Raw genomic sequence first — 72089 nt, 5'->3', positions numbered from 1 at the left:
ATGATTGACATAGCTTTATGCCATGTTGTAGCATCAACCATGAGTTCAATAATTGGTAACGGGAAGTCATCTTTTGGACATGCCTTGTTTAGGTCTCGAAAGTCAACACAAACACGTATTTGACCATTTTCTTCTTGACAGGTACAATATTCGATATCCATGATGGGTACTTCACCTCTTGAATAAATCCTACCTCGATGAGCTTGTTGACTTCGACTTCAATTTGTGATACAAGCTCGGGTCAAAACATGCGTTGTGACTGTTTCACAGGGCGTGCTCCACTTTTGATCCCTAAATGATGAACAACTACCTTAGGACTAAGACCAGGCATTTCTTTATATGACCAAGCGAAGACATCTTTATACTCGGTCAACAACTTGGAGTATTCCTCCTCCTCTTGAGGCATAAGCAGTGCACTAATGAAAGTGAGCCGTAGATCTTTCGGAGTACCTAAATTGAGTTCCTTAAGCTCATCCACAATTGATTGCCCGCCATCTTCTAGTTGAGGGGGAGCCTCATGTACTTCATCATCGACGTTAAGGCATGGGCTATCTTCCACAGTTATGTGATAGGATGTTTCCACAAAGTCTGACTTTTCTCTTTGACTTCCTTGGATGGTCGGCATGGCTTCTTTCTCTTTCTTTGCTTCTTTATGAGGCTGGCAAGTGTAAACAATGGTTTTCATTTGCACCTTCAGCGGACCATCTACGGATATCGATAGAATAGACTTCCTCTTCATACGTGATGGGAAAGCACTACAGATTTCTTTGTCAACAACAACTTCAAAATGATCTCGCTCCTCATGGACTTGCTCCTTGTATTTTGACAGTATCTTTCTAGATGGAGACTTCCTTGTGGTCCCTAGGCGACAAAAGACAGAGGTCTTTGCAGTAGTGGAAACTTCTTTTAGATTTTTGGAAGATACACATTCACCTTTGTGACTTAGCCTTTCAAACACCGAGACCGGAGGGGTTGAGCCTCCAATGCGATCAAATACTGAAGCCCGTTGTTTTATTTTCTTGCCCTAAACTTCCTTCATCTCCTCTACCGAGGAGTATTGTGATGAAGCTATCTCTTTGCTTATCTTTGATGAAATTCGAAGAGGCTCTGCCAAACTGAATCCCAACCCAAACTTTGGAGTAGCGACGTAGTGCCCTTGCTTTCTCAACTTCATTTGGGACTCATTGAGCACGTGTATCTTTTCACTAGTGACTTCGTCTTTGAGTTCTCCTAGTTGTAATGGATTGAAGAAGTCATAACTAGACTTTTCAAGCAGTATGAAGGCCTTAGGATCATAGTGCCCTTTTATTTTATTAGCTTGAAGATTGCCTTTAGCAGACTCGCCCGTCACGGATGGGATTTGTGCAACTGGGATAGTCATATGCTCCTTCAAATGTTAGATATCTTTGTGACTCATTTTCTTCTTTGGGGTACATTCCTATAGCAAGGTTGCCCTTTCTTTCGACGCTCACGTGGAACATAGCGAAAAACCATATGCTCCTCAGTCTTTGTCTGTATGTCCCTTTAGATGATGATATCTTAATGGAGACTTCTTTCGTTCCCTTCTTAGGCAGCTTTGTGGTAGTCCATTGAGCCTCATTTTCCTCTTCTGACTTAACACTACCTTTATCATCTGATGATGGTTTCTCCACTTTCAGTTCACAAGAATCTAGGTAGAATTTTGCGTCTGCAAAGTATGACTCCGTCCCAGTGAAAGGCTTGATGTCTGCATCAATTTTGACTATCTCACCATCTCTTATGTACTTCAGACATTGATGCAAAGTGGATGACACCACCCCATTCTCATGAATTCAAGGATGTCTAAGCAACAAGTTATATGATGTTTTAGCATCTATGACGTGAATCAGGGTGCTTGAATTCATCTTACCAATGGATAATCCTACGCGGATCATACCTATGGCTCGTTGTCCTCCTTAGTTGAAACCTTGGATTGTTAGGTTACTTTTGGATAGTTCATCGATAGAGATCCCAAGTTTTTTTAGCACCATCTTTGGCATGATGTTGACAGTCGAACCATCATCAACAAGTATGCAATTGAGATGTTGTTCCCGAATGGACCCTACAACAAACAAAGGTCTGCTATGTGGCTTAGACCCCTGTAGCAAGTCATCATCTGTGAATGAAATTGTTGCACAACATGTGACAACTTTTTCGTCATCATGATGTTCATGTGTTTTCATTGGAGCAAGCTCATCGTTGCTTTCCTTCTTTTCGTCAGTACTAGAAACTACATGAGTTGCACTAACTTGACCTCCATGAAGGAATTTTCCCAGAAAGAATTCATGCAATGTGATGGGCTTTCAAAACTTCGGCGATAAGGAACTATTAATCTTCTTGCTAGTAGAAGATTTGATATTTCTTGGTGATTGTAGCCTATCTGCATTGCTCATCATCGCTCTTGAATTAGGAAGTCGTAGCCTCAAAACTGCCTGATGTTTTTGCTTCTTGTGATTGACTAGAATCCAACCCTCATCGTCTTTGTCTTTGGAGTGATTTTCTAGCTCTAGTGAACCTTCAAGAGTTTTCCTTGGAATATCAACTTCAACGGTCTCGAAACTTCCAAATTGTAAGAAGGCAGTGCTTGACACGTTATGCAACTTTGAACACTTCTTTTCCTAGAGCGCGATACTTGTATGATTTGCTTCTACTGTTTCATCCATGTCTATGATGATTTTTCCTTCACTTACAAGAGCCATAATTTTCTCCTTTAAGATGAATCATTTCTCTGTAGGGTGGCTAATGACGCGATGAAACTTGCAGTATTTCGGATCCCAACTTTGCCAATTACCTATGGCCTTTTTGATTTAGAGAGATCGATGACTTTCTTGTCCAGCAGTTTATCAAGGATTGTGGGTACGTCTGAATCTGGAAATGGATAAACCTTCGCCTCTAATTCCTTCAAGGTGGGACGACGCTTCTCCTCTTTGGGATATTGACTCGGGGTCTTATCCTCCTTTATTTTTTGCTTAGTAGTGACCTTCACAGAAGTTGCTTTCATCGCCATTGATTCTTTGGTTTGGTTCTTTGATGCAACATTTTTCTTGAACTCTTTTTGATCAGCAAATGGAGATGCCTTTCCATGACTTGCGATGCTTAACTCCATGTCGTGTGCTCGTGTTGCAAGTTGTTCGAAAGTTCGCAGTTTGATCCCTTGTAGGATGTACAAAAGGCCCCGGCGCATTCCTTGAATGCACATCTCCATAGTAGATATTTCTGAAAGGCGATCTTTGCAGTCCAAACTTAACTCCCTCCAACGATTAATGTAATCCACCACGAGCTCATCCCTCCTTTGCTTGGTGCATGTCAACTCTATCATGCTTACAGTTCTTCGGGTACTGTAAAAATGATTGAGGAATTCCTTCTCAAGTTGCTCCTAGCTATCAATGGACTCGGCCTCCAAGTCAATATAACATTGAAATGCGTTCCCTTTCAGAGGACGAACAAATTGTTTTACCAAAAGGTCACCATGCGTTCCTGCATTGCTACAAGTCTCGATGAAGTGGGCAATATGTTGCCTTGGGTTTCCTTTGCCATCAAATCGATGCAGCTTTGGTGGTTGATAATTGGTTGGCATGGTTAAACAATCAATCCTCTTAGTATAAGGCTTATAGTAGTACAACGAACTTTGCGATGGTTCGCCATATTAAGCTCTGATGGTGTTTGTTATCATGTCTTGCAATTGTTGGACATATAATGCCACAACTGAAGTAGATTGCTTTTCCTTTTGAATGTTTAACTTTGCAAATGATTCCTCAATACCTGTTTTCTGGGGGGTGAAGATAGGTGAATGAGGAGGGACATGACTCGACTCTCCACGTGCATAGGCCTCCAATTTGTTCATGAGTTGAGCGATTTGAAGGTCTTTGTCTTCAACAGATTTCTTCAAGACCTATATAGTCTGTTCTATCATGGCAAACTTTTCATCCACGTAATTGCGTCAGTCATCAAGGCATTGACTTTCGTTGAAATTGAACAATCCACCAAATCCTCAAATCCGCCAAGGTTTGAGGCTGTTTGAGAAAGTTCGTCAAACATTTAGAATGGGGTGTTGCCCCCAGAGATTGCGGTTGCGAACGTTATATGAGATCTGCTTTTCTTTGCCATCTCCAAGGAGGCGAAGTATTCGGATCCATCCAAGCCACTAGACTTGAACTTGCTTCGAGTGATTGGGCCAACATGACTGAGCTCAACGGATGTGGCAATAGTAGCATCTTTGCATGGAACATCACACTTGCGGAAGGCCATTGTAGCAGTAGATCTAAAGTTTGTAGTTTTCAACTTGCAAGAAAGAGAGATGAAGGGCAGAATTGGTTCCACTGGGCGTGCCAAAATTTGTTTGCAACAAATTTTCATAAGACGAAAAATAAACTGCAACAAAAATAATATAAAGGAAAAGAGATATTATTGATAAATATTTGTGAGTACAATTCTATGTATCCCTTGATTCTCCTCTCTAAAATTCTCCGTGATTCGAGGGCTTGAGAAGCGTCTTTCTCGAATGTAGGATGATACGGACCTCCTTATTATGTATTAAATTACCAAGAACGTCGAGCAACAATTTGTTGTTACGGGTTGATCTCCGGGAAGAACTCCGTTGATCACTCCTTTGTCGAAGAACTAAGCACTTGATGATTGATCTCTCTATTTGTGGATGCCTTCACCAATTGCGGAGTGTTCTTCTCCAACTTTGAATGTCCCTTGAGAGTTATGTAACCACCTCTATTTATAGTTGTAGAGGATGGACAGTCAAGTTACATAAGAACTCTCTTGTTTGATTCTGATTGGGCCATATCATTTTAGCCACTTGGTGACTTGTGGTTGGTTCTTGCTTTTTGACTTGGATTGACACATCATTTAACACGTGGCATCATTTTTTTGGCTTGTAGTTTGACTAGATATGCCATGTCACTTGACACATGGCATGAGTCTAGGCCTTAAGATGAAATGGACCTTGGGCTTGAAAATAATAAAATGGACTAATTTAACTTGTAAAGCCCAAATTAATTATTTAACCCAATTGAATTTAATCCAAATTTTATATGGATTAGACCCAATAAATTTTATATGTCTACAGGAACGACAAGCAAGAAGTCAGGAAGTGGGGCAAGTTCGTACCCAAGTCTGAAAGCAGAGAAGCTATGAATGTCAACACATCACCTGTAAAGTTCACGATGAAGGTGGGCAAGAATCATAGAATGAAATCCACTTCTTTTCAAGATAAGCCAAGTGGAAAGTTGACTCTAAAGAAAATACAAGAGAAAGAGTACCCATTTCTGGATTTTGATGTGCCAACTATTTTGAAGAACTCCTCGAGTTAAATATCATTGAGCTTCCGAAGATGAAGCGACCAAATGAAGCTGGGAAAATAAATGACCCAAATTACTGCAAATACCTTCGACTTGTGAGCCACCCTCTGGAGAAGTGCTTTGTCTTCAAGGACAAAGTTATGGACTTGGCTTGCGAAAAGAAGATCGTGCTTTAGCTCATTCAGCTAAGTCTCTATCACCTTTAGCTCATTCAGCTCGGATGAATTATGTGGTTTTTAAGAAAGTAAAGATGAAGAATTACCGGAGAAAGACAAAGCTGAAGTCAATCAACCTGATGATGATAAAGGTTGGACGTTGGTGACTCGTCGTAGGCACCACAGAAGGAGCGCACAAAAAGAATCAGTAGAACAACCAACAAGGAAAATGATGGTAAAAAGACCAAGGAGATGGAATCCAGTTAAGCACTTAAAGAAAGTAAAAGTGGAGGTACACCACTCTCAAAAACCACGAAATCCAGTGACCTTGGAGGAGTTTTTACCAAGTTAGTTCCGAACGAAGATTTCCCATGAGGTACCGCTGCCTCTTGTTGCCATGCTGATGAAGGGGAAGAAAAGAGTGATAACCTACCGTTGGTGCCATCTTCGAAAAAGCTCATCAAGTCCACTCCTCGAGAAGTTAATGCTTGTGAGGAAAAAGTCATGTTCACAACTGATGATTTTCTGCTAGGTGACACTCTTCATAACCGCCCATTGTACCTGGTTGGCTATATGCGTGATGAAAGGGTAAATCGAATTTTGATTGATGGAGGATCCCCAGTGAACATTTGCCAATTCGCACTGTGAAAGAACTTGGTATTCCCATTAACGAACTCTCAGAAAGTTGTGTGATGATCAAAGGATTCAATCAAGGGGGCAAAGATCCATATGAGCGATCAGGCTGGAAATCACCATTGAAGATATGCAATCAAGTGCATGGCTGCGTATGATCGATGCAAAGACTTCATACAACGTCTTTCTTGGAAGCCTTGGATACATGAGAATAAAGTAGTTCCATCTACCTACCATCAATGTTTAAAATACTATGAGGGTGAAGTCGAGAAGAAGATAATTGCTGATGATGAGCCATTCACCGAGGCTGAGTCACACTTCTCCAATGAAAAGTTCTACTTGAAGAACTGCATTGTGAAGGAGCTAAAAGCTGATGATGGCATGAAAAGCAAGAATAACGATCCCACAGCTAAAGGAGAAGAGGTGACTACTAATGAAGCCAAAGCTATTACTGAGGAAGTACAACCCAACGCGAATAAATCTTATAGAGGGAATATTGCGTCTTATGGAAAGAAAGTAAGTCCTGCGCTCCAATATGTCCCTAAAAGGAAAAAAGATTAAGGTCAATCATCTAATCTCCAAACTACCATGCTAAAGGAGTTAACTCTTCCGATAAAATGAATTGAGGCAGTAAAGTTGTCCTCAAAGCCATTTGCAGGGTTTGTGGACCAAAATCGTCTGTAGAATATGGCACTCCCTACAAAGCGAATAGATGAAGGTTTTGATCCTAACACTTACATGCTATTTGCAAAAGCTGGATATGATCCTAATGAGCCGTCAAAGTTAGGGAGGCTACCATCAGAAGCTGCAACGAGACAACAACGTGAAGGTTTGGGATACAAGCAACCGTCACCAGTACGCATCTCCATAAGAAGGGCGAGCAGTAATTATATCATTGTAGAAAATGAATCAGTCACTTCTAACAAGGCTTCTGTCTTTGATCGACTTGGAAAATCAACTGTGAGGACTTCCATGTTTGAGAGACTAGGTTCACTAAAGAAGGCAAACAAGCTCCAGAGAAATTTTCAAAGCATAAGAACACCTATTTCGCCCAAAATCTATAAGATCTCTAAGGACTTCCAAAGTTTGGTTCCTTCTAGAATGAGGCGACAAACAAAACTTGTGGTTCATCTAAATAAATACTAAAGGTAAATCCATATACTGTGGTCTACACTAAGGAACATGACGAAGATGAAGAAAGTGTGGATTCTTCGTATCATGTTACTATACAATGCAACAATGGTGTCCCATCTTCAATGGAGGATAATGCAGAATTGGATGATGTTTCACCGTATTATCACATATCCTTCAATGATGGGGACCCTCAAGAAGATAAAGATGCAAAAGATGCTTCACATGAACTTGAACAAGGAGTGAAGACGACAGTTGATGCCTTAAAAGAAAACCTTGACACCAATGAAGAACCAAGACCCACCTACCTAAGTGCTTTACTAGAAGTTGATGAAGAAAGCACTTATATTGAGTTACTCAAGGAGTTGAGGGATGTCTTTTCTTGGAGTTACAAAGAGATGCCTGGCTTGGACCCCAAAGTAGCAGTCCATCACCTTGCAGTCAAGAATGGTACTCGCTTTGTTAAACAAGCTCAAAGGCACTTTAGGTCGGACTTGGTTCCCTTGATTGAAACTGAAGTTAACAAAATCATCGAAGCTGGATTTATTCGTGAAGTTAAATACCCAACGTGGGTTTCAAGTATCGTCCCTGTAAGGAAGAAGAATGGCCAGATTCGAGTGTGTGTCGACTTTAGGGATATCAACAATGTCTGTTCCAAAGATGAATTCCTGCTTCCTATTCCTGAGCTTGTGATCGATACTACTACTGGGTATGAGGCAATGTCGTTTATGGATGGTTCATCAGGCTATAACCAAATTTGCATGGCACTGAAAGATGAAGAGTTTACTGCATTCTGCACCCCCAAGGGTATTTATTGCTACAGGGTAATGCCTTTTGGCTTGAAGAATGCCGGTGCTACTTATCAAAGGGCTATGTAGAATATTTTTGACGACCTTCTCCACAAAAATGTCGAATGCTATGTGGACGACTTGGTGGTAAAATCAAGAAAGAGGGGCGACCACTTGAATAACTTGAGAATGGTGTCTGAGTTGCTCTGGAAGTACCAACTTAGGATGAATCCATTGAAATGTGCCTTTGGAGTTACTTCTAGAAAGTTTCTTGGTTTCATTGTCTGACATCGAGGGATTTTAATTGATCAATCCAAAGTAGATGCAATCTTGAAAATGCCTAAGCCTCGGGATATTGATGAATTGAAAAGTCTGCAATGAAAGTTAGCGTACCTTAGAAGATTCATCTTGAACCTAGCTGGGAGGTGCCAACCATTTAGTCTCCTCATGAAGAAAGGCGTTCCTTTCAAGTGGGACCAAACTTGTAGCAATGCCTTTGAAAGTATCAAAACCTACTTGATGTACCTAGAAAGCCATTGATACTATACATTGCGGCATAAGAAAGGTCTGTTGGAGCACTGTTGGTCCAAGAAAATAATGAGGGGAAAGAAAACTCTCTTTACTACTTGAGAAGGATGATAACACAAAATGAGCTGAATTATTCGCCAATTGAAAAGTTATGTTTGGCACTAGTCTTCTCAATTCAAAATTTGAAGCACTACTTTCAAGCTCATGTTGTCCATCTTGTTTCTAAAGCAAATCCCATCAAGTTCATGATGTCAAATCCTGTTCTAAGTGATCGACTAGCGAGATGGTACCTCCAATTTCAACAATTCGAGATTTTGTACATCCCTCAAAAGGCTGTAAAAGGACAAGCATTGGCAGACTTCTTGGCAGATCATCCGATACCTGATGACTGGGAGCTAACTGACGAACTACCTAATGAGGATGCAATGGTCGTTAAAGCTCAACCTCCATGGAAGATGTACTTTGATGGTGCTGCGCATCGTGGAGGAGCTGGTGCTGGCGTAGTATTTGTCACTTCCCAAGGTAAAGTCTTGCCCTACTCCCTCTCCTTGACACAACTCTGTTCCAACAATGTTGCTGAGTATCAAGCATTAATACTTGGGCTTGAAATGGCTATTGATATGAAGCAATTGCAATTACAAGTCTTTGGTGACTCCCAGTTAGTGGTCAATCAGCTTTTAGTTAGTTACGAGGTCAAGAAGCCTGAACTACGCCCATATCATTATTACACAAAAAAATTAATGGGATGGCTCGGTGATGTGACTATTCAGGATGTAAGAAGGAAAGAAAATAAGAAGGCTAATGTTTTAGCTGCCCTAACTTCATCGTTAACCCTGCCTGATCAAGCGCAAGCTATTGTCTGCCAAAAATGGGTAGTACCACCGCAAATGAGGCTGAAGGTGAAGAAAATGAACTCAAGTAGCTTGTCGCTATTTTTGAAGTTGAGAAAGAAGAATGGCGACAACCCATTATTGAGTACTTATCTATGGGATACTTCTAGAAAATCCGAGAAGAAGGACTAAAATCGGTCGACGTGCACTTCGCTTCCTTTACTACAAAGATACTCTATACAGAAGGTCATTCGAGGGAGTGCTCTTGCGATACTTAGGGGAAGAAGAAGCACTCCAAGCTTTGTAAGAGACACATTCTGGGGTATGTGGGTCACACCAGTCTGGACCAAAGCTTCACTTCCATATAAAAAGGATGGGATATTATTGGCCAAAGATGGTAAAAGATTGCTTGGACTATGCTTGAAGATGCAAGTCTTGTCAATTTCATATGAATTTTATTCATTAACCTCTTGAAGTGTTGCACCCGACTATTGCATCTTGGCCATTTGACACTTGGGGATTGGATGTTGTTGGACCAAAAGTCCTCTGGTGGGCACCTATACATCTTGGCTGCAACTGACTACTTCTCAAAATGGGCTAAAGTTGTTGCTCTTAAGGAAGTAAAGAAGGAAAATGTTGCAAGTTTCATCCGAGTAAATATTATCTATCGCTTTGGCATTCCTCATTACATAATAATGGATAATGGCAAGCCAATAGGTTGATGAACAAGATTTGTGAGCTCTTTGGCTTCAACCAACGTAACTCTTCTGCGTACAATGCTGCCACCAATGGTCTAGCCGAGGCATTCAACAAGACTCTATGCAATTTGTTAAAGAAAGTCGTCTCCAAATACAAACGGGATTGGCAAGATCTTATGGAGGAAGCTCTGTGGGCATATATGACAACTCACTACACACCAACACAAGCAACCCATTATGCACTCGTTTATGGAGTTGAAGTCGTCTTGCCACTCGAGCGAAAAATACCTTCATCACGATTAGCTATTCAAGAAGGCATCACTGATAAAGAAAATGCTCGACTTCGATTAGAAGAGTTGGAGGCTCTTGATGAGAAAAGGTTGGAAGCTTAACAGAGTCTTGAATGTTATTAAGCTAGATTGTCTCGCGCCTTCAATAAAAGAGTTTGTCCAAGATCCTTTCAAGTAGGAGATCAAGTCCTTACCATAAGAAGACCCATTATTACTTCCCATAAACCTATAGGGAAGTTCACTTCAAAATGGGATAGGCCATATGTCGTGTAAGAAGCTTATTGGAGTGGGGCTTACAAGCTAGTTGATGCAGATGTCATGAGAATCGGCCCTATCAATGGTAAGTTTTTGAAGAAGTATTATCCTTGAAGTTGCAACGCTCCTCGACATATGAGCATAAACTGCAAGTCATGACACTCCTTGATGCATGAGCCTAAACTGCACATTCCTACACTCCTGGCCCGCATGAGTCTAAACTGTGTACGGTCCCCACAAAAAAAGTCTGCTAGGTTGAAAACCTCAAAAGAGGCGGCTTAGGCAAAAGTTAGGAAATAAAAAAATAAAAAAAATTAAAATCACCCATTCTGAACTACGGTATGACTTGATCCTCTTCACCGAGGTACGTAGGCAGCTTAGAGTTTCATTCTGAGTTCAGTCGCATAAGTTCAAAAGATACATAATTCCCCAATAATTGTCCGAATGAAGTATGATGGAATGTAATCCATTCTATCGGCACTTGAAAATCGAGCTGAGATACCATTCTTCTGTTAAACTTTGGATGCCATTTGATTTAAAGGGGGCAAGCCGCTATGGTAAATTGGTGTCTTCAATGAAATGATTAATATCTTTTAGGAGGCTACCAAGTATTTGCATTGAAGTCCGGGGATTCGCTATGCCTTCATGTTCGCCAAACCTTCAAGTTGTTTTTTGTGTTCCTTCATGACGTTTCAAATTCAGTGAGACTTGAACCCAAGCTATTTGGTGAGAATGAAGCTTTGAATTTCAATTTATGACAATTAAAAAGGTCTTACAATCTTGAGGCTTCCACACCAAGATACAAAAATTTTGGTGAAGTCGTGCTAATTTGGAACTGTTAGCATATCAAAACCATGCATGGGTATATGCATTCATAACATCATCAAGCCTCTGAGGGCATATCATCATATCATCCCGACCATTATGGATAAATCATCAACGTATACCAACTGATCAGGTGGTGGTGCGTATATAACGTCATAACCTTTCCCATATATATATATATCTGGTCAAGGGTCAATGTGCATGTATAAATGCATGAAATGCATATGAAATAAGTTAATAAAATCTCTTCAATTTATGTATTTTTCTGGGAACCATGAACAAATGATAAAATAATAGGACATATGGGAATTCAAGATAGAGGCACCTCTAATACTTCTATGAATAAAGTCATTTATGGAAGTTATGCATTTTCTCGTTTCGTTTGTATCATACAGATCATACCAAAAAGAAAGAAGGGATAGCCTTAACATACCTGGAGTAGGAAAAAATTTGTGTGATATTCTTGGAAAAAGTTGCACCGTACTCCTTTAGAACCGCAAAATCTCACGTTGCTAGTGTGCTAAGAAATCTAGTTGGATTTTGGTTGAAGAATGAAAATCTTCATGTCGCAGTGAACTTAATGTACTAAAGAATAATTGAAATTGATAAACATTGATTGAGCGTTGGCTGCTAAGAGTGACCGAGAGGGGCAACCAAACGAACAACTTGCCAGAACTCTCTTAATCCATCAACCTCAACTTAAATGGGATTGTTGCCTTTGTTTTGTATTGAAAATATTAAAAGTGAAATATGATGTAACTAAAATAGTTTTGCCACCTAATCATAAAACTAGTAAGAGTCATTCTCTTAGTATTGTGGCTTTCTGCCACGTTTTTTTTGGGGGGGGGGGTTAATCTTATTTTCTAATTTAATAATTAACTAGGTAATGTCTCGTTACCCGATAATTAACCAATTACCCTCATAATTAAGAATTATCTAAAATCACTTAAAATTCTACTTATTTTTTTAATACACTTTATATATCCTACTATCATGGTCATATGGTACCTTGTATGGTACTAGTCCGTAAATATTGGTTATTAACGTTCGGCTCGTATTTTATCCCAATATGCCAAACTTGGACAAAAAATTATTTTCTTTGACTTGTTTCCCCTCTCATCTTCACGAATTTACTCATCATTTGTTTAAAATAGCATAATCCTTATAATCTCCAAATAATCTTTTTCCTTGGACTAATGTCAATTACCTTACGATAAATTCAACGTATAATACTACAGGGAGCAACATTGTCGTAATTTAATACTGCAAAACATAATATTAACGCAATATTGTGGGCGTAACAGATTTAAGCTTCCTTTTCTTATGTTGTGTAGCTACTTTTAGGATTAGAGTTGGTGGTTATTTGACTTTTGAGAGCATCTTTCCAACACCTTGATCTTCACCGCCTAAAGGAGTAGTAGATTTTAGCCTAACATTGTCTACTAGAGCTTGTAAATTATTCTCGAGAAACTGCCCATGCGCTTTCTCCCACCAAGACATATAATTGGTGGAGAAAGGCTTCCCCACAGGATATCTCGTTGGGGAAAAACCGCACGTGACATAGACCGATACAGTGTGCAAATCCTCCAAAATCTGAGTCCTTCATCTAGAGAGGCGCTACAGATATCATTCTCCCAAAAACCGGGGACATTCTGGTAAAACCCAAATTGACGACCAAATCGATGCGGGCTATATGGCTCGATGATGAATGAGTTATCATACCTCAAAGGGAGGTATTAAAACATAAGCTCATGAAGTAATTTGACTCCAACTCTTGAGGGGCATCATTATCCATATAATAATAAGGATGAGAATTGATTAACATTATCGGTGTCAAAGATATATCCTCCCTGTTGTGGATGCATTTTCCTTTATCCTTCTCGTCAAAGTACCTCACAACTCCCTCCTGAGTATGCCACCATCAAAAGGACAGACGGACCCTTAGCAAGTGGATAATGAGTTTTGAGGTAATGTGCAAGCCAACCATAAGCATAATGGAGGGTAAAACAAACTTTGACCTGATCAAGTTTTGGGAAGAACACGAAATCTTATTCAAACCATGATAAATACTCACCAAAACTGGGATTGCAAGGATAATCTTTCGCCCTCTTGCCATCATGCTTTCCATCTTAAAAGTCTCGGGACGAATAGAGTTTCTGCCTTATAGGGAAACACAAAAGTACATAGCCAAATTGATAAGAAGGCTGCTATATATGTTTCATCTTTCTTGTCAGACCTCACTCTAAGCTTGGAGAATATAGCTTCTTGATCACTCGACCACCTAGTTGTCTCGGGAATAACTCCGCTAGGATTATGTGTCGACTTTAGGCGCATGAATTTCTTTTCCTTTCGCAGTGGGGCAGGTTTAAATATTAAAGCTTTTTTATACCAAATATTTGTCCACTTGCTTAAGGAGACCTTTTGGTTAACACATGTACCTTCCTTAAGGTGATGGAAGGCAGCAAATAAATACTCGCAAGATCGAGGAATAAATCTCATCCATTTTTTGTCCAAACCGATAATTTCTCTTAGCTCAGGTATCACTTCTTCGTACAGAGAACCGACAATGGGTAGACCTCCAAGGATATGTAAGTCCCAAAGAGAGATAGATAGTTCCCAGAGATAGATAGTTCCCAACTGATTTAAGAAGCGTATTCGTCTTGGGGCACCAATCCTCACAAAATGCTTGCAAAATGTTCAAGTTTCGATCATAAGTGAAAAGTGGGGCATAGACAGCATCATAAATCTTTGTTGTACTTAGGGTTTGTTGGCTTCCGCCAAGTACATCTTCAACCCATTCCTAATATCCTAGAATATGACGATACTCGCCCTTGATTGTTGTTGTATTTTCCCAACGTACTTCGCCTTGAATTATGCGACGCCCTAAGTTTAGAAGAGTGTTAGCAATGTTTTCATGGTGATGGATTGGCACTTGGAGAGACCACATCTTGGACAATGGATTAGAAGTAGACTTGTGCTCCAAGGTTTAGTTTTCTACATAAAGGGAGTTCCTCAAAGAAGGCCATGAGGTTGCATACCGGCCAGCTTGCGGGGTATGAACTAAGAGCTTAGTTTGTTCTATGCCATCTTCAGTCTCGATTACGAGATATCTAAGTTTGGAGGAAGGTGAGATATAGTCTCTGAAATTTGCCATCTCTTCAGGCTGGAAAACAAATCATCAAAGTCCAAATCAAGAATATTAGAATGGGCACAAAGGTCTAAATGGGTGAAATGGCCTCCGATAGTCGGGCCACATTGAGAGTAATCTCTCCGATAGTGGAGTCATTTTGAGAGTAATCTCTCCCATAGTCAAGCCATTGTGAGAGTAATCTCTCCGATAGTCGGGTCATTTTGAGAATAATCTCTTCGATAGTCGAGCCACATTAAGAGTAATCTCTCTGATAGTCGGGTCATTTTAAGAGTAATCTCTCCGATAGTCAGGTCATTTTGAGAGTAATCTCTCCGATAGTCGAGCCACATTAAGAGTAATCTCTCCTATAGTCGGGCCATATTGAGAGTAGTCTCTCCGATAGTCGGGGCACATTGAGAGTAATCTCCCTCACACTCTAAGATTATCTTCTTCATGCATGGATTATCTTGTTAAACAAGAACATGTCCTTCTTACTTGACCTACAAAAAAAGGGAAAAGAACAAGAAAAAAAAACACAGAAGAAAAAACGTAGAAAAAGGAGAAGGAAGAAATCATCTTCGCACTAGGGCTTCCTAATCGTTAAAGGTCAAAGTCGAACTGACTTGAGGATGCCGCTGGTTGATAACGCAATTAGTATGAGAACACAAGGTATATATAATTAACGAAGTACAGGATTGAAGATTTGCTCGGCGATGTGGGATCAACTGCAATGGCGTGGCCTAATTATTCTGTTCCCAAGTTGAAGTTGGAGAAGTAAGTTGATTCCCGGATGGATTCTAAGTAATACTAGTTGAAGATGGCGTAATTTTGTCCGTGTTAAAATTGGTATGAATGTATGACTTTCATAAGGAATTATCGATGTGATCAACTACTATATATCAAAGCTTCATGTTTATGTGAGTAATATATATGTCAGGCGCATGACATTGGCACGATTTACGACAAATTTCAATTACAAAATAAGGATTCCAGAAAGAATGTGACATGAACTTCAAATTTATAAATGAGTCATTTGTTCTTTTTGAAATAAGTTTGAATTAGAAGGACATTTCAGAAGCAATGTTTAACGAATTACGTGACCATAAGACCATAAGCTCCGAAATGATTCAGTTTTACAAGGATTAATGTCTCTTAAGCTATCATTCGGAAGAAGTATGTCAAAATAAATTTATACTTCAAGCCTAGTCTTTAAAATTTTAAAAGTTTGACTAGCATTGAAGTAGGGGGCATTTGTACACATATAAATTTTATTGAAATTAAATCCGTAAAATAATTCGGACTATATTTTAAATTCAAGATATAATTTTTTTTTAAAAAGGAACGATGTGGAATAGATGATTCCTATGATCTTTTGTTTTTTTTTCTTTAAAAAAAAATAAGTTTTTTGTTATTTCGTACTATACAAAACCTTTTGTAGGCATATAAATTTTGTTAAAATTAAATACGTAAAATAATTCGGACTATATTTTAAATTCAAGATATATTAGTTCAAACTTCAAACAAATCTATTGGGCTAATATAATTATATTAATTACATAATTCAACATATATAGATTAAATAAATAGGTCCAAATTCATTGGGCTAGCCCATTTAATTGGGCTACAAATGATGAGCCCATTTCTTTAGGCCCAAGATGTCATCTTCCTGGAGGCACAGTTTGGTGCCACATGTGAAATGATGTGGCACGACAAGTCAAACTAAAAAGCCAATAGGATCATGCCTTATGTCAAAATGACAAGGCATGCCAAGTCAAACTAAAAGGCCAATGAAACCACGCCACGTGTGCAAGTGACATGTTCTGGCCAATCAAATGCAGCCATGTCACACTTCAATTTGATTGGTCGGAAAGAGTTTGTTCTTACCATAACACCTCCCTTCCACAACTATAAATAAGGGTCTTCATAATCCAGAAAAGACACCAGAAGTTATAACAAGACGCAAGAAAGAGCTCGTGGATCAAACGCTGCAAATTCCTCCACAAGTTTCAAACTTCAAGCAATCAAGTTCAAGTTCAAGCTCAAGAACGAAGAACAAATCAAGTTCAAGCTCAAGAACGAAGAACAAATCAAGGTTCAAGGAGTACGAGTTCAAATCAAAGTTCGTGCTAGTTGAATTCAAGATCATCATCCGTGACAACAAATATAGATTCAAGATCAAGCTCAAAGGACCTTGAATTTATTTACTATTGAAAAGAAGAATCAGAGGATTCATAGAGATTGTAACGCTCAAATATTTGAAATAAAATACTACAATTGTTGCAATATTTTTCGATGTTGATTTTATTTTTTCGACGCAATTTATTGTCCACACATTTATGGGAACATAGAATTAACATAATCGTAGAATGATCTTATATATAATCCGTACAGAATATTTGACTATTTCATTCTTTATTTTATTTATTTAAAAATATTGAGACAAAGAGAATGCTGACTCAACGTCAACCAGAATTGGTGGTCTAGAAAAAAATTCTTAAGTACATGATTTTTGAAACAATCTTTAGAAAAACAATTTTGTTTTTGGATGGTTGTATTATTTTAAGTTATACAATGGTTGCTTTCATTTAATAACATCTCCAATTTTCTTTTTTCTTGGTAAATGTTTTGTTTTGTTAAATGAACCAAACATACATGTTTGCAAGCATCAATGAACATTTTTTAAAATAAGTTGTCACTCCCAATATCCTAATATCCTTTATTTTTCGTGTATAATCTTTCTATATATCCAAATTTATCAGATAATTAATCCAATTAATTCGGGCAAATTTCCATGGTACGTCTCTTTTTTTTTATGCCATCATTTAAATTCTGTCCCTTTTTAAAAAATCCTTGCAAATTATAATCTCCCCCTTTACAAATGAAAGTAAACCTAGCCTCTCTACAAATCTTTTTTTCTTCTTCTATTTAATCCAGCAAAGTGACAAACTTGGTTCCCATAATTCAAGTTAGAAGAAATACTCTGAAAGTGAAGATGTGAACATTCAACGTTGAATATAAAATGACCATTCCTTCTCTATTGAAGCCAAATATATCGAGCATGTGTTTCTAAAAGTAGAAAGGAAATCTTATTTTACTTCAATTATACTTAATTTTAAACTAGAGATTTTTATTTCCAAAATATACTACTCCCTCTATCTTAATTCATGTGATATACTTTTATTTTTAGTCTGTTCCAAAATAAAATGGTAGATTTTTATATTAAAAATAATTTAATCTTTACTCCCTCCGTTCCAATTTATGTGAACCTGTTTGACTGGGCACGAAGTTTAAGTAAAAAATGAAGACTTTTGGAATTTGTGGTCCTAAACAAGTCCAAATGGAGCCCAGAGTATTTGTGTGGTTATAAAAGCTTCTCATTAAGGGTAAAGTTGTAACTTTAAGCTAAATTGTTACCAAATTTAGAAAAGGTTCATTCTTTTTTGAACGAACCAAAAAGAAAATAGGTTCACATAAACTGGAAGAGTATATTTTAACCTTAATAAATAATATACAATCACATAAATATTTATTATAGTTTGTTTTAGATTATAAATTTTAAAAGGCTCTCTATCTTTCTTAACCTCCATATATACCGTATTAGTATAGTATATGTATATGTAGGTTGCTTTTACATGTATAGACGCACGCAGAGCGTAGTAGTAGATTTTATAGCAATGAATTCTACGTAAGCCGACAAAACAAGAATGAACACATTCTATTTCTTGTTCCTCCTCCAACCAACACCCCCACCTCCCTCTGCCCCCCAATCTATATATATATATATATCCAACTGTCCTTTAACCCCCCAAGGAAAAAAAACAGTATTGTTTCAAGAAAATATAATTGAGGCTGTAATCTTTAACTAATTGGAAGTTTTCTTGAGTTGGGGTTGAGCTCAATGAACCTTTAACTTGATGAATTTCCTACCAAGATGCTGGAGTTACAGTGAAACAAGTGAAAGTAGGGGAGGCGAAAGTTCAAGTTCCAATACCAATGGTGGATTTGGGAAAGATGGGTTGTTGTGGTTTCATGATATTGGAAAGTACGGAAGTGGGGAATTCTCAATGGCAATTGTGCAAGCCAATCAGGTTTTAGAGGATCAAAGTCAGATAGAGTCAGGTCCTTTTGGAACCTTTGTTGGAGTCTATGATGGTCATGGCGGCCCTGACACTGCTCGTTACGTTTGTGATCATTTATTTCAACATTTCCAAGGTTCATCTTCTCTTTGTTTTTCTTTTCTTAATGTGTGTTTTGCCAATTTTTGTCTGTTTTATTACTATTTAAAAATGTTAAATTTTCTAGTAGTTGATTAGGTCGATTGAAGTAGGGAAGGTCAATTAAGGCAGAGAATTTGGTTCAAGAATGCTTGCATTAGGGTAGGCTGTCTATATTCATCCCGTGGGTGCGGCCCTTCCCTGGACCCTGCATGAATGCGGGATGCTTTGTGCATCGGGTTATTAAGAAATGTTGCTTCAAGAATGAGGAAAGGCTAGGCCTTATAAGTCTAATTAGTTGAGGTTACAGGGCTGGAGGGAATCCTTTGAGTGGATTCTGCGTTAGCTCAAGTGTCGGTCTCTAACTAGAAAAGTAAATGCCTGAGCTTTAGTGAGAATGGCCTCCTTGCTTCTTTGCTCGAACCACTGACCTTTAAGTGAACCTATGGGACAAAAGGAAAGGCACCCCTTGGTTATATGATATTTTTGTATTATTCCTCTTTATTTAGGTCCATTTCATTCTACTACTAGATAAGCTGCATCACCGAATCTTGTAATTTCTGCTAGCAGTACCATTGTACAATTGAAAAAAATCACTCTTGAGAATCCTCATTACAGAAATTCTGTCTTTAGGTAGTACATCTTTTGCTGATGTAGTCTAGTTTGGGATTGAAGCAGTGTTACTTCTGTCGTTGGTTTTCATTTGTCGTTAAGACATTACTCTTTTAAAGTGTGCGTATTTCTCTACTGGTAGGAAATGTAACTATGTAAACATTTAACTCAAACAAATGCCCAATATATTTCACAAATGAAGAGTACTCATGGATGAAATTCAAATACTCACAGTTCAGAGGCAGAAAAAAGAAATTCCTTCCATCTACTTTGCTGATGTGATCCTGTGAAATATTGGAGAAGGGTGGTCCTTACCCTTCATTTGGCTGTTCGGCTCCATTAACATCTCTAACTCCCCAATCCCCAAAAACCAGAGGGCTCAAGTGCCCGTGGATGCTGCTATTGTTTTTGTAAAATCAGTCTGTCCCTTTGTCCTAAATATTTTAGATTTGGCCTTTAGAAAAAGAAAGCTCTATGTTGGTTTCATGGATTTTAGTCTTAACGCAGCAGCATCAGCTGAAGGAAATGGTGTTGTAACAGCGGAGACAATTCAAAGGGCTTTTCTTGAGACAGAGAGAGGGTTTACTTCTCTTGTTTCAGAAAATTGGAATTCTCGACCACAGATGGCGACAGTGGGGTCATGCTGCCTGGTTGGAGCTATATATCAGCAGACACTTTTTGTAGCAAATCTTGGTGACTCTCGTGTAGTCCTTGGAAAGAAGGTTGGAAACACTGGGGAAATTGCTGCTATACAGCTCTCAACGGAGCATAATGCCAACATTGAGTCTATTAGGTGGGAGCTAAAAGACTTGCATCCAAATGATCCACAAATCGTTGTTCTTAGACATGGCGTTTGGAGGGTAAAAGGAATAATTCAGGTAAAATCAACTATAAGAAGAGCTCTTTTATAAAATTATGAAAAAAACCTTCCAAGTTCTCCCCGTACCCCCCATATTCCTATATTTGGTCCGTGCATAGGATATGCATAGAAACTTTGACGTGTATCTGCAGCTTTAGTTATTTTCATACGGCAGAGTTTCCCCCAAGTTATATCTGAAACAAAAGACTTTGGTAAGAATGATGTTATTTGCTAGGGCCTATGGCCACTTACAGTATATAAATTTAAATTGAGCTTACCTCAACTTTTTGCTGGAGAACTACCATACTACGGATGCCCATATGGTGTAATAATGAACTAAAGTAATCGGAATTTTGTGTAGAAAAGTAAATTTTAACTTTCAATATGACTTCATACTTTATAGAAAAATTGATATGCCTCTCAAAATATCTACTGTTTCATGGATTTTATATTTTCATCAATAGGATAAAGAGGTTTTTGTTAGCTGAGAACATTATTAGTCTATGGTTGGTCTGTTTGTACCTGCATGTCATGCTTTCAAGTTGAAGTTCTTCTACAATTATTGCTTTTCATGGATACTAGAAGTCATTCTTGTAACTTACGTCAAAATCGGTCTCCTTAACTGACTGCAGGTGTCAAGATCCATTGGTGATGTTTACCTTAAACACACCAAGTATTGCAGGGAACCAATAAACGGAAAATTCAGAGTTTCTGAACCCATTAACATGCCTGTCCTGTTGGCTACTCCATCAATTTTAACACATCCTATACACCCAAATGACTCCTTCCTCATATTTGCTTCTGATGGTCTATGGGAGCACTTGAGCAATGAGAAGGCCGTTCAAATTGTTCAGAGTCATCCTCGTAAAGTAAGTTCTATGCACCATAATATCACACCTTTCCTGCATATTGAGTTCACATTTTAGGTTTAATACACTTCTCTCATGGGCAGGCTATGACTTCAAATACATGTTTACATTTGATGATATACATAATTGGTTTTTTCTTTTTTGATAATTCAAAAATTATATCTTCAGGCGTTACTCGTCTTCTAGGTTGTCAAGCCCTCTGGCATTTCCAATTAGAATTTCAGCAACTTGTAGATGACTTGCCTAATCTCTTTCCATTATTTCTACCCTGAATATTTTCCTTATTTCTCCTGTCATAATTTTTTGAAAAGTCTATCTCTTTAACACAAAAGATTCTTTCCTTTATATTCAGAGGGTGAGAGATACAGTCTTGTTCCCCTTCCGAGTTCTATTCTCCTTTTGATCTCTTTCAATTCTTGTAAGTATGGACAATGCCTCTTCGTGATCTTTGTTAAATGAAATGCCCAGACCTTCCAAATCTAGATTGATATGCATCTGCTGGGTGTATTTTATCCATATGGTGAAAGAAAAAGTAACAGAAGTGTATCAAGATATCATGCATATTTTAGAAGAGCATTATACCATTTGGATGATAATCAAATATAACTTTGATCTTGGGAGCACACCAGCAATGAAGCTACTCAAGCTTCGAGAACATAGTTGAAGCTCCATTGAGTTGCTAAGTAATTTCTGAGTAATCCTGTAAACTCAGTTAAGTTGTATTCGTATCATCTTTCTCTGCCATACCAAATGACAGAAGTCTTATCCTTTTTCTCTTTTACGGTTCACTTTATTTTTATGTAATTAGATTTTTTTATTATTCTTCTGTATTAGGCGAGGTTTTCTGCTTCTTAATGGATTTAAAGTTCTGTAAGTCTTATGGCTCGAGATTTCCCTCTGTGTGTGTGTAGACACATATTGCACATTTTGACTCTTCCAAAGAGATAGTTTAAACTCCTTGGCCCTATTGACATATTCTGGTATGCATTCTTGAATATGAAAAACACATCTTTTCACTGTTTCATGCTCATGATTTTCTTGCAAATACAGGGAAGTGCAAAGAGGCTTGTTAAAGCTGCTCTCCATGAAGCTGCCAAAAAGAGAGAGATGCGATATTCGGATCTTCGAAACATCGGCAAAAAGGTCCGGCGTCATTTTCATGACGATATAACTGTCATTATTTTATTCTTAAACTATGACCTCATATATAGAGGCGTTGTGCAAGATCCTCCACTTTCTATACGTAGTGCACTAGAACACTGATTGTTGAAGGAATCAAATTTTTTGAGGTTCTTGCACAACACCAAAATTTTCCTTGACATGCGGCTTCAGGAGCAGCTAGCATCAGTGAAGCAACTATGGTGTATAGGAGTGCTTTTTTCCTTTGAAAAGGCTTATAATTTGAATTGCTCAAACCTTGTGTAGATGGAGTTCAAGAATAATGCTAATTTAAAAGTTTTGGATGCAGTCAACCTCTATGTAATAGCCTTCTTTCATTATTAATTTATTTTGTATACCAGTTTTTGCTTCTGTATTCTGAAGTTTTTTGTTAATTTTTTTGTAACATCGTTGCAAGAAAAAGTTCGCCACAAGAGAATAATGGCACTTTTGTACTCGAAAGACGATTTTGCTGTGTTCTTATTATTTAATTGGCTGGTCCCCTGATTACAAGAAGAAAAACAGCTTATTTCCCTTTGAAGAGAACATTTATTTGACCAGTCGAATAATCTGCTAGACTTTTACCTCAGTATTATCTCCTCTTAGATTTTGTGTGTGTAGTTCTTTATTGCAGGAATCATATTCTTCACAGAACACAAGGAATATGGTGCCTTGGTTCCAAGAACTTGGAGAAATATTGGGGTCGCTTTCCCATCTTGCAAGCCGAGCTGCAGATTGATATTGAATATCACATTTTTATTCAATTCATTTTGAGCTTCATCAGCCTTCCTAAAAAAAAAAAGAAGGCAAAAAGAATGAAAAAACAACAAAGTCGTCTTTGACTATGTGTGCTCCTCTTTTGTTGCTTCTAGCTCCAGTATCTTATTATAGTGAACAGCCTCATCTAATTTTGTGTACAGCCATATTTCTTACTTTCCATTTGTTTAGCTAGGTGGTTTCCTGCCGAAAGCACAATCTGGAGATTGACAAGTAGGGGCGGATCTAGGAGTTAAAGAGTCCCTGGATCTGGAGTTCTTACTAGCTTGAGGAGCATCGCTCTTGAAACAGTAAGTTGAATTCTCTTAATATATACCAAATCTAATGGATTCTCTCTCTCTCTCTCTCTCTCTCTCCACACACACACACACACACACACACACACACATAAGGTTGGAGCCAAAAGCAATCCAAATCCACTACATATATAATATATTCGCCCTGTTGGCATACATCCTTGCTTTTCCGCATGCAGTCTTTATTGTTCTCTTAATTTTCCTTTTTTTTCCCTTTTCCAATGTGGATGGCTAACAATAACAACGGTAAGTATTGAAAACAATGGCATAAAGTTCTCTTGGCTACCTATAGCCGAGCATTTCGAAAGGAAGGGGAAAAAGAAAGTAAAAAAGAAACAATGGAATCTTCAACAGAGACGCACTAGAATATGATTTGAAAAAGGACAATTTCTAACAAATACATTATACAAAATCTGTGGGATTGAGTGAAGATGAAAACTGAATATGCTATTTTCTATGTGCAACAGACTTACTAATCCAGTGCTTTACTTTACTAGCTGTGTGAAAAATTGAATGCAAATAATGCAAATCACTAAGAGATACTTTGCATGGGTCCTCTAACCAAGATTAACCAAAACCGTAAAAGCCAATGATGATACAGCAACCTTGACATCCTAGAACAAAACAATCTCTTCAAAGCCAAAACTCGGTGATGTAACAGCTACTTGCTCCAAAAGTAAAAAAACAGATCATGAAGACAGTAGTTTCACAAAAAAGGATCTGCAAGAACATGAATTCTTTGCTCAGTGAAGGAGATCCATCTTCTACAATTAGCCAACAGTAGGTAATCTAATATGTCTATGATAAGTTATTATTGAAAGCGAATACATATGATCTCTCTTCCAATAAAACAAAAGCGATAGAGGCAGCTACTTATGCAGCTGCAATTAAAAAAATTATGAGCGCAGGACATTTCTGAACTTCTGACATCTTCATCAGCCAAAACTAACAGGCTATGTAAGACTTAGTTTTAACAACTTAAGTTTGGATCTCACTAGACAAAAACTTTCAAGAGGTTAATTTACCAAGCCTAACAATCTGAAGAAGAATTTTATTACCATGCAATATGGAATGTAATGCAAAGTTACATCCAATTGCTTGGTAGATTCACAGGTTATGTTGTAAAGATGGGGAACTAACATAACAATAACAATGATGTAATTTCAATGAGCCAGGATTCTAAACAAAAATGGGTTCTTGTGAAGATGTTGGTAAAAGGAAAAGGCCCTTTCCTCAAGGGTATTTGTTACTGACAATAAAAGGAACCTCTCATGTTAGCTATAAGCCTATAACTGAACATTCTTGGTTCGGTAATGCTGCAGTTGATCAATTCAATATCTTCTAAGTTCTAACTGAGTATCTTAGTTAATGTTAAGCAGCATTTTCTTAAGGAGCTTTGTCACTGTCTGGTTTTCTTCTCTTGAGGGCTCTAATCTTCAAATTTAGTCCTATTGAGCTTCTGCTTCTTCTATAAGAAATACCAATAACTTTCCAGTTGAGCTTTTTTTCCTGTCCTGTTATGACAAAAGCTAACATGACATTGTGACTTGTAAGTTATAACTGAAATGACCATATGGTAAATGCCCAAGACAGACCACAACAAACACAATGGACGTATATAAAATCTCCCTGTTTTAAGATGATAACATCGTTAATCAAGAAAATTCAATTTTACCCAGAGTAACATGCATCTCCGAATATTATGTTCTTCCTTTTCCTTTTCTACTGTTTGAGTTACTTTCTTGTGTTTTTTTTCTTGTCATTGTTTAAGAGTGGAAAGAACAGACAGTAAAATCATCATCAGAAACCTCAAGGCTAACGTTCTCTGAGTTATTCTCACTACCATTAAGTCAAAATAGCATGTAAGTGATGAAAAAGTTGTAATAACACACTACTCTTGGAAGCAGTTACTTACATATTGACTTGGGAAGTTTATCACCACATAAACTTGTAGAGGCAATACCAATAGTCTCTGCTTTAATGTATCATAAGCTTTGCAATTCAAAGATTTTCCAGTATAGAATGAAGACTTGAAACCCGACGACGGAACAGCGGTTCTAGCCTGAAAGCTGGCACCCCAGTTTGCCACCTGTTTGTATCATATATTTCACTCCATGCCTGTACAATCTCATCAACCTTGAACCCTGGAATAGAAAAGGTGCAAGATTTTAAAGAAAATTACACAAGGAAAACATAAAAGAACCAATTAACAAAAATCTTATTCATATTTTACCTTCCATAGCAGTTTCATTGGAACAGTGGTTCTTTATCATGACTGCAATATCAGTTTGAGATGCTCCAGCTAGTTCAAACTTTTCAACTGCAACCTCTAGACATTCTTCCCAGGTTGGTAATCCTATCTTAAATTCCACGACAGAACGTTCATAGAGAATGGTTCCCCATAACAGGTAAATCTGAGACCTCATGTTTTCAGCTTGCTCTTTAGCTTCTCCAGCTGGTTTATCTTTAAGTATACCTTCCAAACCCCTTTTCTGCAACTGAGCTTTATATTCATCGTGTTTCGAGAGTCCATTTAGACACTGTTCTTCCATCTCTTCCCACATTTCGATCCCTCTTTCTATACTATCCTCAGCCTTGTTATAGAGCTCCAAGATCTCTGCACATGTCCCTGTCTCTAACTCTACTTTACTACCAATCAAATAGTACCAAGAGAGTTTTGCTTGTTCAAACTGCTGCTGACCGAGTGAAAGAAGGCTTTCGTAGAAATCTGGCTTGACTCTAAGAGCTTCTTCATATCTCATTTCTGCCATTTCATATTCTTTTTCTGCCCATTCATATGCAGATTTAACCTGTTCAGATACCGACTCCCCAGAACCTTCTTCTGTGAAAAACACTTCTTTTCTTGCTCTAGACATATGCACATTTCCCCAATTAAACAAAGACAAAGCTGCCATCTCTTGGAACTGAGCTGAAGCAATTTCAAAAAGCTCTTCTGCTTCTGCATTTGTAACAGTGTCCTCCATAGCTTCTGAATATAACTTCATTCCTGTATCGTGAAGATCCAGATATGAGTCACAATCCACTCCAACATGATTCTTGAATAGCGTAGCAAATTGGACAATCCAGTTCCCGGGGCATGTTGGCCCTTTATCCAGTTTCCTCTTTTCCTTCGTGACTATAGTTGATGTGCAAATACTGAGATTCACATCTTTTTCAACCCTCATTGCCTCATACATAGGTTCTTCATCAGGACTAACTTCTGTAATGTAGAGTCTTAAAGAACCCCGAGTATCAACGGATGATTCAGCCAACCTGAGCTCATCAGTAGTTGTGATAGTAACCAAGTCACCTTCTTGATCCCTATACTTGATAAGTGCACCCTTCAAGTTTGGAAATCGATCTTGAACTACGTCTCTCACAAGTTGAAAACTGCAACTAACTGGTAACTGTGCACATCTTATATCCTCCCCGAGAACCAACTTCACTGTTCTTGTCGCTGGTTTTTCTTCCTCAACGCTTCTCTTCTCCTCCACAACCACCTTGTCCTCTGTCTTCTCTTCTTTGACCCCATCAACCTTAGCTTCCTTAATCTCAACAGCTTTCTTTCTATCAAATTTATTGTTCTTTTTCTTTTTCATGTTATCCTTCACAACATCGGTAGATAGTGGAGGTGGCAATACTAATTTTTTATCTTCAACATTAAGAAACTTTTCTTCTATTCCCCTTTTAACCTTATCTGCAATCTCCAATGCAGTCAAATTATTAGGTTCAATACTCAAAACATGGTTCACATCCCTTAAAGCTAAGTCAAGCCTATTCAATGATTCATAACACTTTGCTCTCTTCAACAAAGCTTTACTATATTTTGGAGCAACTTCAAGTGCCAAGTTACATTCATTTATAGCTTTTGGTAGTTCCCTAATACCCATTTGCATGTAGCAAGTAGCCATGTTGCTATGCAAATAGGCAACATCAATATGATTCCTAGGAAGTAATTTGATGGCTTTTTCATACTTCAACATAGCGCCCTCGTGATCGCGTTTCTGAAAGAGCTTGTTTCCTTCTTCCTTCAGTTCTTGAGACATCTTGATAAACACAGCTGTGTCCTCATCAAATGCTTTGGATTTATGCTCTGAAGCAGCTTTACTATGTTTCACATTTCCAGCATTTGATTTTGATTTTACATGACTTTTCTTTTTCCCTGAGGGCTTTCCCATGGTTGTGTACCCCTATAAGCTAATCTATACAGCAGCCTAAAATCAATGCTTCACAACTTTGATTTAGTCCTAAAAACCAGATAGAAAGGTGGAAAATGCTAATTATTCAACCAGAGAAAATGAATAAATAAGAAAATTAAAGCAATTATATAGAAAATTCATATAATTGATCTACAATCGATACAAGATTAAAAATGTAATTAAATTGATTGATAGACCCAAAAAAGGGAGAGAAGGGATGAGAATATATATGATGTTTGGAACAATGAGAAGAAAGTCCTAAACACTAAACAGAATCCTTAAAAACATTCAGAAGAAAAAATACTTCACTTTTTAGTTGTCTGTGGCCTGTTCCTTGTCTGATTCTAACACAAAAGGTGGCATCTATAGAAGAGAAAGGGAAATGTTGATAGAAAATGAAGGATTTCTTTTCTTTTCCCTTCCATATTTGCTGCCTTTTTGCGTTCACGTCATATTCGCTTTTAACAAGACGTGCCTGCATGATTTTGAACAAAGGCTGTGGACCCTCTGAATTTGATTTTATATTTGGTTTTAAATTAAACCAATTTACAAAAGTAATCGCCTTTTTCGATTTTATTTTAGAAGAAATTGATTTTAGAAATTATTGTGTATGCTTGTACATGGAAAAATAATAAACAAAAATTTATTAAACGTATATTTATGTTACTATATTCTAGAATTACCAGAAAGCCAATTGATTTACTATATAATCAGACGAAACGATAGATGCGACAGTAGGGCGAAGGTAGAGGGGTTATCCAGTCATAAGGTACAAACAGTTAAAAATAATAGTAGTAAATTCAGATAAAAAAGAATTATAGAGACCTAAATAAAAAAATAAAAAAAAGGGACCGAGATAAAATTTGTTAATCTGAAATCAAAATTGATTTTCAAACTATTTTTTAAAGATTACAATTTTTATGTCCAAACGCTTACTAAGTCTTGTTAATGGGTAGCGTGGTCTTTTCCGATCAGCGAAACTTATCCTGTCAAACCTAATAAAAAAGCATCTATGATTTTGTACTAAATTTCACTTACCATATTCGATAAAAACCTAGATCAATTGTTTTGTTTTGAGGAGAAATGGTGCCCGAAAACTAATACATTTTGTCTTTCCTCGAGGATATGTTAGTTTTGGGAGGTCTTTCTCTTTACTAAAGAATATGTATTAATTTCAATTGACTCAGAAAATAATATAAGAATAAATAATCAATTATTGGAGATTCGAGGTAAATGTGTGAAAATTCCATCTCATAAAGCCACTTATGGTTGGTGGTTAGACGAATTTATGGGGAAGGACAGTGACATTGAACGTGAAGCCTTTCTTGCTATATGGTTTTCGCTATTTGTATTCCTAAGATCCACCTACAGTAGCATTGTAAAAGAAGTTTTTCCCTTAGCAATTTATCTTGCTAGAGGCGACAAAATCTCGCACCTACTATTTATAGGAGTATAACATTCTCTGGTAAATATAGATCTCAATAGATGCTTTCAAGAAAAGCAAGAGCAAGCGAAATGTTGTTACCTTAGCAAGACAAATTGCAATGGGGAAACTTCTTTACAATTTATGTAACTTAGGCAGATTGTATTTATAGAAAAAAGAACGTAAGAAAAACTAAGTACGTTTTAACTTTTATATGAATTTACTTGGTGTATTACATTTAACAATGGGAGAAATTTAAAAATAGCCAGATTTACAACTGGTCGTTCAAAAATAGCCCAGTTCAAAAGTAATCGAAATTTAGTCACTTTTCATGTAAAGATAAATCTCAGCGAAAACACAGTTCAAAACCTGGAAAATATGCCAGTATATTATACTGGAGTTCCAGCATAAGTATGCTTGAACTCCAGCATATTATACTGGAGTTCCCGGATAAGTATGCTGGAACTCTAGCATAATATGATGGAGTTCCAGCATAAGTACACTAGAACTCCAGCATAATATACTGGAGTTCCAGCAAGTATAATTGTCCAGTATAATATACTGGAGTTTGGAGCACTGGTGCTCCAGTCTCCAGTATATTATACTGGAGTCAGCAAAGTATATCGGTCCAGTATAATATGCTGGAGTTCATACACAGGTGCACCGAACTCCAGCATATTATGCTGGACCGGTCTCTGTTGCAGCAAAATAGTATCTATTTTTCATTGACTTCGTAAACGTTGGCTATTTTTGAATGACCAATCCGAAAACTGGCTATACTGTGCTATTTTTACGGAAAGAAAGGCATCATGTTCTATTTCACTACCTTCCTCATACATTCATCTAACTACCAACCATCAGTGAACATATGAGATGGAGTTTTCATTCATTTACTTCAAGCCTCCAATAATTAATTATTTATTCTTATTTGATCTTCTGAATTAAGAAAGTTAATACATATTCCCCTGGCAGAGAAAATTACCTCCCAAAATCATCATGTCCTCTAAGGTGATAGTTACTTCGCCTCAAGGAAAGAGATATGTATTTGTTTTTGGCACCATTTCTTTCCAAAAGCTAACAACTAATAAAGGTTTTTACGGATATGGTAAGTGAAACTTAGTGTTGAATCGTAGTTTCCAACTGCAAGAGGACCAGGAGCATTATACCAATGGATAAATAGGAAAAGAACTTGTGACGACCTGGCCAGTCGTCTTAAGAATTTACGCTCCGATCCCCTATTAACTGCTTTCCCCGTATTTATTTCTGCTATTTTGATTTACCGGGATGTTCGATTTGAGTTTCGGAGAGTTTTGGGACACTTAGTCCCTTAATGAGAGCTTAAGTTTTGGAAATTTGACCATAGTCGGAACAGAGTGAAGACGGCCTCGGAACGGAATTCTGATGGTTCCGTTAGCTCCGTTTGGTGATTTTGGGCTTAGGGGCGTGTTTGGATTGTGTTTTGGAGGTTCATAGCTAATTTAGGCTTGAAATGCCGAAAGTCGAATTTTGAAGTTTCCGGTTCGATAGTGAGATTTTGATCCGAGAGTCGGAATAGAATTCCGGAAGTTGGAGTAGCTCCGTAGTGTTGAACGTGACGTGAGTGCAAAATTTCAGGTCATTTGGACGAGGTTTGATAGATTTTGATAGAAAGCGTAAATTTAGAGTTTTGGAGTTCTTAGGCTTGAATCCGTGGTTGATTCATCGTTTCGATGTTGTTTTAGGTGTTCTAAGGATTGGTATAAGTTTGGATAGTGGTATATGACTTGTTCGTGCTTTTGGTTGAATTGTCGGGGGCCTCGGGATGATTTCGGGTGGTTAATGGGAAGTTTGGAGTTGAGAGTTTGCAGCTAAAGTTTCAAATCTGCTGTCATAACCGCACCTGCGGCTTGGGGACCGTAGGTGCGAGCCCGCAGAAGCGATAAGGGGAGCCGCAGATGCGGCCAAGAGGAAGATGGGCTGGATCCGCAGATGCGGGAGTTAGGCCGCACCTGCGAGGTCGTAGAAGCGGGATGCATGTCGCAGCGGAAATGTGGCCTTAAGTGAATTGTCACAGATGTGACCATGTCCTCGCAAAAGCGGGACCGTAGATGCGGTCCCAGAGCTGCACAAGCGGATTAGCTGGGCAGAAACATATAAATACTTGCCTTCGCGAAATTTAGCTATTTTTCACCTCTTTTCAAACGGGGAAGGAGCTTTGGAGAGCATTTTCAAGAGGGATTTTCAGAGGAGTTCATTGGGGTAAGGTCTTTGGTCCCTAAACTCGTTATTGGAATGATTTTTATCATTTTAAGCATGAAAAATTAAGGAAAAATCAGTGGTAAATTGAGGGTTAGGGCTTGACTAATTAGAGACCTTTGAGTGATGATTTGATGGACCATTTGAGTTTCGATTTTGGTACTTTTGGTATGACTGAACTCGTGAGAGTGTGAGGATTCTGGAAATGTAAATTTTACCCGATTCCGAGACATGGGCTCGAGGGGAGTTTTGGTTATTTTACCTAATTTCACGTATTAACTTAGAGTTGGTTTGTAGAATCAGTTACTTGAAGTGTTATTTACATTATGCAATTGAATTGAATAGATTTGGGCCATTTGGAGTCGAGTACTCATGGCAAGAACATGGTCTCGGGTTGATTTTGAGTCGGTTCGAGGTAAGTGGCTTGCCTAACCTTGAGTGGGGGACCTTCCCCATAGGATTTGGTATTATTGATAATTGAAATGCCTTGTACGTGAGGTGACGAGTGCGTACTTGTGCTAATGGTTGAAAATCCAATTTTCATTAAGTAATTACTAGTATGTTTCCCTTCATGTTTTTATTACTTGTACTATTAAGCCTGTTGTTAGCTTAGGAAAGCATGTCTAAGTGATTTAATTGCCTTATTTGCTCAAACTGCTTTACCAGAATTTTGTGCAGCATGCTAGGCTAGAATTACGTGTTTACCTTAATATGAAAATTGACATTTCTGAATATTTTTCCTGTTGTTGCTGTGTATTTACATTGGGACTACGGATGTGGGATTCCGGTAGCTATCCCTTCTCTATTTATATTTGGGACTACGGATGTGGGATTCCGGTAGATCCTCCTGCACAGTTATATGGAACTACGGGACTGCACCCGGTAGATTCCCCCAGTACTGGGTATTTACATTTGGGACTACGGAACGGGATTCCGGTAGATCCCCGCGCACTATGAGTTGGACTACGAGACAGTATCCTGGGAGATCCCCGATTGTTATTTTTGGTGCTGAGCCGTATTTCTTTCTGTGTTTACCTTGCCTCTGTAATAGCTGTTGCTGCCCTTTATATCTTGTGTTACTTTTACTACTATACTTATTTATACTGTTCTGTCCTACACTGTCGAACTTTATATTTATTTAACCTCAGTAGGGCCCTGACCTTCCTCGTCACTACCCGACTGAGGTTAGGCTTGGCATTTACTGAGTATCGCTGTGGTGTACTCATGCCCTTTCTGCGCATGTTTTTCATGTGCAGATCCAGGTACTTCGACCCAGTCCTATCACCCTTGAGGCTAGGCGACTGTTCCAGAGACTTTGAGGTATATCTGCCGCGTCCGCAGATCGATAAGTCCCTTTCTACTCTCCCTATTGTATTAGACCTTCTGTATTTCTTTTCTTGGTTAGATATTCTGGAGCTAGACACTGGTAGATATTCTAAGGCTTGTGGTTTCATGAGATTCTGGGTTTTGGAAAAATGTATTAGTTTTTGAGAGTTAATGTTATGTAGTCGAGCGACACTTTAAACACTGTTTTATTACACTATTTTTGTTTTAAATTGTTTATCTTCCGCAAATTTGGTTTATCTTTCGTATTTTAGGCTTACCTAGTTGTAGAGACTAGGTGCTGTCACGATGGTTCACGGAGGGCGAACCGGGGTCGTGACAAGTTGGTATCAGAGCTCTAGGTTCATAAGAGTCTTAAATCACAAGCCGGTTTATTAGAGTCTCGCGGATCGGTACTGAGTCGTCTGTACTTATCTGCAAGAGGCTATGTAACTGTTAGGAAAATTCCACTTCATTTGATTTCCTTGTCGTGCGAGATTTGATGTCACAATTCTAAACTTCTGTCTTCTATTCTCTCACAGATGGTGAGGACACGTGCTACCCGAGATGATCAGGCACCCGCGCCCCCTATTGCAGCCGTCAGAGGCCGGGGCCGGGGGAGAGGCCGAGGACGCGCATGTGGTGCAGCCAAAACACCTATGCGAGCTGCCATCGAGGTACCATCAGCAGTTCCAGCTGGATTCCAGGCACCTGATACGCTTACTGCTACTACTACTCCAACACTTCAGGAGACTCTGGCACAGTTCATGAGCATGTACACCACTTTGGCTCAGGCAGGGTTGCTTCCCCTTGCTGCAGATACATCTCAGGTCGGGGGAGGAGCACAGACTCCCGCAGCCCGCACTACTGAGCAACGAGTGCATGTTGAGCAGGTCCCTGAGATTATTCCTTTATAGCCTGCAGTCCGACATCAACCCGAGGATAGGGCAGTGGTTTCCGAGGATGAGTAGCTGAGGCTTTAAAGGTTCAAGAAGTACAAGTTTCCTGTATTAAGTGGTTTAGCATCGGATGATGCTCTGGGATTTCTATATGAGTGTTACCGCATTCTCCGTACCATGGGTATATCAGGGTCGAGCAGGGTTTCCTTCACTACTTTCTAGCTTCGAGGAGCCGCCTATGAGTGGTGACGCACCTATGAGTTAGACAGTTCGGATGAGGCTGCTTCACTGACTTGGACTCAGTTTTCAGATCTGTTCTTGAGAGAGTATGTTCCTTAGAGCCTCAGAGACGAATGACGCGCAGAGTTTGAGTATTTGCGCCAGGGTGCTATGACTGTCTCAGAGTATGCTGTCTGTTACACTAGTTTGGCTAGACATGCACTAGCCTTGGTTTCTACTGTTCGCGAGAGGGTTCGCCAGTTTATTGAGGGCCTTATTCCCAACATCAGGTCTGGCAAGGCTTGTGAGTTGGAGATGGATATTTTTTATCAGTAGGTGGTGAGCATTGCTAGGAGGATTGAGGGTATGCATGCAAGGGAGAGAGAGGAGAGGGAGGCCAAGAGGTCTCGAGAGTCGGGCCATTATTCTAGTGCCCGTGCCCCAACTGCAGGTCGTCATGGTAGGGGTTATATGAGTCGCCCTGGTCGTTCAGCTCTTCCAGTAGCCAGTGGTATTCCAGCTCCTCCTAGGCCTCAGGAGCCTTATTATGCACCTCCGGTGTCTAGCGCGTCTCCTGCATGAGGTGATTTTAGAGGTCAGTCCAGCAGACCTTGCCCGATCCAGTCACAGCCGCCACATCTTCCCAGAGCTTGTTTTGGGTGTGGTAACATACGCCATATGGTGAGAGATTGCCCCAGACTTGGGAGGGGTGCACCTCCGCAGACTTCTCAGCCACAGCGTGCCTCGCAGAGCTCTCGGGCTATGGTTACAGCTCCAGTTGCTACCCCACCTGCTCAGCCAACTAGAGGTGGAGGTCGGGGAGGTAGAGGTCGCCCTAGAGGGGGAGGCCAGGCCCGATACTATGCCCTTCCTGCCCGTACCGAGGCTGTTGCCTCCAATTCTGTCATCACAGGTATTATACTGGTTTGTCACAGAGATGCATCGGTTCTATTCGATCTAGGCTCCACTTATTCTTATGTATCTTCTTATTTTGCTCCATATTTGGGTGTATCTCGGAATTCTTTGAGTTCCCCTATTTATGTTTCTACTCATGTGGGAGATTCTCTTGTTGTGGATCGCATTTATCGGTCGTGTTTGGTTGCTCTTAGTGGTTTTGAGACCAGAGCCGATTTATTGTTGCTCAGCATAGTAGATTTTGATATTATCTTGGGCATGGACTGGTTGTTGCCCCACTATGCTATTCTTTATTGTCACGCCAAAACCATGACGCTGGCTATGCTAGGTGTACTACGTGTTGAGTGGAGGGGTACTTTAGATCACACTCCTAGTAGAGTTATTTCTTTTCTTAAAGATCAGCGTATGGTTGAGAAGGGGTGTGACGCGTATTTAGCTTATGTGAGAGATGCCAGTATTGATACCCATTCAGTTGATTCAGTCCCAGTAGTACAGGATTTTCCCAATGTGTTTCCAGCTGATCTTTCGGGCATGCCGCCTGATAGAGATATTGATTTTGACATAGATGTATTGCCGGGCACTCAGCCCATTTCTATTCCTTCGTATCGTATGGCTCCTCCCGAGTTGAAGGATCAGTTACAGGAATTGTTTGATAAGGGTTTTATTCGGTCCAGTGTATCACCTTGCGGTGCTCCTGTCTTGTTTGTGAAGAAAAAAGATGGTTTTATGCATATGTGTATCGATTATCGCCAGTTGAACAAGGTTACAGTGAAGAACCGTTATCCTTTTCCTCGTATTGATGATGTGTTTGACCAGCTTCAGGGCACACATGTGTTTTCTAAGATTGACTTGCGCTTAGCTTACCATCAGTTGAAGATTCGGGAGCCAGATATCCCGAAGACTGCTTTCAGGACTCAGTATGGTTATTCCGAGTTCCTTATTATGTTATTTGGGCTGACCAATGCACTAGCCACCTTTATGCACTTGATGCACAGTGTGTTCCGGCCGTATCTTGACTCACTCGTCATTGTCTTTATTGATGATATTCTGGTGTATTCCCAGAGTTGGGAAGATCATGAGCAGCACCTGAGGACCGTGCTTCAGACTCTGTGAGAGAAGAAGTTATACGCTAAGTTCTCGAAATGTAAGTTTTGGTTGGATTCTGTGGCATTCTTAAGCCACGTGGTATCGAGTGAGGGTATTTAGGTGGATCCGAAGAAAGTAGAGGCCGTGCAGATTTGGCACAATCTATCCTCAGCTACCGAGATCCGCAGTTTACTTGGCTTGGCGGGTTACTACCATCATTTTGTTGAGGGGTTTTCATCGATTGCAGCCCCTATGACCAGACTGACCCAGAAGGGAGCTCTGTTCCAGTGAACGGGGGAGTGTGAGGCGAGCTTTCAGAAGCTCAAGACAGCTTTGTCTACAATCCCAATTTTGATATTGCTACATGTTTGGGGTCTTACACTGTCTATTGTGATGCCTCGAGGATTGGCCTTAGAGCGGTTTTGATAAGGACGGTAGGGTGATTGCCTACGCATCCAGACAGTTGAAGGTACATGAGAAGAACTACCCTATTCATGATCTTGAGCTAGCTGCCATTGTTCACGCCCTGACGATCTGGTGTCATTATTTGTACGGAGTTCCTTGTGAGATTTATACTGATAATCGGAGTTTGCAGCACCTGTTCAAGCAAAAGGATCTAAATTTGCGCCAGAGGAGATGGTTAGAGTTGTTGAAGGACTATGATATCACTATTTTGTATCACCCGGGTAAGGCCAATGTGGTGGCCAATGCCTTGAGTCGCCGGGCAGAGAGTTTTGGGAGTTTGGCTTATTTACCAGCATTGGACAGGCCTATGACGATGGATGTTCAGGCCTTAGCCAGCCAGTTTGTGAGATTGGATCTTTCGGAGCCCAGTCGGGTTCTAGCTTGCGTGGTTTCTTGGTTTTCCTTATTTGATCGTATCAGGGAGCGTCAGTATGATGACCCTCATTTGCTTGTCCTCAAGGACAAGGTTCAGCATGGTGATGCCAGAGATGTGACAATTGGTGATGACGGGGTATTGAGGATGTAGGGTCGGATTTGTGTACCCAATATTGATGGACTTCGAGAGTTGATTCTGGAGGAGGCTCATAGCTCGCGGTATTCCATTCATTCGGATGCCGCGAAGATGTATCAGGATTTGAGACAACACTACTGATAGAGGCAAATGAAGAAAGATATAGTTGGATTTGTAGCTCGGTGCCTCAACTGTCAGCAGGTAAAGTATGAGCACCAGAGACCGGGTGGGTTGCTTCAGCAGATAGAGATTCTGGAGTGGAAGTGGGAGCAGATCACCATGGACTTTGTAGTTTGGCTCCCACGGACTTTGAGAAAGTTTGATGCTATTTTGGTGATTGTGGATCGGCTAACCAAGTCCGCGCACTTCATTCCTGTATGTACTACCTATTCTTTAGAGCGTCTAGAGGAGATTTATATCCGGGAGATTGTTCGTCTGCATGGTATTTTTGTTTCCATCATTTCAGATAGAGGTACCCAGTTCATATCACGGTTCTGGAGGGCCATTCAACATGAGTTGGGTACTCGGGCGGAGTTGAGTACAACATTTCATCTTTAGAAGGATGGACAGCCCGAGCGCACTATTCAGATTCTTGAGGATATGCTCCGTGCGTGTGTGATTGAGTTTAGAGGGTCTTGGGATTAGTTCTTGCCATTGGCGGAGTTTGCTTACAACAATAGCTATCAGTCCAACATTCAGATGGCACCGTATGAGGCTTTACATGGTAGGCGGTGTAGATCCCCGGTTGGTTGGTTTGAGCTGGGTAAGGCTAGATTTTTGGGCACAGACTTGGTTCATGATTCTTTGGAGAAGGTTAAGGTGATTCAGGATAGACTCCGTACAACCTAGTCCAGACAGAAGAGTTATGCGGACTGGAAGGTTCGTGGTGTTTCCTATATGGTCGGAGAGCGGGTTCTGCTTCGGGTTTCGCCTATGAAGGGTGTTATGAGATTTGGGAAGAAGGGGAAGTTGAGTCCGAGGTTTATTGGCCCTTTTGAGATATTGAGGCATGTTGGGGAGGTTGCTTATGAGCTTGCCTTACCTCCCTGCTTGGTAGGAGTTCATTCAGTATTTCATGTTTCGATGCTCCGGAGGTATCACGGTGATCCGTCGCACGTGTTGGATTTCAGTTCAGTCCAGTTGGACAATGATCTATCTTATGTTGAGGAGCCAGTGGCGATATTAGACAGGCATGTTCGAAAGCTGAGGTCAAAGAATAATGCATCAGTAAAGGCTCAGTGGCGGGGTCAGCCAGTTGATGAGGCGACCTGGGAGACCGAGCAGGATATGCGCAGCCATTACCCTTATCTTTTCACTACTTCAGGCATATCTCTATGCACGTTCGAGGACGAATGAATGTTTAAGTGTAGGAGGATGTGACGACCCGGCCGGTCGTCTTAAGAATTTACGCCCCGATCCCCTATTAACTGATTTCCCCGTATTTATTTCTGCTATTTTGATTTGCCGAGATGTTCAGTTTTGAGTTTCGGAGAGTTTTGGGACACTTAGTACCTTAATGAGAGCTTAAGTTTTGAAAATTTGACCGTAGTCGGAATAGAGCAGAGACGGCCTCGGAACGGAATTCCAATGGTTCGGTTAGCTCCGTTGGGTGATTTTGGGCTTAGGGGCATATTCGGATTGTGTTTTGGAGGTCCGTAGCTAATTTATGCTTGAAATGCCGAAAGTTGAATTTTGAAGTTTCCGGTTCGATAGTGAGATTTTGATCCGAGGGTCGGAATGGAATTCCGGGAGTTGGAGTAGCTCCGTAGTGTTGAACGTGACGTGTGTACAAAATTTCAGGTCATTCGGACGAGGTTTGATAGACTTTTTGATCGAAAGCGTAAATTTAGAGTTTTAGAGTTCTTAGGCTTGAATCCGTGGTTGATTCGTTGTTTCGATGTTGTTTTAGGTTTTCTAAGGATTGGTATAAGTTTGGATTGTGGTATATGACTTGTTCGTGATTTTGGTTGAGGTTCCGGGGCCTCGGGATGATTTCGGGTAGTTAACGGGAAGTTTGAAGTTGAGAGTTTGCAGCTGAAGTTTCAAATCTGCTGTCATAACCGCACCTGCGGCTTGAGGATCGCAGGTGCGAGCTCGCAGAACCGATAAGGGGAGCCACAGATGTGGCCAAGAGGAAGATGGGATGGATCCGCAGATGCGGAAGTTAGGCCACACCTGCGAGGTCGCAGAAGCGGAAATGTGGCCTTAAGTGAATTGTCGCAGTTGCAACGATGTCCTCGCAGAAGCAGGACCGCATAGAGCCATAGAAACGGATTAGCTGGGTAGAAACATATAAATACTTGCCTTCGCGAAATTTAGCTATTTTTTCATCTCTTTTCAAACGGGAAGGAGCTTTGGGGAGCATTTTCAAGAGGGATTTTCAGAGGAGTTCATTGGGGTAAGGTCTTTGGTCCCTAAACTCGTTATTGGAATGATTTTTATCATTTTAAGCATGAAAAATTAAGGAAAAATCAATGGTAAATTGGGGGATAGGGCTTGACTAATTAGAGACCTTTGAGTGATGATTTGAGGGACCATTTGAGGTCCAATTTTGGTACTTTTCATATGACTGAACTCGTGAGAGTGTGAGGATTCTGGAAATGTAAATTTCACCCGATTCTGAGACATGGGCCCGAGGGGCGTTTTGGTTATTTTACCTAATTTTACGTATTAGCTTAGACTTTCTTTGTAGAATCAGTTACTTGAAGTGTTATTTACATTATGCAATTGAATTGAATAGATTTGGGTTATTTGGAGTCGAGTACTCGTGGCAAGAACGTGGTCTCGGGTTGATTTTGAGCCGGTTCGAGGCAAGTGGCCTGCCTAACCTTGAGTGGGGGACCTTCCCCTTAGGATTTGGTATTATTGATAATTGAAATGCCATGTACGTGAGGTGACTTGTGCGTACTTGTGCTAATTGTTGGAAATCCGATTTTCATTAAGTAATTACTAGTATGTTTCCTTTCCTGTTTTTATTACTTGCACTATTAAGCCCGTTGTTTGCTTAGGAAAGCATATCTAAGTGATTTAATTGCCTTATTTGCTCAAACTGCTTTACCTGAATTCTGTGCAGCATGCTAGGCTAGAATTACGTGTTTGCCTTAATATGAAAATTGACATTTCTGAATATTTTTCCTGTTGCTACTGTGTATTTACATTGGGACTACGAATGTGGGATTCCGGTTGCTCTCCCTTGTCTGTTTATATTTGGGACTACGGATGTGTGATTCCGGTAGATCCCCATGTACAGTTATATGGAACTATGGGACTGCACCCGGTAGATTTCCCCAGTACTGGGTATTTATATTTGGGACTACAACATGGAATTCCGGTATATCCCCGCGCCCTATGTGTTGGACTACGGGACGGTATCCCGAGAGGTCCATTGGATATGTATATTTGGGACTACAGGACGGTATCCTGGGAGATCCCCGATTGTTATTTTTGGTGCTGAGCTGTATTTCTTTCTGTGTTTACCTTGCCTATGTAATAGTTATTGCTGCCCTTTATATCTTGTGTTACTTTTACTGCTGTACTTATTTATACTGTTCTGTCCTATACTGTCGAACTTTATATTTTATTTAACCTTAGTAGGGCCCTGGCCTTCTTCGTCACTACCCGATCGAGGTTAGGCTTGGCACTTACTAAGTACCACTGTGGTGTACTCATGCCCTTTCTGCACATGTTTTTCATGTGCAGATCCAGGTACTTTGACTCAGTCCTATCACCCTTGAGGCGAGGTGACTGTTCCAGAGACTTCGAGGTATATCTGCCGCGTCCGCAGACTGAGGAGTCCCTTTCTACTCTCCCTATTGTATTAGCCCTTCTATATTTCTTTTCTTGGTTAGATATTATGGAGTTACACACTGGTAGATATTTCAAGGCTTGTGGTTTCATGAGATTCCAGGTTTTGGAAGAATGTATTAGTTTTTGAGAGTTAATGTTGTGTATGCCGAGCAGCACTTTAAACGCTGTTTTATTACACTATTTCTGTTTTAAATTGTTTATCTTTCGCAAATTTGGTTTATCTTTCGTATTTTAGGCTTACCTAGTTGTAGAGATTATGTGCCGTCACGATGGTTCACGGAGAGCGAACCGGGATCGTGACAGAACTGGAGGAAGAAGTGTATGAGAAACTCAAAAAGATATAGAAGATGATCTTGCAGGAGAAGGATGAGAATGTATTTTGAATAGGAACTAAGTTGATAGTATGAGAAAGAATGGAGAAGGCACAATTTATACAGTTACACGTGATGTTTGTTTGACCGTAATAAGTAATGTAATCCTTACATAGATTTTATATAATGTAATAATGGAGCAAATTTGGAAAAATAGTCAAAGGTTGTTAGGCAACATTTATTTTGTGTCCTAGTTCATTAGATGGTTTCCTTCATTTTTATGGGAGGAAATTTATGTTATAGGAACACTTACCTTACAAACTAAAAACTATTAATGAAAATTGAAACTAATAGGAAGATATACATTTTGTGCTTTAGCTCTATCTTTTAGTTACGCATTAATTATGTATTGATTTTGTGTGGTTGGCATAATTTTAACATTTACTTTGTGTAGTGATCAGCTTTAATTTGGAGCTTTTGTATCTATACCCGGTTTTGGAGTCACAATTGTATCTATGGGTGTTAATCGGGCTGGGCTGACCCGTTTTCAGCCCGCTTCAATCCGGTTCAGCCCGGTTCAGCCCGCTACTGTTCATGTTGGGACTGGTTGGGACGGGGGGCGGGTTGTGTACGTTCATGTTTAGACTAACGGTGCCCCGAACCCGTTAAATCTGAATTTCCTTAACGGGCTAAACACGGGCTGCAGCCCGTTAGCTACCTGGTTTCAGTTTGAATTTTTTTTAATTAAATTGGACCGTTCCCAATGGTCAAATTCAGAAATGACCGTTGGGGAACGGCCATAAATTGCAAAAATGGCCAATTTCGGCCCCCATTAATAATATAGCCCTTCCACTCCAAAATCTATAAATAGCCCCCCTTCTTCTTCATTTTTTCTCACAAATTCACCCTCTTACTACTCTAATTCTCTCTCAAGTATCAAACTCTCAATTCTCTCTTGATATTATAGTTTTTAAATTCTCAAATCTCAAATTCTCAATTATTTATTATTTCAAGTTTCATCAATTATTTAGTTTAGCCATTACAAAATTATTTTTATCAAATATCAATTATTCAAGTGAAGTGTGGTATCAATTATCAAGTATTCAAGTATTATCAACTATCAAGTTTCGGTCTATCAATTGAAGTTTGAATTTTGATATCAAAAATTCAAAATTAGTGCGGCATAAGGAATCCCGGTACACTCGTTCCATCTCTTTCTCTTATTTGGTGTACACTTATTTTATTAATTAGTTTCTTAATTTAGTTTCTTAATTTAATTTCTTACTTGAATTTCTTAATTTAATTTCTTACTTTAATTTCTTACTTTAATTTATATAATGGATTTACTTAGAGCGGCCAAAAAGCGTGCACTAGAGGTGGTAGTAAGAAAACTTCAAAAAGAACAAGAGGTGGTGTTGGTTCTTCTAGTAACTTTACACATATTTCTGAAAGTTCATCTGAAAATTTAAATGTAGATTATGAGCGAATGCAAGAAAATTATGGCGTAGATGATGATTTAGATGCTTTGTTAGATGATATTCAATCACCCGATAATCTTGACACTCCACCACCTACACCTGGTAATGCTAGTCAAACTTAAAATGTTAGGGGTGCAACAAGTAGGCCTCCTCTCCCTATTAAGAAGAATCGACGATTAGTAAGTGTTGGATGTTTTTTGAAAGACTAGAAGATCAAAAAAATTATGTAAAATGTAAAATTTGTGGTGAGCATTATAAACATAAGCCCGGTAAAGGAGGGGGATCGAGTCAACTTCGTAGGCATATGGAAGAGAAACACCCTCTTGATTGGGGAGTAGATGAGTTATCTAGGCAACAAAGACTTAACCCGAGTACTGGTGGGTTATTTGGGAAATACGATATTAAGAAAGATCGGGAAGAATTAGCTAAAATGATTGTTTTAGGTTGTTTACCTTTTAGTTTTGCTTCTTCACCGTATCTTGTTACTTATATTCAAAGAATTTATAACCCTATGTTTAAAAGTATTCCTAGAAGTACTTGTAGAGCTGATATCTTTAGGCTTTTTGGACAATATCAGACATATATACGTTATTTGTTCGCAAGTCTTCCTTGTAAAGTTTCTCTTACTTCTGATATTGGTCGTGCTGTGAATGAAAATGATTATTTGACTGTTACATGCCATTGGATAGATGATAATTTTTGTATGCAAAAATGTATTATTGCTTTTAAATATGATGAAGATCAAAGTCATACTGGTGCATTTATAAGTAATACTATACATGAAGTTGCTATATTTTATAATCTTGCAGAAAAAGTTTTGTGTATGTCATTTGATAATGCTTCTAACAACACTGCTGCTATTACAATATTAAAATTGCATCTACACCCACCAATTCCTGAAATATTTCATGTTAGATGTGCATGTCATATTTATAACTTGATTGTGAAGAGTGTCCTTGAATTATTTAGAGATGAAATTACTTTAATTAGGAGAGCTATTGGTGTAATTCAAGGAAATAATAAAAGTGCTAGATTAAATGCATTTAAGGAAAAATGTGTACACTATGGACTAAAACCAAGACTCATGCCTGAAGAAATAGTTACTAGGTGGATATTTATTTGTTCTTAAGATGTTGTTATAAATATAGAATGCCTATAACTGAAGTTGCTAATTCTCATTGTACCGATCCTAACCGTTTGTTAACATCTAAAACTTGAGAAGTCATTGATGATGTTATACAATTTTTACAAAATTTTTATGTGGCTACACTTGAGTTTTCTGGAGCTTATTATCCTACCATTTCAAATGGTTTAGTTCATATTGCTGAAATTTCTCTTTTACCACATAATTTGAAGCAGAAAGAAGGATATGCTACTGTTGTGAATCTATGCTAGATAAGTTTAAAAAGTATTTCTACCCAATTCCCTATATTTACCTAATTGGTGCCATTTTAATCCCTACTGTCAAAATGATAAAGTTTCGCCAATTAATTAGAGCTTTATATACTTATATGGATATTGGCCCAACTGAAACTCCTGATATTGACACTTATATTTCTGAGCTACACACACATTTACAAATTTTATATAATTATTATGCTAACATTGTTGATGCTTCTTCGGTTGTAGATGCAAATATTCCTTCAACTAATCCTTCAACATCTAGAACAACTATGGATGATGATGATTGTGTTCAAGATTATCAGATTTGGTCTACACTAGGAGAGCATCAACAAACCAGTAGAAGGAATATTGATGAACTACAATTCTACTTGCAAAAGTCACCAGAGCCCCTCACAAAGGATTTTCTACCGCTAAGTTGGTGGAGGAGCAACTCAAATCAATTTCTTGTTCTTTCGGTCATGGCTCGAGACGTGCTAAATGTGCCAATTTCAATAGTGGCATCAGAGAGTGCATTAGCCAAGCAAGGCAGCAGCTAGGAGATACCCGTCATTCATTGGGCAGCAATGCTTTGGAAATTCTAGTGTGCTTCAGAGATTGGATAAGATCAGAACGGCGAAATCAAGAGCGTGACGAGGTAGACGAAGAGGAGGACCAAGAAATTGGAGATATAATAGTTTATGGTTCCAATTCAACCAATCCCGGAAACCAAGAACCTCATGTTGACATGGAAGAACTTACAAAAATGATGCAAAACATGTGATGTACTATTTCTTATTTTTTATAATTATTGTAAACTTTTAAGTTTTAATTTTCTAGTTCAAAAATAAAAAAAAATCAAAAAAAAACTTGCAAATTAATTTGAAATATTAAAAATATAAATGAAAGCCTTCGGAGTTTGTTCCTTACATTTGCCTATTGGTCTTATACTCTTATTAAATAATTTTTTGTAGCTACTTACTTTCTAATTTCAATTTTATAATTATAAAATACAAATTTTAATTTAAAACTTTAAACTTTAAACATCAAAGTTTAATTCTAACCCTTAAAAGTTTGCAAATACTTAACTATCAATAACATTGAATAAGAAAAATAAAATTAAAATTAAAAAAAAAAAGAAAACAATTTGAGCCCGGCCCGCCCGAGCCTGTGTGAGCCCTAACCCGTATGGGCCCACGAAAACCCGAAAAATCCCAGCCCTATAAGAGCCCTTTATCCCCAGCCCGCTAACAGCCGCCCCGCTAACCGAACGGGCTGGGGTTTTTCCTGTTCAGCCCGTCCCAGCCCGCCCGATAAACACCCTTAATTGAACCTCTACCTATTTTGAAATTTTTTTTGCAAGCCTACTCACTTTATGATCAACTTCAGACTTATCGAGTTTGAAGTTAAAAAAAGATTAGTCTGAAGTGAAAAAATTGCACTTCAAATGCACTTAAGACCAAAAGGTCTATAGTGCAACAAACGTTTTCCTATACTTAAGTAAAAATTGCACTTTAGATACACATAAGGTCAAAAGGTGTGAAGTGCAACCAACGTTTTCATGCACTTAAGGCCAAATAAGCCAGAAGTGCAAATTGCCCAAAAATAGAAATATGTTGTTCGAATTTTAACAATCCAATATATGATTTAATACCTAAATCTACTCCAAATGAACTTAAATTTGAAACATAACCTCCAAATATCATCAAGAACAAACCCCAATCATCAATTTGTCAAAACAATAATAAATCTAACGAACCCATTTTGCAATTAAGAGAAAAAAAGAAGAAGCCCTAAGCAATAGTATAAAATAAAGTGCCACAACAACTCACCACTGTAAAACATCATAAACTACCTTAAAATATGTTCACAAACACCATATAAAATACTGTTACCCGAAGAAGAAGAAGAAGAAGAAGAAGAAGAAGAAGAAGAAGAAGAAGAAGAAATGTTGCTTTGTACATCGGGTATACCATTAATATCATTCCCCCCGAAAATCATGTTGTTTAACTGTGGAACGAATTAGGTTCTCATGTCTTATTGATGAGTTCAGACTTAGGAAGATTAAGTGATGGTGTAGTAGTTGTGGCTGTGAAAGCGTATAGAGAAATGTCAATTTGAGGCTAAGTAGGTGGGTTATAACCTGCGTGGTAATCTACGGATGTATGATCCTTATGATGTTGTGTGGAGACTTTCTTTCTACTAGCGAGTTATATGTGTTGCGATTTGAGCTTGGATTGATTGAGAAAGTTGACCTGACTGTCACGAGGATGAATGCAAGATTTGCAGATGATTTGAAGTATCAAATGATTTGTGTTACATGAGTTTATGAAGGATTGAGTTGAATTTCGATGCGGGATTATGGCAGTAATAAAGTATGAGTATTGTGATTTATCGAGTGTTTTATTCTATGGCTTTGAGCCAAGTGGGGGAGTCGGGGTTTGCTATCGGTGATTTGATTACATGGTTATATGTTGTATTGGTTTCGGTTTGAGACATACTTGTGGATCGATTATGACTTGAAGAGGTTGGTTTTGAGGATGACTTGAGTAAGAAATTTCTGGATGCATGATATATTACACCTTAGGGATATATAGGAGTCTTGGAAATGGTCTAGGGTTGTTGTTCGTATGGATGTAATGTACCAAGAAAATGATTCACTCAGTTTCTTAGAGGTGTGGATTACTTCTTTGGGTGTTGTTGTGCTAATGGGGCACAGGTCTTCCGACCCGTTTTGGCGGTGCAATTGAGATATGAGCAGAGTAGATGACTCTTGAGAAGGTTTTAATGGGTTCAAGATTTATATGTAGCAATTGAGAGTTTTTTGAATTTGTATATGGCTAGAACCTGAGATTTACATTGGATGGTGTCGAGACTTGCAGTATTTTTATATCATTATGGATTCTACATTTCAGTATGAAGAAGGTGAAGGAAACAACTTTAGATTCACAAAAGGTTTCTTTAGAGTGGGTGTCTCGGTTGTGGTACTTTTGGGGTACTTAAGAGGGAATACAATGGCTTATGGGCCTTAGGGCGATGTGGTTTATGCTATCTCTTGTGGTGAGCTTTGGGTAAGGATCGTGGTATTCTGGCAAGGAGAAGTGTCAACTTTAGGGTAATTCGGAAGGAACTCGAAGAAATGGGATAGCTTGACAGTAGGTTGGATCAGCACGACGATGAATACGATCGGTTCTTTGGGTACTTATGATGTGGTGTGTTTTTATAGGTGTTTTGTTGCAATTCTCTTGGGTTTTAGTAACCTGGATGGCTTGGTTTTGTTAGAGGAATTCAATTCTGATGGCTCGGTTACGTGTTAATGGGTTTCGAAGAGTTTTCAATGGTTCTACCACGTTTTGAGACAGATATTTTCTACCGACGTGAAGAGCATATTGAGTATTATGATTTTCTACTAGATGGGATCATGTGAAAGGTTCTTGGCTAATTGAGTATGTAGTTTGCTTGTGACTCAGAGTTGATTATGAGATTCTTGTACTTTCCATATGATGGCATAATAAATGCAATGTGTTTTGTGGGATTGAGATTTGCATGTGAAAGGTCACGGTTCAATTTTGAAGGGAAGGTCATGAATTCTTAGGCAGCATGGACGGTTTCCGATGTTTCGATGAATGCTATGACTACTTGGTAATGTCTGAGAAAGGCACACTGTGTTTTGGCTTACAGACGCTTCATTGGTATTGCGGTACTCTCCAGATTGATCGACTGCTGATATTCAGATTTTGCTATGTGGTATGAAAGAATTATGGAAGTATTCCTCGTAGGATGATCATTATGAGAGATGTGTTAGACATTCGGGTGGTAGAGTTGGGTTCTAATATGGTGATTCGTATATTCTATGGATCTGGAGACTACGAGTTCTCAGAAGCAGATTGTTTCATGGTTGTGGACTGTGGAAATATGGAAAAGCTAGCCAGATGATAGTATGTGTTATGGTTAGGTAATTGTAGACTTTCAGAGGGTTATCTACCTCTTTGTGGACTACCAGAGTTGATTTGGGGGCCCATTGGTAGGTCTAGTGAGGATGTGTATTCTACACCAGGTCAGATTTGTTGACTCAACACCGTTATTGCAGAAAGGTGTGTCATTCGGTTAGAGTGAGCTTGTTCGTGTTCTGATATGTTCTATGTGTTACTCTTCCATTCTACGAGGGGTTGTTATTCGTTGGTTATATGCACACATAGTGCGGTTCTATTTGGACCCAGCGAGATGGTGATTTGAGTGTGGAGTGGTTAATTACGCCTTAGTTATGGTCTTTCTAGGTTGTGGTATATTGTGTTATTTGATTCTCCATAGTTATGGTCATGCACTTCATGTGCTTGATGTCGAATTGCGCCTGATTGTTGATAATGAGCATGGTGGCGTGAGGTATTCCATATGGACCGGTGTTTTGATGGGGTCGCGCATTGCAACATAGTTATGTTGGGATATGATCCTTTGTGTTAGATTCGTGTGTATTGGTTCTACCATGTATGATGGGTTCATAGAATTGCGGCTATGGTGGTGCTTGTTGAGTTTGCTAGACGGTTCTCTCATTTGAGTCATTTTTTATTTTGCTTGAGTTGCGTATTGGTGCACAGATTGCACGATTTGTGGCTCTGGGTAGTATTGGTATGGCATGTTAGTAGAGTAGCTTGTATAATATAAGATGAGGTCGTCAGACCTAAAATGGGTGCTATCAGGTTCGATTACGGTATGTTTGGAAGAATAATATCGGAAGTCAGATTAGGACCTGGCTTTGGTTCCTGCCGGACGAGAGAAAGATCCATGGCTTGTTGATCTGATGAGTGGTTAAGCGTTTTTGCGTGTTTCTTTCATCATTGGCACTCTATAGAGGTTCAGAACAAGATTTTAGTTGATATGAGGTTTGTTACTAGTGTCGAGTTGGTTATCGGGCAGCTATTGTGGTCAAAAGTTATTGCTATGAGTATTTGAGTTATGTGGTATATCATGTGATTTTGTATTGGGTTATGGTCATGGATTGATGCAGCTTGTTCCGACATATAGTGTGTAGATGCGAGATTCGGGTCTTATAGGAAATTTCGGATGTTGGAAATTGGATTTATGGGCTAAGGTTGAATTAAGAATCTTTAATTAGGCTGTGTCATAAAGATTATAGGGATTAGAATAACGTGGGATCACCCCCGGGTATGTGCATGGTAATGTTACACAACAATTTGATGGATTTGGAACGACTTTTGGCACATTCGAGGACGAACATATGCCTAAGTAGGGGAGAATGTAACGAACCAACCAGTCATTTTGAGCATTTGCATCCCGTTCAGCTATTTGAAGCCTTGAGCAGCATCGTGTGATGTATTATGAGTGGTGTGAATCGTCGGTTTTGGTTTTCAGGTTATTCGAAATCGATTTGGAAGAATGAATTTCATGATTTGAGCTTCAAAGTTGGAAGAGTTGATCTAGTTTGACTTTTTAGTATTTGATCTCAGATTGGAGTTTTGATGGTTTTGTTAGGCCCAAAGTTAGCTATTTCGGTGCAAAGTGACAAAAGTTAGAAATTTGAATGTTTGGAATGCTCATAAGTTTGACTAGGAGTTTACTTTGATGATATCAGATTAAGATTGTGGTTCTGGGAATTGGAATAGCTTCGTTATGTCATTTGGGACTTGTGTGCAAAATTTGAGTTTACTCCGAGTTGATTTGATATGTTTCAGTACAAGTATTGGAATTTGAAAAGTTCAAAGTTCATTAAGTTCGATTTGAGGTGCGATTCATCGTTTCGATGTTGTAACGTGTGATTTGAGGCCTCGAGTAGGTCCGTGTTGTATTTCGGGACTTGTTGGTATGTTCGGACGGGGTCCCGAGGGGCTCGAGCGTGTTTCCGATTGATTGCAAACCATTTTCCTTCTTTTTTGCATTGATGTTTCTACTGAGTTCTGGGCATCTGGTTTTCTATAATCGCGATTACAGAGTGCGGATTGCGATCGCGATCGCGTATGATTGTTTAATGGCTGGGGAGAAGTTGTTCATCGTATTCACAAGTCCTCAAACGCGTTCGCATAGGTGGCTGCATATTGAGCATCACGTTAGCGCAAGTGTGCACGCGTTCACGTAGTGATTTGAGCTGAACTGCGTAGAGGTTGGGCCCTTCCTCGCGTTTGCAATATTAGTTACGCGATCGCGTAGGGTATATGTGGAGGCAGTGTTGTTGTTCATCGTGATCACTAAGATCCGTTTGCCATCGCGTAGCACATTTTTAGGGGAAGTGCACTTTCTTCTTCGTGATCACATGGATATTTCCGCGATCGCGACTCATTAATTTGCCCAGTGATTATAAAGCACTCTATTTCGGAGGTTTCGGCCATTTTTGCATATTTGGGGCTATGGAGCTTGGATTGGAGTGATTTTCGAAGATATTTTCACCATGTGAATTGGGGTAAGTGTTCTCTACTCGGATTTGGTTAAATTTCATAAATATATCCTCTTTTTTGGCTTTTGGTTGATGTTTTCAAAAGAGAAATTGGGGGTTTTTGACTAAAGTTTTCTGTCACGACCCCGGTTTGCCCTCCGTGAACCATCGTGACAGCACCTAGTCTCTACGACTAGGTAAGCCTAAATTGCAGAAGATAAACCAAATTTATGGAAGAAAAACAGTTTAAAACAGAAATGGAGTAATAAAACAACATTTAAAAGTGCCGGTCGGCATACACAATATTAATTCTCAAAAACTAATACATTTTCCCAAAACTCGGAAACCCATGAATCACAAGCTACAAATATAATAAAAATGCTCTAACTCCGAAATGTCTACATCAACAGAAAAGATAGAAGGGCTATCACTTTAAGATATAGTGGAAAGGGACTCCTCCGTCTGCGGACGCGACAGATATATCTTGAAGTCTCTAGAGCAGTCGCCTCGCCTCAAGGGTAATAAGACTGGGTCGAAGTACTTGGATCTGCACATGAAAAACATGCGCAGAAAGGGCATGAGTATACCACAACGGTACTCAGTAAGTGCCAAGCCTAACCTCGGTCGGGTAGTGACGAGGAAGGTCAGAGCCCTACTGAGATAGAATAAAAATGTAAGGTATGACGAAATAAGATAAGCAGTACAGTTGAAAGTTAACAATAAGAATTTAATACAGGAAAATAAGGAATTCAATGACTGAAACAGAGGCAAAACCAATCACAAAGAAATACCACTCTTCACAAGGATAATAATTGAGGATCTCTCAGTATCTCGAAGATCTCTTAGTACCCTCAATATATACCAGGGATCTCTTGGTATCCCAAGGATCTCTCGGTATCCTCAATATATGCTAGGGATCTCTTGGTATCCCGAGAATCTCTCGTATCCTCAATATATGCTAGGGATCTCTTGGTATCCCGCACCTCAGCTCAAATCATAAAACATGCAAGGGATCTCCTAGGATGCCGTCCCGTAGTCCCAAAGTAAAACACGCAACAACAACACAAGGAATACTCATTTAAGCTCAATTTCGTACCAAGTTAACAAGTAATTCTAACCTAACATTCTTCACATAATACAATTAAGACAGTTTAAGCAATTAAGCAATTAAGTCAGCTAAACATGCTTTTCTAGGCTAACAACAGGCTTAAATTCCAAGTAGTATAAGACAGGAAAAAGGAACACAATTAAAATTACTTAAAGGAAACCGGATTTTCAACAATTAGCTCAAGTACGTACTCATCACCTCACGTACAAGTTATTTTAGTTATCAAATATACCAAATCCTAAGGGGAAGGTCCCTCACACAAGGTTAGGCAAGACACTTACCTCGAATCGGCTCAATAATCAACCAGAAACCACGCTCTTGCCACGAGTACTTGACTCCAAATGGCCCAAATCTATTCAATTCAATTTCATAATGTAAATATCACTTTAAGTAACTGATTCTACAAAGAAATTCTAAGCTAATACGTGAAATTAGGTAAAATGACCACAACGCCCCTCGGGCCCACGTCTCGAAATCGGGTAAAATTTATATTTTCAGAATCTTCATACTCTCACGAGTTCATTCATGCCAAGATTATCCAAATCCAAGGTCAAATTCTCAATGAAAATTCGAATTCTAGGTCTAAGAACTTTCTTCCAACTTTTCCCCAAATTTCATCCTCAATCCGAAATTAAATGATAAAACTAACAATAGATTAGTGGAATAAAACTAGAAAGGGTTAAGGAAGTGTTACCAATTGATTTCTTCTTCAAATTCCTCCTAAAATCGCCCTCTCCCGAGCTCCAAATCGAATTTCCAACTTTTGAAACTAAACCCTCGAAATTCCTATTTTCTGCCCAAAAATACCGTATCTGCGGTCCACCCATCGCATCTGCGATACCGCTTTTGCGATTGGGGAACCGCTTCTGCGTTTCTCACTTAAAAGTTCCATCTCCGCACCTGCGACCCAGATGCCGCATCTGCGGTCCCGTAGGTGCGATAATCCTATTGCTTCTGCAGTCCCTAATCAAATTACTCTTAGCCGCTTCTGCGCCTAGTCGCATCTGCGGCCTACCAACCGCACATGCGGTTATGACAGCAGCCCAAAGACTTCAGCTGCAAATTCCAACTCTCCAACTTCCCGTTAACCACCCGAAAGCATCCCAAGGCCCCTGGGACCTCAACCAAAAGCACAAACAAGTCTAATACCACTGTCCAAACTTATACCAATCCTTAAAACACCTAAAACAACATCGAAACGATGAATCAACCGCGGATTCAAGCCTAAGAACTCCCAAACGCTAAAAATACGCTTTCGATCAAAAAGTCTATCAATCCTCGTCCGAATGACCTGAAATTTTGCACACACGTCACATTTAACACTATGGAGCTACTCCTTCCGGAATTCCATTCCGACCCTCAGATCAAAATCTCACTATAGAACCGGAAGCTTCAAAATTCGACCTTTCGGCATTTTAAGCCTAAATTAGCTACGGACCTCCAAAACACAATCTGAACATGCCCCTAAGCCCGAAATCACCCAACGAAGCTAACATAACCATCAGAATTCCATTCCGAGGCTGTCTTCACACTGTTCTGACTACGGTCAAAATTCCAACACTCAAGCTCTCATTTAGGGACTAAGTGTCCTAAAACTCTCCAAAACTCAAAACCGAACATCCCGACAAATAAAAATAGCAGAAATAAACACGGGAAAAGCAGTTAATAAGGGATCGAGGTGATAATTTTTAAGACGACCGACCGGGTCGTCACGTCCTCCTACACTTAAACATTCGTTCGTCCTCGAACGAGCATAGAGACATACCTTAAGTAGTGAAAAGATGAGGGTAACGGCTGCACATATCCTGCTCGATCTCCTAGGTCACCTCCTCGACCGGCTGACCCCGCTACTGAACCTACACTGATGCACTGTTCTTTGACCTCAGCTTTTTAACCTACCCGACCAATATTGCCATTGGCTCCTCAACATAGGATAGATCTTTGTCCAACTGGACTGAACTGAAATCCAACATGTGCGATGGACCACCGTGATACCTTCGGAGCATCGAAACATGAAATACCTGCTGATCTTCTACCAAGCTGGGAGGTAAGGCAAGCTCATAAGCAACCTCCCCAACACGCCTCAATACCTCAAAAGGGCTAATAAACGTCGGACTCGACTTCCCCTTCTTCCCAAATCTCATAATGCCCTTCATAGACGAAACCCTAAGCAGAACCCGCTCTCCAACCATTTAGGAAACGTCACAAACATTTCGATCCATGTAACTCTTCTGTCGGGACTGGGCTGTACGGAGTTTATCCTGAATCACCTTGACCTTCTCCAAAGCATCCTGAACCAAGTCTGTGCCCAATAATCTAGCCTCGCTCGGCTTGAACCAACCCACCGGGGATCTACACCGCTTACCATATAAAGCTTTATACAGTGACATCTGAATGCTAGACCGATAGCTGTTGTTGTAGGCAAACTCCATCTATGGAAAGAACTGATGCCAAGACCCTACAAACTCAATCACACATGCACGGAGCATATCCTCAAGAATCTGAATAGTGCGCTCGGACTGTCTGTCCTTCTGAGGATGAAATACTATAATCAACTCCACCCGAGTGCCCAACTCATGCTGAACGGCCCTCCAGAATCGTGATATGAACTGAGTACCTCTATTTGAAACGATAGAAATTGGAATACCTTGCAGATGAACAATCTCCCGGATATAAGTCTCTGCTAGATGCTCCAAAGAATAGGTAGTACACACAGGAATGAAGTGTGCGGACTTGGTCAGCTGATCCATAATCACCCAAATAGCATCGAACTTTCTCAAAGTCCATGGGAGCCTAACTACAAAGTCCATGGTGATCCGCTCCCACTTCCACTCCGGAATCTCTATTTGCTGAAGCAACCCGCCTGATCTCTAGTGCTCATACTTCACCTGCTGATAGTTGAGGCATCGAGTTACAAATCTAACTCTATCTTTCTTCATCTGCCTCCACCAATAGTGATGTATCAAATCCTGATACATCTTCGCAGCACCCAGATGAATGGAATACCGCGAACTATGGGCCTCCTCTAGAATCAACTCCCGAATTCCATCGACATTGGGCACACAAATTCGACCATGCATCCTCAATACCCGGTCATCACCAATAGTCATATCTCTGGCATCACCATGCTGAACCTTGTCCTTGAGGACAAGCAAATGAGGGTCATCATACTGACACTCCCTGATACGATCAAATAAGGAAGACCGAGAAACCACGCAAGCTAGAACCCGGATGGGCTCCGAAAGATCCAATCTCACAAACTAGCTGGCTAAGGCCTAAACATCCATCGCCATAGGCCTCTCCGATGCTGGTAAATAAGCTAAACTCCGTGCCCGGCGACTCAAGGCATCGGCCACCACATTGGCCTTGCCCGGGTGATACAAAATGGTGATATCATAGCCCTTCAGTAACTCTAACCATCTCCTATGGCACAAATTTAGATCCTTTTGCTTGAACATGTGCTGCAAGCTCCGATGATCAGTATAAATCTCACAGGGGACACCGTACAAATAATGACGCCAGATCTTCAGGGCGTGAACAATGGCAGCTAACTCTACATCATGGATAGGGTAATTCTTCTCATGTACCTTCAACTGTCTGGATGCGTAGGCAATCACCCTACCGTCCTACATCAAAAACGCCCCAAGGCCAATCTTCGAGGCATCACAATAGACAGTGTAAGAGCTCGAATCTGCAGGAAATATCAAAATTAGGGCTGTAGTCAAAGCTGTCTTGAGCTTCTGAAAGCTCCCCTCACACTCTTCCGTCCATTGGAACGGAGCAACGTTCTGGGTCAGTCTGGTCATAGGGGCTGCAATCGATGAAAACTCCTCAACAAAACGACGGTGGTAACCCGCCAAGCCAAGGAAACTGCGGATCTCTGTAGCTGAGGATGGCTGGGCCAGCTCTGCATGGCCTCTACTTTCTGCGAATCCACGTGAATACCCTTACTCGATACCACATAGCCTAAGAATGCTACAGAATCCAACCAAAACTCACATTTCGAGAACTTAGCATATAACTTCTGTTGATACCCAATTTTTCCCTATATATTTTCAATATGCAAAATAACTTCAAAATAGCATATATATGCATATATAATCATGTCCAAATGTTTTATTATTTTTCCATAATTTTTAAAGGTAAATTTCACATAATTACAATATTGGCCCCTTTAAGGTTTAATTATATTTTGTACACATAAAATTGGGCCCTATATTTTTAAATTGTTATTTATGTGTTATAAATTTTTTAGTACTTTCAATTTATTTTCAGAAACTATTTACTGTTTTTATAAATTTAAAAAGGAAAAAATGGCTATTTAAATAACATCCCATTTGTATTTCAATTATAGCCAAAAGTAGACCTCAAATTTCCCAACCCAATTCCAATTAAAACCCGCCCCTAACCCTTTTAAAACCAACCCAAATCCGGATCCCCACCTATCCCGTTTAATCTAGGCCGTTGATCATTTAGATCAACGACCACCATTCCACCTTACCATTTTTAACCCCAAACGACCTCCTAACCTAAATCATTTCTCACCAATCCACCGCCCTTGAATCCCCTCTCCTCTCAAACTCTCTCTGAAAACCTAAGGCTAACCCTAGCCACCGCCACCCAAATCCACCCTAAACCCCTTCAAACCTCACTCAATCCATGGGCTCCCATCGATGTTTGAGACATGTACTTGTCTCCTATGTCTCCTTGTGGCCTGATTTTGTGAATACAAGCAAAGATATCAAAGAGATCTAATCCAAATCCTGCTCGACTTCTGTCTATGGTCTTTTTCCGGCTATCCATGGCCGATCGAGTAAGATCCATGGCTTTTCCGGCTAGATCGATAACTTTTCGAAGTTTTTCTCACTTTTCTGGGTTCTCTGAAACCCTAACCTTTAAGATCTTTCAATTTTCTTTTAGATCTATTTTTGATGTGTGTATGTTATGAGCCTCTTAAGTGTTTTCCTCAAAGCTTTTCTGATTTTTTCAAAGCATCTCTCCGTCTTCAAAAATTAGGGTTTCTTAGACTCTTTTTAAAAGATCTTTTCTCCGATTTTCGGTGTTGTTTTATGATTTTACTATGTTTAAATGTTTTGTTTGGGTTTTTTGCTACCTGGTTCATCGTGTTAAAACATTAGGTGTTTTTGGTTTTATCCGAATTTTGAAATTGTCTTTGTTTTGTATGTATCCCTGTTTCGATTAAGTTCTTTGAGTTTAGATCCTTTTCTTTGTTTAACTTGACTGACTCTGAGTTCCTACCTTTTTAACTCAGCTTTGTTAAAACCCTAGTTTCTTGAAATTTTCCTCATTTGTTACATAGAGTTTTTAAAAGATCTCCGTTACCTGTTGTTATGTGTTAGATTGTTTCCTTTATTTTTGGTTCTATGTGGTTACTTGACTTTGTGGACTACTATGCTTAGAGTAGGTTCTTTTACTACTGAGTCCTAGCCTACTCCTGCTACTACTATATGTTTGTGTTCATATAGTTACTTCTTTTGTCAATATGTTTGACCTTGCATGTCTAATACGACTGTTCATTCCTTTTTGTTTATATGTTGAAGTGCAGAATCATGACCATTTCTTGATTGATCTTGATTTCCTTAAGTTACGACTGATTGCAAAAAGTTTTCTTATAAACCCTAATTTTACTCATTTGTTTAAATTGATTGATTCCTTTCCTTTATTTGCTGTGATATTTTACCCCGCTGAATCCTTTCCCCAAATTAAGTATATTCTGTACCTAGACCCTTTACATTAATGCACTCCCCTATATATGCTTCAAGGCATACTTTATCAGTCACATATTATGTACTTTCCATCCTGTGAATCCCAAATCCCTATCCCTTCAATGTGCTTATGTTCTTTCTGACTAGTCTATGATTATGCCAGCATCAGCTATTGCTGTGCAGGTCCAACTAGTCCTAAGACCCTTGATGGGGTTATGTGTTTATAGGAAAATGTCTGTCCCAAATCCCTTGACTCCCTTGTGTGACTACTGATTCTGTGTGTGATCCCATCTTGGGAGTTTGAGTTTTGTCTACTACTACAATTGTTTTTAATCAGCTCTGTTACTGATTGCTTTCAAAAAATGGATTTTTCAGTCCAGTTTTTACACAAATTCTTTTTCAAACTATGTCAAGCACTCTCACATATACTCTTAGGTCATTAGGTTTCGCCCCTTTTGTGTGAGCCTTACTTTGGGACTCTTGAGCTCCCTCTAAACTTGGACACATAAGAGCTGGCCCTTCCACACTGCACTCACTCTCTCTTGGTCATGCAATCTGGGTGTGAGCACTGCCCGAGATCCCTTGAGGTCTTTAGGGAACTCTAACACACCCAGATATGAAAAAGGCTTTGGAACAATATTGGAATTTGAGATGGTTTATTACATAACTCAGAGAGGAAGTCAGAATCAGGCTTCCTATTGTTGTAACTTCTTATTTTTTTTACATTTTTTCTTATTTAATTCAATCACATGGTCTGTAATAATTTGTAAACAAGTATGGGGTTGGCTAGTGAAAAAGGATGGGAAATATGCATGCTATAGTTGTTAAAGGGTAGAAAATATGTTATTAGGTTTATATTTCAAATTTGTGCAATAGAAAACATGTCTAGGATTCATACAATACATTAGAAATCATGTTCTTAGGATTCATGTTTCTTGCTTCAGCATCTCATTCATTAATCCATGCTTTATGTCTATCGCTTAGAAATCCTGCTCCTAGGGTGATAATAACATTGGTCTAAAAGCTCTATTCACAAAGTTACATTCTGACAATCCTGCAACTCATGCATACATTTAGAAATCATGCCTTTAGGGACTCTGTTTCTTTAACAACCCTGTAATTTGCATATGCATATTAGATATCCTGTCTAGGATCCTGTTTGCATTTTGTCCAAATGCCTAGTTAACTACTAATTCATCAAAAAAGTAGTAAAGTAATAGTTTTTGCACTGCATTTTTTCTGAATAAAATTGGCAACAATTTCTGCGATTAGAACATCATGTTTTAGGTAATAATAATCTGTAACTCTCTTAATAATGCTGAATAACTACTGCGTATTGTCTTTACTCCTAGGAAAGCCTTAGGTAATAACCTGACTAAAAATAGAACTGCCTTTGCTTAATTATTGACTGCTACAACAACAGGCAGGCCTGATTCAGACTTCTTATCTGAGTCATGTAATAACTTTGGTTCTGCTTCAACAAATTAAACACCCTGCTTTAGTATTTTAAATTCAGACCTTAACTGTGTATAAGTCGTGCTGTCTATGTGCACTATTTGAGGAGGTATAACTGAGCCTTCTATCTGCTTACATGTTTCCCCCTAATTGTAGTCTTATATGTTTTGTATGTGGCTTTAGCATTTTTTACCTTTAAACCTGAGGTCTGCCTAGAACCTCCTTCTTATAGGAATAGGAGTCCTAAAATTCCTCCGGGACTGATAGGAAGGGATGAGTAGCAGCATGCAATAAGAATCGAGACCAATCTACACTTCAATTACCTTTACGTAGTGGGAAAGGGTAGATATGAATATGATGACCGGTGCATTAACACCACGTGTAGCCCCTCTTTTGAGGAGTGTCATACCGGGTGTCGCATTGAAGTGATCCATATTATAAACAAACCTAAGACCCCCTCCCTTTTACATTCTCAAGTATGTTTAAATTATAACTCTTTTTCAAAATCTTGCCCTTTTTTAGTTATTTTCTTACATATGTGTATTCAAACTTAATTCCCCTACTATTTGAGCCAATACTTGCCTATTTGCTAATTGTACAAATACACAAAAACTGTTTGGTCGGAACCACATTAGTGGATCCTGAGGGGTGCCTAACACCTTCCCCTTAGGATAATTTCAAGCCCTTACCCTATCTCTGGTTATCAAGCATAGTTAGAAATGAACCCTATAGGTGTCCTAATGCGCCTTAAATCATTTGGTGGCGACTCTTCAAAATTGCAAACCCCTTTCCCAAAAGGAAAAAAGTTGTCCCATACCCAAAGTGTCATGAACCCGATTTCGCGAGAAAAAGGGGGTGCGACAGTATGGCGACTCCGCTGGGGATTTTTAGGATTTTACCATTTTAGATTGTTCTTGTGGATTTGTATACCTCCCTATGTGAAATTACTTGTTTAATTTCTTTAAGCATTCAATTTCTTTTTCAAAAGCAAAACTAACATATCTTCTTTGTTTCCTTCCTTTATTACTGCTTTAAATTATAAAACTGCTGTATTTATCGCTTTCTTAACGTGCAAATACATTCCAACATGTCTTTAATCATGCTCAACATCACACTCCACTCGTGCCAAACAAATACTATAGCAACGCTTGATGAGTGGTTGCGCTCTTACTATATCATTATCCCCTAAATTTGGAAAGACATATTTGCGGTAAAACTAGTCGATCAGCGGTGCAGTCGATAGTTCCGTGCCTTCCCCCTTAAGTTGTTCGCTCAAGGGTACCAGTCTAAAACCCTGTAGAAACCTTACTTTGTTTAAATTGTTCATGCATCACGGTCAAACCTAGCCGGGTCAGTTATGTTGTCCACATAATGGCCCTTTAAGATAGCGTTGTCCAAATTCCACCAGGTTTCCCTGAACCCAAACGGACATCATCATGTTCTGTGCATTTATTTGGAGAACTAAATGCTTCATGCTAATTGTTGATATTAAATAGTCGAGTCTGGTGGGGGTAAGGGCCTAACCCTTTTGTCTTGCAGAAATATGAGGCACGAAGTCCCCAGATTTGGTATGGTCACCAACATCCACCCAAAATTGCTAAGCTGGTGGGGGGATCTTCATTCCAGTGTTTAGACTCTTGTCCGGAAAGAGAGGGCCGCCAAAGCTAGCGAAAAGTTGGAATATCTGGAATACAGTCTGCTGGAATTAGAAAGAAAAGTGAGGAAGAGAGTCACCGAATGCCAGAATGCTGAGGGAAACGAAGGAGAACACCTAGCAAAGACATTTTTACTGGTGAACCTATGCGAATTGAGGATCTGATCAACGAGAGCATTCAACCTGAGGAAGGTCCTTCTGGGACCAAGTAGATAAGAGTTTACTTTTTTTTTGCTTTATGAATGTAATAAGGCCAATGACCATTAATGACTTTTATTTCTTGCTTATTTAGTGTCGTTTTGGGATTTGTTTATTTTTATCAATAAAATGAGGCATTTAGCATTCTAAGTTCTCCAAATTAATTTATCGCTAGGCCTACCTCGGGCATAAAGAGGTTCCAAAATTAGGACACGCTTTACATTCCCGCACTACGTGTTTAAATATTGCAATATTTTTTATAATCCTCACTTACTTGGTTATCTTTTTGTTTTTATTTTTGTTTTTGTTTTATTATTCCCCTCCCCAAAGGTTAGTTCGTGCACTCTAGCATCATCATCTTATTCCACGAGATCCAGGGGCCCTCTACCCACTCCTCTCTCAGTCCCATTAAAGGGAAGAACAAAGGCAAAATGGAAGACTTGAACAACATCAGGAAGGAGAACACTGTTGAATGGGTTGAGGCCACTGATGGCCAGGGCATTCAGATTCCAAATGAGAATGTGTCACAGCTTGAACAAAAACTGATGAAATTCCAGGAAGAACTTGATCAGGTTTGGAATCTGGCAAACCTGTCATTTTCCTTTAGCACCCTAGATATCAACTTCCCCAACACTCAAAACCCTACACCTCCTAAAAAAATCCCAAAAACAAGAATCATCCCGCACCTCACCATCACGCAGCTCCACCAAAGAACCAATGCAACACCTGTCATACCCCAAACAACACTCCACTACTCATCCCAGAACCTCAGAACTCCACAAACGACTATTTCCACACCCATACACCTGGATACCATAACAATACCATCTATGTGGAGACCTTGCCACACTCCAACCAACCTATCTCAGGCATACCCGAGTCTGACAAAAAGGATCTACTTATCAGGAACCTGTCCGAGGAGCTTAAGAAACTAACCAGCCGGATCCAGGGCATTGAGGGAAGCAAGGGAATTGAGGGGCTGAACTATGAGCACCTCTGCATACGTCCTGATGTCGAACTGTTCGAGGGGTAAAAACCTTCTAAGTTCGAGATGTTTGATGGTACGGGTGATCCAAGGGTCCATCTGAGGACATACTGTGACAAGCTGGTTGAAGTGAGGAAGGATGAAAGGATCTGCATGAAGGTGTTCATGAGGAGTTTGAAGGGAGATGCGTTATCATGGTACATCAGCCAAGATCCCAAGAAGTGGTCAAGCTAGGTAGGCATGGCATCTGACTTTATGGACCGATTCAGGTTTAATACAGAGAATGCACTAGACGTGTTCTATATAGAGAATTTGAAGAAGAAGCCAATAGAGACATTTCGTGAGTATGCTATTCGCTGGAGGTCCGAAGCTGCTAAGGTCAGACCCGCCTTAGAAAAGGAGCATATGAACAAGTTCTTCGTCCGGGCTCAGGACCCGCAGTACTATGAGCGGCTGATGATGATTGAGAACCACAAATTCTCCAACATTATCAAATTGGGTGAAAGAATTGAAAAAGGTATTAAGAGCGGTATATTTACAAACTTTGAGGCCTTGCAAGCTACAAATAAAGCTTTACAGTCCGGTGGTGTGTCTAAGAAAAGGGACGTAGGGGCCGTGATGGTTGCATAAAGAACCAAGTCTCCCCTCAAATACCAAACTTACCCAACACCTCCACTCACATACTAGCCAACTCCAAATTACCAAGCACCCTCACCCTCATACCAAGCTCCGCCACCAACTTATCAGTCACCTCTACCTCCTACATAATAACCTACTTCACCCAGATACTCCCAACCCGCTCATGTCTACCAAACTTATAATTCTCAACCATCCCACTATCAATCACCCCCTACACGCCAAAACTTCTCTAAACCTCGACCTAATTTTGATCGCAGACCTCCAAAACAATATATAGCCATCGTTGAGCCCATTGACCAGCTATATGAGAAGCTTAAAGCTGCTAGTTATATCACCCCCATCCCTGCTGCAACCCTTGAGAACCCTTCTTAGTGGGTTAATCCAAACAAGTCCTGTGCATACCACTCCGGCATGAAAGGGCATACTATTGATGAATGCCGCTCCTTGAAGGAAAAGATACAGTCTTTGATTGATAACAAGTTCATTGTGGCAAAAAAACCCACTCGAAATATCCGTAACAAGCCTCTGCCAGACCATAAGGGTAGAGGTATCCACATGATTGAAATAGAAGATGACTGGGATCCCGAGGGATCAATCGGGTTGATCGTAGAAGGTGATGACCCAAAGAAACAAACAATCACTCTTAATCTAATCATAGTCCAAATCTAACCATCTGAGGACATTGAGGTGAATATGTCTATACCTCTTGAGTTTGAAGCAGCACCATCCGCAAAGACACCAACACCGATTAAGGTTGACTTCGTGTCTCTAACAAATGTACCCATACCATTTAAGGTTGCAGTTTTGCCACCTAAGGTACATGTTCCGTTCGGGATAAGGATAGCAGCGCTAATCCCAGTGGCGATGTCAGCCATGACACCATTCTATACAAAAGGCTGTACACTAGGACTCTACAGCCGAGGCAAGAAGGAAAGGCAAGGTCAGGATTAAGGAAACTGTCGCAGCACAGGGTATGACAAGAATTGGTAGAGTCTATACCCCTGAACATCTAGCCGAATCAAGAAAGAAGGCCTCCAATCGGCCATCCATCATTAAGACAGGTCCAAATGATCTTTGGAGGAAAATACAGGCCAAGGAGTATTCGGTCATCGACTAGTTAAACAAGACACCAGCACAAATTTCCACTCTCTCTTTGCTGCAAAATTCTGAGGCGCACAAGAATGCTCTGCTAAAGGTGCTAAGTGAGGCATACGTACAACGTAACATCACTGGCATGGAAATGGATAACATGGTAGAACAAGTGCTGGAAAGTCATAAGATCACCTTCCATGAGGACGAGCTGTCATCTGAAGGGTTGGGGCACAATAAAGTATTGTACATCACTATGCAATGCGAAGATTATTTCATCACCAGAATCTTAATTAATGGAGGTTCCAGTCTTAACATTTGTCGGTTGGTAACACTCAAGAAGCTGGGTAAAGGACTGCACGAGATAAAATATGGAGCAATCAATGTGAAAGCCTTTGATGGTTCTCATAGGTCCACCATTGGTGAGATTAGTCTATGCCTGCAGATGGGACCAACCTGGTTCGATGTCAATTTCCAGGTAATAGATGTACCGGTATCTTACAACTTGCTGCTGGGACGACCATGGATTCATGCTGCTGGGGCCGTAGCATCAACGCTGCATCAGGCAGTAAAGTTTGAATGGAATCACCAGGAAGTAATCATTCACGACGACGGTAGCAACCCTATATACCGTCGCCAGACCATTCCAGCGATCAGAAGTTGGGTGGAGAAACTTACCACCACATCGAGCGGGTCAATGCTGTCGACAAACACAAATGGTGGGATAGCAAAATCGAGATTATACTGAGTTGGAGTGGGTACGAACCTAGCAAAGGGCTCGACAAGAACCTCCAAGGAATCTCTAAACCCATAAAACTCAAGAAACATGGCACTACTTTTGGTTTGGTATATGAATACACCTGGGAAAAATTCAACAACTAGTAGCCACCATGGCGCGACCCTTACTACCCACTAGAGTAGCCAATACCGCATCTGGAGTAGACCTTCCAACAGGCCGATATCATTTATGGGTCAGAGGAAGAAAAAGCACTTGCTGCAGTGAAGAACTTGTTTCTAGATGACGATGATATGGACTATTGTGTTATTCTCGAGAAGGAGGAGGAGGAAGGCCCTTCCATACAGGCTGTGAGCAGAGGGGTCTATCTCAAGAATTGGACCATCTGGACAACCAAAGCCCGACGTGCCTCGGGGTAGCAAGGCTAAAACAAGTATTATCCATTGTTTTACTAAATGATTTTCTTTTCGCATTTTCAATTCCTGCAATAAGATCTTCAATGTTCAAATCAGTTATGCCATTTATCAAAAGCATTTTTGGCTTTTCTTATGAATCAACACTTATTGCTATCGTTTTCTCTCATTAATTTATTTATACAACATTACTATTACTTGTCTTGATGAACCAATGACTGTGACATGCAATGAGACAATGCGACAAATGGACATAGATTCAGAGGAAGATGACATACCCGACAAGATTGTCAAAGAAGTTGAGAACTTTGAGAACAAACCTAAGTCCAACCTGGACGAGACCGAAATCGTCAACCTGGGAGATGCAGAAAATGTCAAGGAAACACGAATCAGCATTCACCTATCGCCATCAGAGAAGAAAGAATATACAGAATTTCTGAAAGAGTATGAAGACATATTCGCCTGGTCGTATGATGACCTGACTGGTCTGAGTACATCCATTGTAGCTCACAAACTGCCAACCGATCCAATATGTCCACCGGTAAAGCAAAAACTCAGGAAGTTCAAGTCTGATATGAGTTTTAAAATCAAGGAAGAAGTCACCAAGCAGGTCAAAGCTAAGGTTCTCAGGGTAGTAAAATACCCGACATGGTTAGTAAACATAGTGCTAGTACCAAAGAAGGATGGGAAGGTTAGAGTCTGTGTTGACTATCGGAATCTCAACCGGGCCAGTCCGAAAGATGACTTCCCTTTGCCAAATATAAACATCTTGATTGACAATTGCTCCAAGCACGAATTACAGTCATTCATAGATTGCTTCACTAGTTATCATCAGATCTGGATGGATGAGGAGGATGCTAAGAAAACAGCTTTCATTACGCCGTAGGGAATGTACTGCTACAGGATGATACCATTCGGGCTGAAGAACGCTGGAGCCACCTACATGAGGGCCATGACTACCATTTTCCATGATATGATACACAAGGAGATAGAGGTATATGTGGATGACGTTATCGTCAATGTCCACATTGAAGATCTGAGGAAGTTCTTCAAAAGATTGTAGAGATACAACCTGAAGCTAAACCCCGCAAAGTGCGCATTTGGGGTTCCTGCTGGGAAATTGCTTGGGTTTATTGTGAGCCGCCGAGGAATAGATTTGGATCCGTTGAAAGTCAAAGCTATTCAGGAACTACCACCGCTAAAGAACAAGAAGGATGTGGTAAGTTTCTTGGGGAGGCTTAACTACATCAGCCGATTTATAGCACAGTCTACAGTTATCTGTGAGCCAATCTTTAAGATGTTGAAGAAGGATGCCGCTACCAAATGGACTGATGACTGCCAAAAGGCCTTCGACAAAATCAAAGAGTACCTTTCAATACCACCGATCTTAGTCCCGTCCGAACCAGGTAGACCCTTATTACTCTACCTTGCAGTATTAGATGGAGCTTTCGGTTGCGTTCTGGGGCAGCATGATGAAACGGGGAGGAAGGAGCAAGCAACCTTTTATCTCAGTAAGAAGTTCACCCCGTACGAGGCCTGGTATTCTCTATTGGAACGCACCTATTGTGCTTTGACTTGAGTAGCTCAGAAGCTGAGACATTACTTTTGTGCCTATACTACATATCTCATATCGAGAATGGATTCTTTGAAGTACATCTTTCAGAAACCTATGTCCACCGGTAAGCTATCCAAGTGGCAAATCCTGTTGAGTGAATTCAACATTGTTTACGTAACTCAAAAAGTGGTCAAGGGACAGGCACTGGCAGACCACCTTGCTGAAAACACTGTGTATGGAGGATACAAACCCTGAAAATGTATTTTCCTGATGAAAAAGTATCATTCATAGGAGAAGACATTGCAGAATCCTATGACGGTTAGAGAATGTTTTTCGATGGAGCAGTAAATTTCAAAGGAGTTGGCATAGGAGCAGTCCTAATATCAAAAATCAGTCAGAATTACACGGTGTCTACCAAACTCAGGTTCCCGTGCACCAACAATATGTCCGAGTATGAAGCCTGCATCTTAGGGCTCAAAATGGCCATTAACATGAACGTTCAAGAGCTGCTAGTAATTGGAGATTTAGACCTACTTATATATCAGATACGAGAAGAATGGACAACCAAGAACTCTAAGATACTCCCGTATCTGCATCATGTACAAGAATTGAGAAAGAGGTTCACAAAGATAGAGTTCCAGCATGTTCCCAGAGTCCAGAATGAGTTCGCCGATACATTGGCTACCCTATCATCTATGATACAACATCTAGACAAGAACTTCATTGGTCCCATTCCAGTGAAAATCCACAATCAGCCAGCTTACTGTGCCCATGTTGAAGAGGAACAAACAGAGAGCCTTGGTTTCATGATATCAAAGAATATTTGGCAACAGGAGAGTACCAAGTGCTTGCAAATCCTACTAAAAAAACACACACTTCGGAGATTGTCCAACAACTTCTTTAACAGCGGAGGAATCCTGTATAGGAGGACTCCTGATTTTTGACTATTAAGATGTGTCGACGCAAAGGAAGCATCCGAGCTACTAGAGGAAATTCATTCTGGGACCTGCGGTCCACATATGAACGGATTTGTCTTTGCAAAGAAGATAGTCCGGGCTGGTTACTTTTGGATGACTATGGAAACAAACTCCATCCAGTATGTCCGAAAATGCCATTGCTGACAGATACATGCAGCCATGATAAAGGTACCTCCAACGGAGTTCAACACAACAAGCTCACCATGGACATTCGCCGCCTGAGGAATGGATGTTATTGGACCAATCGAGCCTGCCGCTTCCAACGGACATAGGTTTATCCTAGTAGCCATCGACTATTTCACCAAATGGGTCAAAGAAGCATCTTACAAAGTAGTGACTAAGAAAGTCGTGGCAGACTTTGTCCGCGACCGTATTGTTTGTCGATTCAAAATTCTAGAGTCAATAATTACTGATAATGGCTCCAACCTCAACAATGACTGGATGAAAGCTATGTGTGAAACCTTCATAATCAGACACAAGAATTCCTTAGCCTACAGGCCTCAGATGAATGGAGCTGTAGAAGCCGTCAACAAGAATATAAAGAAGATATTGAGGAAAATGATAGAGTAGCATAAATAGTGGCATGAGAAGTTATCATTAGCTCTACTAGGGTAGCGCACCACAGTTTGCACATCAACTGGGGCAACCCCCTATATGCTGGTTTACGGTACAGTGGCTGTCATTCCCGCTAAGGCAGAAATTCCTTCCCTAATGATCATACAGGAAGCTGATCTCGACGACGCAGAGTGGGTAAAAAGTCGTTACGAGCAACTAGCCCTTATAGACGGAAAGAGAATGAATGCAGTTTTCCATGGTCAACTCTATCAGAACAGAATGTCAGAGCCTTCAATAAAATAGTCAAGCCAAGCGATTACAATTGGGGCAGCTGGTGTTGAAGGAAACCTTTTTGCATCAAGATGAATCCAAAGGGAAGTTCTATCCCAACTGGCAGGGTTCATACATGGTTTACCGGGTTCTGACAGGATGAGCCCTCATACTCGCAGAAATGGATGGAGAAGTCTGGCCAAAGCCGATCAACTTAGATGCGGTCAAGTGCTACTATGTGTAATCTTTATGCTTTCCTTATATGATGTAACTTGAACTAGCCTGACCTGATTCCCGTTTAAGAGGGGATACGTAGGCAGCCCTATGGGTTCGGTCACAATTCAATAAAAATTTCATTTCCCTCGCAATTGGAAACTTGGGTAGAATTTTGAGGAGGATACTCAAAATTCCGAAGTAATTTCAGCCAATCGTCGTCCGAGCAACAGTCAGAAATGCCAACCCATCAAACTGAGGCAGAATTTTGAGGAGAACCCTCAAATTTCCGTAGCAAGAGAGGTTGCAATGTCCCGAACCATGTCACAGTCGTTGGTTCATCTAAAAGCTATTTTTACCTATACATTTATGTCATACTTTTACAAAATCATGCATGTTTTTTATTGAAACTGCTTCGTTTAGCAACACTACCCCAGTGATACAAACAGTATCACCAGATCAAAGCCGAACGAGTCAAGTAAAGAGAGCAGGGATACGAACTAACCCCCCTTTTACAAAACTCACGATTTTTCTTTGGATGCAAGCACTAGGATTGTGAAATCATTAAACATGCTGTGCGCCACGGAACAAATATTGTTCGAAAATACGATTCTCAGAACCGTTTCACTTGCCAAACATTTGCTATCAGCACACACAAAAAATGCTTCGAAGTCACAATGCTCCCAGTAATCACAACACCGCAATCTGCTATCAGCTAAGAAAACTCTGCTGTCATTCGTTATCTTATTTCCTGCATAAGGCTATTATTCTGCCTTCCAGTTTGCATAAGGCTACCATTCTGCCTTCCGACACTAAACACTGTCTCCATCTGCCTTCTTGCATTGTATAAGGCTACTATTCTGCCTTCCAATCTGCATAAGGCTACCATTCTTCCTTTCGAGACTAAACGCTGTCTCCATCTCCATCTGCATTGTATGAGGCTACCATTCTGCCTTCCGATTTGCATAAGGCTACCATTCTGCCTTCCAATTTGCATAAGGCTATCATTTTGCCTTCCGAGACTAAACATTGTCTCCATCTGTATCTGCATTGCATAAGGCTACTATTCTGCCTTCTGAGACTAAACGCTATCTCCATCTGCATTTCTGCACAAAGCTAAGCTCTGCCTCCCATTTTTCTTTGAAACCAAGCATTATCTCAAGCACTATTTGTCTCGCTTTTCTTACGGGCTAAGCTCTGCCCTTCAATTCGCAAGACTAAGCTCTGTCTTGTCCGCATCATGCTACTGCATCTTTCATGGGCTTAAATATTGCCAACTCATCCAAAGGCGTCATCGTTCGGAGGCACCATCTTTATAGCCCGAGAACACCATGTCATGGCCTAAGGATCTCTTTCAATCTTTTGCATATCATTATTCTAAGGCATCATGGTTCGGAGGCACCACCCTCATAGCCCGAGAACATCATTTCATGGCCTGCGAATCCTTTATCATACGCTTCATGGCCCAAGACATCATGGTTTAAGGACGTTATCCTCATCGTCCGAGGACAACATTCATGGTCCAACGGAAATTTGTATCATGTTTAAAATTTACGCACAATATATGCTGGTATTGCTTATTTGCAGGTAAGACGATGAGCAACGACCATCCCGGCAGGAGAGATCCCGCTCTAGTTCCCGCAGCCATATCAAACCTAACCACTCCCATAAATCGTTCACTCACCCGGCTCTAGATATTGCGTCTGTTCTTGAAAAGTCTCCATCGGCATACTCCGTTGTCAGATCCTGAACTACATACGACCTGATTCCTGTAATACCAGGGATATGTAGGCAACTCAGAAGCTAGGGTTCAGCCTAAATCTTCTTCAAACCGCTTCGCTCGGTCAAAATTAGCCATCATTTCTTTACCTGGAAGCTCTTTCATTCTTCCCGGGTAAAAAGGGGCAGGTTGATATCCAATTTTTTCCTATATATTTTCAATGTGCAAAATACCTTTAAAATAGCATATGTGTGCATATATAAGCATGTCCAAGGGTTTTATTATTTTCCATATTCTTAAAGGTTTTTAAATTGATTTATTTCCCTTTTTTTATCCATAAAATCCCAATAATTATTTCCAAAACTATTATTTTTGATAATTCTTCTATTGGATTTTTATAGTTATTCTAAAATATGGCTAAATTAATTTTTAAATATTTTTACAATTTCATTTAGTATTTTTTAGGCTAAGTTGCACATAATTGCAATATTAGCCATTTTAAGGTTTAATTATGTTTTATACACATAAAATTGGATACTGTATTTTTAAATTATTTTTTATGTGTTATAAATCATTTTTGCCATTTAAATTAATTTTCAGAAACCATTTACTTTTTTTATAAATTAAAAAGGAAAAAATGGATATTTAAATTTTAGCCAAATTGGCTTTCAAATCTAACCCAAATCAAAACTCAATTCCCCGGCCCAATTTCTAATTAAACCCGACCCTAACCCTTTTAAAACCTACCCAAACCCAGATCCCCACCTACCCCATCTAATTTGGGCTGTTGATCATTCAGATCAACGACCACCATTCCACCTGCCTAAAATAAACCCAAACCACCCTCTTAACCTAATTCATTTCCACCAACCCGCCGCCCTTGAATCCACTTTCTCTCCAATTCTCTCTGCAACCTCACCCAAACCCTAGCCGCCGTTACCCAAATTAACCCTAATCTCCTTCGATTCTCACTCAATTCGTGGACTTCTATGGCTGTTTGAGATGTGTACCGGTCTCCTATGCCTTTTGGTTGCCTGTTTTTGTGATTTCATGGAAAGATCTCGAAGATATCTAGTCCAGACTTTGCTCAACTTCTATCCATGGTCTTTTCCTGGCCATCCATGGCCGTTCAAGTCAGATCCATGGCTTTTCCGGCTAGATCGATAACTTTTCAATGTTTTTCTCACTTTCTGTGGGTTCTCTGAAACCCTAGATTTAAGAGCTTTCCGTTTTTCTTTCAGATCTGTCTTAGATCTATGCATGTTATAAATCTTTTGGTGTTTTTCTCAAAAAGTTTTTCAATTTCTTTTAAAGTGACTCTTGGTCTTCAACGATTAGGGTTTTCTTAACCTTTTTTTTTAAAAAAAATTCTTCTCTGATTTTTAATGGTGTCTTATGATTTTACTATGTTTAAACGGTTTGTTTATGTTCTTCTTCTACCTGGTTCGTTGTATTGAAAACCCTAAATATCTTTGGTTTATCCGGGGTTCTGGAACTGTCTCTGTTTGTTTTTTTCGATTGAGTTCTTTGTGTTTAGATCCTTTTTTTTGTTGACTGATTCTGAGTTCTTACCATTTTTTTAACTCGACTCTGTCAAAACCCTAATGTCTTAAAGGTTTTCCTCACTTGTTACTGAGAGTTTTTAAAAAGATCTCCATTACCTGTTACTATGTGTTAAGCTAGTTTCTTCATTTTTTGTTCTATGTGACTACTTGACTTGTTGATTACCATGCTTCGAGTAGTCCTTAGCCTGCTCATGTCACCTTTGTATGATTGTGTTCATCTAGTTTGCTTCTTTTGTCAATATGTTTGACCCTGCATGTCTGATACACCTGTTCATTCTTTTCTATTTATATGTTGAAGTATAGAATCATGACTCCCTCTTGATTCATCCTGATTTCCTTAATTTATGGTTTGATTGCAAGATTTTCTTATAAAGCCCTAAAATTTTACTCGACTGTTTAAGTTGATTGATTCCATTTCCTTATTTGCTATAGTGCTTCATTCTTGCTGAATCCTAGTGTATTCTGTACCTAGACTCAGTTGTATACTCTATATTCTTACTACCCCTTATATGGTCAGAAATCAATCTTCCTCAAATTGATTTTCTTTCCTTAATTATCCTTGTTGGTGTCCGTTAAGCTGTAATTCCTTGATTAAAGGGAAGTACTTGTATTAATGAGATTCTGATTGTGATTATTTCCATATTTGTGTTAAACATTTACTTGTTACCTTATTGTCTACTCGTTTTCAAAGCTATAAATACCCTACCCTCTCTTCTCTAAAGATACGAACAACTGAGTTCAAAACACATACTTACACATTCAAAGTCTCTTTCTCTACTACTTGTGCTACCGCCTTGTCTAGCCGACTGAAAGCCAAGGCTAGACTTTGAAATTCTGATTGCTTTACTTTTCGTTTCCTGCACTTTGCTTCTTCAACTGGTATGTACCTAGTTTAAATTCTGAAACTCAAACCTATGTGTTCCCTTGTTGTCAATTACTGTCTCTTTCTACACTGACTTAATGGCTCATGCTGTTGCACTTTTGTTTACTACTTTACTCAGCATGCTTAACTTTCTGTCCTCTTTTGTTCAAATGTAATTAGCATGTTTACTTGTTCCTATTTGAGTCCCTCAACTAGCGTGTCTTCTAATGTACTTGATTCATGACTAGTTATGTGTTTCTATTTTGGATCTTCTATATCCCCAACCCCTACTCCCATGTGTGTAACTGCTGAAGCATGTACTCCTCTCTGAACTTGTTCTGTGGTGTTGTTGATCCTA

The 72089-nt window shown here is 39.7% G+C and overlaps 3 protein-coding genes across 7 annotated transcripts; 2 read left to right on the top strand and 1 right to left on the bottom strand.

Moving 5' to 3' along the window:
- Window positions 1–18301: 18301 nt before the first annotated feature.
- LOC107794528 (putative protein phosphatase 2C 42) lies at window positions 18302–23197 on the top strand. Of its 4 annotated transcripts, none has more exons than XM_075219205.1 (5): window positions 18319–18802; window positions 19957–20294; window positions 20908–21144; window positions 22195–22287; window positions 22924–23197. In XM_075219205.1, the coding sequence occupies exons 1-5, from the start codon at window positions 18505–18507 to the stop codon at window positions 23074–23076; spliced, it is 1119 nt and encodes a 372-aa protein (XP_075075306.1). In that variant the 5' UTR covers window positions 18319–18504; the 3' UTR covers window positions 23077–23197. The 4 variants fall into 4 exon arrangements, with proteins under 4 accessions (XP_016472511.1, XP_016472512.1, XP_075075306.1 ...); XM_016617024.2 differs by having other exon boundaries at window positions 18320–18802; window positions 19927–20294; XM_016617025.2 differs by lacking the exon at window positions 22924–23197 and having other exon boundaries at window positions 18302–18802; window positions 19924–20294; window positions 22195–22764.
- A 100-nt stretch (window positions 23198–23297) lies between these two features.
- Window positions 23298–40650, top strand: LOC142162686 (uncharacterized). Its single transcript, XM_075219204.1, has 3 exons — window positions 23298–23369; window positions 32489–32552; window positions 33098–40650. The coding sequence occupies exon 3, from the start codon at window positions 34352–34354 to the stop codon at window positions 35699–35701; it is 1350 nt and encodes a 449-aa protein (XP_075075305.1). The 5' UTR covers window positions 23298–23369; window positions 32489–32552; window positions 33098–34351; the 3' UTR covers window positions 35702–40650.
- On the bottom strand, window positions 23380–29170 carry LOC107794527 (protein PHOX1-like). Of its 2 annotated transcripts, XR_012693964.1 has the most exons (4): window positions 27884–29170; window positions 25609–27622; window positions 25291–25519; window positions 23380–24095 (listed from the first exon to the last, which is right to left on the bottom strand). XR_012693964.1 is itself a non-coding variant. In XM_075219203.1 (2 exons), exons 1-2 carry the CDS (start codon window positions 27551–27553, stop codon window positions 25377–25379), a joined length of 2088 nt encoding a protein of 695 aa, XP_075075304.1. In that variant the 5' UTR covers window positions 27554–29170; the 3' UTR covers window positions 23380–25376. The 2 variants fall into 2 exon arrangements, 1 of the variants encoding a protein (XP_075075304.1); XM_075219203.1 differs by having other exon boundaries at window positions 23380–25519; window positions 25609–29170.
- Window positions 40651–72089: the final 31439 nt, after the last annotated feature.

This window comes from Nicotiana tabacum, chromosome 8, assembly GCF_000715075.1.
Source record: "Nicotiana tabacum cultivar K326 chromosome 8, ASM71507v2, whole genome shotgun sequence".
In the NCBI taxonomy this organism is placed as follows: Eukaryota; Viridiplantae; Streptophyta; class Magnoliopsida; order Solanales; family Solanaceae; genus Nicotiana; species Nicotiana tabacum.
Note: the sequence above shows the minus strand (reverse complement) of the source record. Positions and strands in the feature narration are given on the sequence as shown.

What these genes read in the sequence shown, in the direction of transcription:
- LOC107794528 (XM_016617024.2), top strand. Translation starts at nt 18,505, where the DNA reads ATGAATTTCCTACCAAGATGCTGGAGTTACAGTGAAACAAGTGAAAGT. An exon ending in GGGTAAAAGGAATAATTCAG is followed by an intron (nt 20,295 to 20,907) that starts GTAAAATCAACT and finishes AACTGACTGCAG; the next exon opens with GTGTCAAGATCCATTGGTGA. An exon ending in TTCAGAGTCATCCTCGTAAA is followed by an intron (nt 21,145 to 22,194) that starts GTAAGTTCTATG and finishes TTGCAAATACAG; the next exon opens with GGAAGTGCAAAGAGGCTTGT.
- LOC107794527 (XM_075219203.1), bottom strand. Translation starts at nt 27,553, where the DNA reads ATGGGAAAGCCCTCAGGGAAAAAGAAAAGTCATGTAAAATCAAAATCA. An exon ending in CAATGAAACTGCTATGGAAG is followed by an intron (nt 25,520 to 25,608) that starts GTAAAATATGAA and finishes TTTCTATTCCAG; the next exon opens with GGTTCAAGGTTGATGAGATT.
- LOC142162686 (XM_075219204.1), top strand. Translation starts at nt 34,352, where the DNA reads ATGGTGAGAGATTGCCCCAGACTTGGGAGGGGTGCACCTCCGCAGACT.